Source organism: Pygocentrus nattereri, chromosome 25, assembly GCF_015220715.1.
Source record: "Pygocentrus nattereri isolate fPygNat1 chromosome 25, fPygNat1.pri, whole genome shotgun sequence".
Taxonomy (NCBI): Eukaryota; Metazoa; Chordata; class Actinopteri; order Characiformes; family Serrasalmidae; genus Pygocentrus; species Pygocentrus nattereri.
This window is the reverse complement of record NC_051235.1, coordinates 19206179-19278267: the sequence shown is the minus strand read 5'-3', so window position 1 is coordinate 19278267 and position 72089 is coordinate 19206179. Positions and strand designations below refer to the sequence as shown.

Genomic DNA, 72089 nt, shown 5'->3' with positions numbered 1-72089 from the left:
CTTTGAAGAACTAATGAATGAGGAAAACGAGAGAGAGAGGACAACGGGGGGAGTAAAGTGCAGAGAAAGTGCAGAGAATTGGTAAAGTGGAAGTGAGGGCAGCTTTAGAAAGGATGAAGAATGGAAAGGCAGTTGGTCCAGATGACATACCTGTGGAGGTATGGAGATGTTTAGGAGAGAAGGCAGTGGACTTTTTAACCAGGTTATTTAACAAAATCCTGGAGAGTGAGAGAATGCCTGATGAGTGGAGAAGCAGTGTAGTGGTCCCCATTTTAAGAACAAGGGTGATGTGCAGAGCTGCAGTAACTACAGAGGTATAAAGTTGATGAGCCACACCATGAAAGTATGGGAAAGAGTTGAAGCAAGGCTAAGGCGAGAAGTTCAGATCAGTGAGCAGCAGTTTGGTTTCATGCCCAGAAACCACAGATGCAATTTGTACGTTGAGAGTGTTGGTAGAGAAGTACAGAGAAGGTCAGAAGGAGCTACATTGTGTCTTTGTGGATCTAGAGAAGGCATATGATATGGTGCCAAGAGAGGAACTGTGGTAGTGTATGAGGAAGTCAGGTGTAGCTGAAAAGTATGTTAGGGTGGTGCAGGACATGTATGAGGATAGTGAGACAGTGGTGAGGTGAGCAGTAGGAGTGACAAATGGTTTCAAGGTGAAGGTAGGGTTACATCAGGGATCAGCTTTGAGCCCCTTCTTGTTTGCAATGGTGATAGAAAGGTTGACAGATGAGGTCAGGCAGGAGGCTCCATGGAACATGATGTTTGCAGATGACATTGTAATCTGTGGTGAGAGTAGAGATCAGGTGGAAGAGAATCTGGAGAGGTGGAGATTTGCACTGGAGAGGAGAGGAATGAAGGTCAGTAGAGACAAGACGGAATACATGTGTGTGAATGAGAGGGAGGCAGGTGGAAAGGTGAAGATGCAAGGACTTGAGGTCGTAAAGGTGGATGAAGATTTTCATTGGGAGACTGAGATTTTCGTTGGGAGTGACAAGGATGGACAAGATTAGAAATGAGCAGATCAGAGGGTCAGTGAAGGTGGAGCAGTTTGGAGATAAAGCCAGAGAGGCCAGGTTGAGATGGTTTGGACATGTGTTGAGGAGGAATAGTGGATATATTGGTCAAAGAATGTTGGAGATGGAGCTGCCGGGCAGAAGGGGAAGAGGTAGACCTCAGAGAAGGTTTATGGATGTAGTGAAGGTGGACATGGAGATGGTTGGTGTAAAAGTAGAGGAGGCAGTGGATAGGGCAAGATGGAGGCAGATGATCCGCTGTGGCGACCCCTAAAGGGAGCAGCCGAAAGAAGAAGATATAAAGTATAAAATTCATTATATTTTAATATTCACTTTACTGTTGGATGTACATCCAGGGAATGTCGGAGTGCTCAGCTGAACAGACAGGCAAACAGACTGCAGGTTCTACAGGTTGTTCTTCGCTTGTTGGTCAGCTTTCACTTTCACCAAACAGAGAGACACTGTAGCTGAGCATGGTTTGTCAAAACTGTGTGGATGGGACAATCCCCATCAGCCTTTTGATTGATAAGAATACTGTTTATGTACATGTAACCCAAGATTAGGACTTCTCAGTTTATATAAAAAGAGTATCTGAGCAAAATCCAGTGGCCATTTAGTCGACATTGACAGGACATCCTTTGTACATGGACATTGTGTGCCCAAAAGAGCAAGCTTAACTGACTTAAAAATAAAACACGGATTCAGGCTCCTTGGGGCTTTAAGAGGAAATGAAGAAGCCATAAACACTGCCTTAGTCGATTACCTGAATACTAGTAACCATATTAATTGACTATAAAATTACTGTAACAGCTCTACCACTGTCATTTATACACAATAACAAAGTGGTAAGAATTAGGAGCTCTCAGTCAGGTGTATGAGGCCGACAACAGAACTTTAATTAAACCAGAGGCTGTATCCAATGAGTTAGTCTGGGCCACGGCTGGTCAAGAAAGCTCTGAGTCAGGAAGCTGAGTCATACGGCAAAAAAACTTTTCGGTTTCTCTCTTACTCTCGCTGCCTTCCCTCCCTGCTGTTTGCTGAAAGAAATCTGTCCATGAATGAGAGGAACAAAACAAACAAAAAATACAAACAAACAAAAATACATGTGAGGTCCACTTGACCTTCTGTGAAGCGGTGATGCATCAGCTCCTGGACACGACCCATGGTGACTATTGACACCTGGCTTTCCTGTGTCAGATCAATAATGGTCAAAGCTCACAGAAACTAGAGAAAGCACAGGAAACGTCTTCATTAGACACTCAAATGCAGCCTTGTCATTTACGACATTTCTCCTTTCTCCATATATGTTTTGGAAAGCCTTTGTAAACCTGTTTGAAAGCGTGCTTATGCTTCGTGAGATCTGTAATCATCAGAAGTTCAAACTCAGCCAGACGGGTCAAACTGGCTGCTGTAATTACGCCTTTAAAATCTCAACAACCTTGAGTGAATTAGTGCAAGAATTTAAAGAGGCATTTACCTGGCCTCATTTCTGACATGCAGTCTCTGTATTGCGAGCCAGTATCCACCACTGCCCTTCACTGCCCCCCACCCAAAACAACAACATCAAATGTTCTACACCCCAACATCTCCTGATGAGCCTTCACCACGGAAATCTGCTGCAATAAATTATAGAGCACGATAATTCAAATAACGCCGTGCCTGCTGTTTTTGAGCTTTCGTACAAACCCCAGTCAAGGCCATGTTGCAGCGATGAGTCATCGCTCTATCCAGCTGTCCACGGGGCATACATCTGATTAGCAAGCCCACGCTCACACGGTAGGCGCAAATGTAAATATTGTAATAAAACCCTCCGTAATAACTTAGCTCTCGTGTCTTGGAGAGGCTTCACTTTATTTATTCTAACCTCTCGCTTTTAGCAATATCGCATGATGGAGAGCGCGTGCTCAAATAACAGTTAATAAAGCCGCACATCAGGTGGAGTTTCCCAGAGATCGTTCTTCAGCTCCTTCTTCTGCATTGATGAGTTGCTCACATCATTAGTGTAATTATCCTTCTCATCATTGCAGAGTGAGCTTCCATCAAAGTCGTGGGCGTTTTTGCTTCACATTCAGACTAAGGATGCTCCAAGAACATGCCTGCATTGTGCAGACACTAAAGGAAGCAGGATCGAAGGCCCCAACCCTAGCAGTAACATGCCTCACCTTTTGTACATATTCTTGGGAAGACAAAAGTCAAGGGGTTTTACTGCCATTTGCTCAAAAAGAGGTGTTGCAGTGACTGTGGAAGCTGAAAATCTAACAAGTGTATTACTTCCAAATAGGAAGTGTCAAAACGGGCAGCAAAGTCTATGGCCCAGTAAGCTGGCGGGGGGGTTTATCTGGGGGTTCAACGGGTGTGTTGCCATGGTGACACAGAATGCTCTAGGGCTCCTGCCGAGCCTCACGCTAGGAGGCAGTCCCCTCTGTGCCAGCCCAGCCACCTGGTACGGCCGCGATACATTTGGCTAATGAACTCGTGGACTCTCTTTCATGCCGCGCCCCCAACCGTCATTGCCGATTGTCTATTCATGAGGGTAATGAGAAGTCGGGATCAGAGAGAGAGAGAGAGAGAGAGAGAGAGAGAGAGAGAGAGAGAGAGAGAGAGAGAGAGAGAGAGAGAGAGAGAGAGACGCTACTCATGGCCACTGATAACCCCAGACTAAACCCGCAACCTTACGAGGCTCGAGCTTAATATCTGGCCGTCAATCAGCTCCGCCATCCCTCGCCGGAGTGTTTAATTACAGGGATCAATTATTCACTAGCCTCTTCTTTCAGTAGGACGCGCTCCTCCGAAATAACACAGCCACAGGCTCAGGCAACCAGGATGGAGCAGACACAGATGCCTCTGGCCCACAGAGGGGGCCTGTGTCACAGGGAGAGAGCCCTTGGCACTACACATAGATCTACGCAAACCACCATGCACAATGAGCAAAAGAAGATGAGGGAGCGTAATGCCCCAGTGCCGCAAAAGTCATCACCAGAAAATATACCGCAGACAGTTTCGTGTCAGGTTGGCTGCAGGGCTGCGTTGACGTCACGACCTGTTGAAAAATGTCACTCGTCGTCACTGGGGCTTTCATGCGTGGCCTCAGCATTCATAAATACTTAATGCACAGTGTTTAAGATGCAACAGAGAATGTTTGGCATCACCTGTTGCAGAGAGGGGCATCAGTAGAAAAAGCCTCACAAATATGGTTATTTTGGCATATAAATTCCTTTCCATTTATCTCTGGATCTCTGGATAATTCTTTAAAGTAAATAACAATATAGGATAAAATAATATTAAATGTACACTTTCTACCAAAAGAACCCCAACTAGACCATAGAAGTGAATATAATTGCTAGTTGAGTTAAAGTAGTACTGTGTAAGTTGGGGGATTTGGGGACGTATCTCTGGCAGAAATATATAACTAGGAGCAATTTATAAAAGAACATCTTTGTAATGTCAGTTGGGCTATGCACAGAGTGGATTCATTCATGCACCTGGAGCAGGTGTTTCAAAGCATCGCCCATGTTTGACAAGCAACTTACAATGGTAGTCACATGTAGTGTTAGGAGTCTAGTCCAATGATCCTTATGGGAATTCCTGTGGTATTCATTTCTTTGGATGGGAATTACACCTTCATACTCGGGATGATGATGTTATTCACTATGTACTCACCATACTGTCACCCAAGCAGGCTCTGTGAGCTACACCCTTGCTAGTTGGGTATCCACCCCATCCAGCCAGACCTTCTTTTGAGCAGATGGGCCTCGGTATACTTCTTATAGAGACAACGTTTGCCTGGTTTTAGTGGATGACATGATGTAACTGAGGAGAAAAAGAATAACCACAGATGTTGTGCTGAAGTGTCGCTCACCATGTCGTGCTCACTGCAACAAGGTGAACTTTGCAGACACTACACAACATGTGCAAAAAAGTGTGGCATCATTCAGACATGGATGACCGGAGAGCAACTCTCAGCCACACTAAACCACAGAGAGCCCAATGACTTCAGCTTTGTTTCACTGAAAGTATACTGAGATTACGACATCAATCCATGAAGACTTATGATGGGTATAAAAAACTCCAGGTAAATCTGACACAATAGCTCTGAATTTTAAATTAATATTTCAGGCTTTGTGAGGTGAGTTTCATCATTGCAAGGACAAAAAATATTTGGAATGCTGTGCAAAATTTAAATAAATAATGCAATGAAGTGCAAATCATTTACATGTTTTTCTAAATAACCACTTTAATGTTAGCAATAGATGCACCTTAAAGTCGAAGCTGGATTGGAAGGGGTGTCTGGATAGTTTTGGACATATGGGTACGTAGACTGGTTTGTCAGTGTGTGCATGTTCTTGCCTCTTCACGTTCATGTGAAATTTATCCACTGAATTTACAGAGTTTGGATAAATGCTACTTGAGATTTTGCACAGCACACTTTTCAAAGTTTGTTCACATTTGTATTATTTCTTTAATAAATAAAAGCACAAACTTTTCATAACTTTGCGACCATTCATGCAACAGCAGAGGCATGAGAACAAATTACTGCCTGTCAATGAAAACCGAGCTTATACAACTTTCAGTCAAGTGCCATAATCAGTAAAAACTGAAAGTGTCAGGCCCCAGCTCAGCAATTTGTTTTTTGGCTTGAACAGACAATATGAATTACACATAAAATCAATACAGAGGTTTTTTTTATCTTTATGCTCCAACACAGGCACTAAGGCATGCCAAGGGCATACATGTAGGCAGAGGGGAGCCTTTCTAAGACCTTAAGAGGTGGTCAAATTTTTGAGGAGGAATTTCAAAGACACATATCTGTTGTGACAGATTCTTTCTTATCCAGAAAGTCATCATGCTTGTATTTAAACTTAATTAAACTGGCAGTGTTGTAGTAATACTTTTATTTATAAGCTTGGTTAGAAACAAAATGTTTACAATCTAAAATTGACATTTTCCTCATTTACATTTGTGCATTTGGTTGACACTCTTATCCAGAGGGACATTGAATAATGTTACAGAGACAGGCGAATGTAACCCGAGCAGGGTGGAGGGAGGACAGCAATATTAAGCTAGGTTTATGCTTGATGCATTATACAAGGGTACGCAAGCCAGAACTGACATGGTGCCTCCGGCCCCACAGGCTGGCCTCATGCACAGCGCACCAATTTTGTAACTTGGCAACTTGGCACACACTGCTTCATTACGAAGGGAGGTTTGCTGAGCAGGCTCGCCTCTACAGGCGCGTGTATGGTACTTCTGTCATACCATATCACAGAGAACATTGCAGCAATGGAATCTGTACTATAGACGCTAACATTTTTGTTTCAGAGTCTCTGCTGCAAAGGTATAATTCAGCCTTTACACAACAGTAGTATCTAGGCAGATACAGCCCTTTGAGTGGTTAGACCTTCAGGACCTGGACAGAACGCATTATGCATCAGATTAACTATAAAGATAATTAGAAGGTGACAGTGGAACCAATCATGTTTTGATTTCCAGTGCATGAGACCAATTTCATTGCCAAAAAAGAAGGCATAAATATGCCACTGCAAATACAGGTGGCAGCCTAACCTAAGTTTAAGTCTGTAGTTAAATGGAAAACTACACAGCTCTATGGAACGGCTCTTTAATGAAGGATTCCTAGTGAAACTGTAAAATATACAAGGTAAAACATATCAAGTCTTTTACAACCTTAAAATGTCCATGTTTTATGCAAAATAAATGCTGTCCCACTAATATAGATAATGCTAACACACTATTAGAAATCCCACAAAGGCACTAGCATAATTTAGTATTGTCATAAAAGTGAGTTTCTCCCATTTTCTGACTATGTTTTGACATTTATGGCCCAAACTGAAGACCTGGATCACTGAATTTAGGACAGTGATTTTGAGCAATAATGCCCAAGCAGATCTGCTTATACTAGAACACCAACAAACCACCATACCAAACATAATTCATTTCCATTTCATGTTTATAATGAAGGTGGGAGTGATTTGCTGAAAGCATGCATACAAGAAAAACTGGGGCCATTTTAACTCCATGAGACCGACAGGTTAATAACTGTGACCTTCTTCTAGGCCGGATGTCACACTGCAAAGGTGCAATGTTGCCCTTTCAGCTTTATCAGGGAGATTCTCTTGTTCCGCATCTATCCTTTTGCCATTATGAGAGAAACTGGCCTCAGATTGGTCATGTGTGCTCCAGACTGACAGCTCATTAATCTCCGCTGGCCGTGCTCCCTCCTCACAGGCGCAGGAGGCCAGAGCCAGAGCCGAGGATTCCCCCGCGCCTGCCCGCGTGTGTCCCCGCCGCTCCGCCTGCCTGGATCAAATGCTCGCCGCAGGGAGGGGGTGCCCAGGACTCCGAAAGGCAATAAAACAAAGCAAATCACTTCCCGCCAGGGGTGTGTCTTTTGGCGTGTAGGAGTGTATGTGCGTGTTTGTGCGCAAGAAGGTGTTAAAAGTGGGGCCACTAAATGAGACACAACAAGAAGAAAAAAATAAAAGCAGTGGCTTGTTTCGATCGTCCGTGGGCAGACTGCAGGGGGAAGCCAGCAGAGAGGAATCCATCACAGCAGAGAAGCCCGTCCGTGGGTGGACCTGCCTCTGTGAAAAACAGCTCTGGGGCGAGATCTGAGACTAGAGCCATAGGCGCTTGGTCCATAAGTCTTGGGGAGAGAAATCTTCTGTCCAATAATCAAGGGCAACATCAATATTCCCGTCCATTCACAGACATAATTAGAGGGATATCAACGAAGGGGTGGGCGATATGGCCAAAATGTACTACTGCGATACCTGAACACATCCTCACAATACATAGACCACTGAAGTTGTGTTGCCATTATCTTATCTGCATCATGCACATATTAGGAACTTAGTTCCTTGTTACTATGCAGGAGGAGTGTAGTGGGTCCTAAGTCTAGAACGTCAGGTTTGGCTGAAATTAGGATTCTTTAAAGACTTTACAGAATCTTAACCCAAAAGGTAAAAAAATGAGGTGGCCATGATTCAGACGTCTTTATGGAAGCTGTCCGTCATTATAGCTGCAGTTCAGCAGCAATAATGTTGCCACAAGCCACAGGGCCAGACTGCATGCGTCACACTGCAGGCCCACAACTGCCATCCTAATAAATGCCATTAAGTCATGACTGGCTCCAATGTGGAGACCATATCCTGGCATTAGTTAAAATGGACATGCCTGAGCTGCAGCAAGAATTCTCAGGCTGTGCGCTCAAATGATGCACACTGTGAAGCTCAGTGTTATCTAACAATGTGGCAGACAAGGGAAAACAGTGCAAGGTGCAAAGACCATTGTTTGTGCAATGTTTATGTGATGCCATTGCCAAGAAAAATCTTTTAGAAGTCCAATGTGTTCCAATGGCCTTTGTCGCACTGGCTGTACTGGGATGCCAGGCACAGAGAAAATTACTGGCACTGTGTCACATCTGGTTTTGAGATTGGCCCGAAACAGCAAGGAATGAAAAACCCTGAACCTGTGAACTTTCTCATATCAATCTGTTATGCTCAGTTAGGCTCCATCTGCACTTCTGGATTGGAACAGAAAAGAAACAGGACAGAACAGAATGACATCGAAAATGAAATTGGCCTCACTACATCTTCTTTTAGCGCGGGATCCCTTCTAAACCACAATCTCATTGAATAAGATATTTGTACCAATCTCTAGCTAATTCACAAACACAAGGGCGGCAGGACGCACAATGCTTCATGCTTCAGATGCGTTAGACCAAGTGCAACGTTATTCAATCAGTAGATGAGGTTGTCGTTCTGATATGGGACAGAGAGCTTTTTTTCTTCTCTGTGATGTGGAACCCCCCGCCCCCCACGGTCTTCATCGCCTCCTGCTCCTCAGCTCCAGTAGTGCTCCTCGTCTTCCTCCCACGCTACGTGTCTTTAATTGAACCGTTGACGCACTGCCTTGTACTGCTCATTATTCAATTAGCCAAATGCTACAAACGCATCCTGACGGCTAAGATAATTAGAGTAAAATGGTTATCTGGCCTGGCCAAGTGGATCTGCAATTCAAGGTGAATAGAATAATATCCAATTGTAGCAAATGTAATATTTCCAAGGCTAATTTGGCAGCTAATGAGGCCACTGTAGTTTGGGTAATTTATGGGCAAGGGGAAGGTGAGAGAGGCCGGTCAGAGGGAGTGCGGTATAAACCGCAGTGGCAGCTCTCTCTCTCTTGCCTTCTCACTCTCTCTGCTCTGAAAGTCACTGCCGAAAAAAAACAAGAGCCCAATAAATCTGCAATAGAACGAATGAAAGGAGAGGAAATCAGGGCTCACTCAAAGCGAACCAGTCTTTTTACTCCACACCTTCATAACGGCTAGTCCTGTTTCCCTCTTCTCCTTTCTGTGAGGTCTGTTTTAAAGTGAGAGATGGAAAAAAATCAAAGATACACAATTTTCCCCTAACATGTCTGGTACAGATAAGTCAAAAGTAGGCATGAGTCAGAATTCTCGTACACCCACACAGTCATTAATATTTTAAAAAATCAAATAACAAACTAAGATTTTTTTCCATGTTAAAATTAGCTTCTCTTTACTATTATTTGTTCTCATATTGACCCATAAGACATCTGAACTCCACCAGAGGGCAGAGAAGAGTCTGTGTCCTGCGTTGAGGTCCAATTTTCTGTTCAATCTGAAGAAAAATTTCTGCTACTGCAGCCAGCTAAAGGGCCTTGGTATATTTCATGCAGAGACAGCGTTAGCCTGCATTCAGCATATAATTAGCTTAATTCTAAAGAAAACAAACAACCCCAGACGTTCACATGGCAGCTGTGCAAACTCCACCGACAAATATATTACATATAAGGCATAGGCTCTGACTGGTTGGAGCAAAGAAGACATGCCATCACTTAATGATGCCATGACATGCCATACAGGTAGGATATGGTACAAACACAGCCATAGAACATAAGAATCATCACAATAAAACACACATACTCATCAATTACTCATACAGTGGGTTGCAAAAGTATTCAGCCCCCTTGAACTTTTCAACCTTTTGCCACATTTCAGGCTTCAAACATAAAGATATGAAATTGTAATTTTTTGTGAAGAATCAACAACAAGTGGGACACAATTGTGAAGTGGAACGAAATTTATTGGATATTTTAAACTTTTTTTAGAAATAAAAAACTGAAAAGTGGGGCGTGCAATATTATTCGGCCCCTTTACTTTCAGTGCAGCAAACTCACTCCAGAAGTTCAGTGAGGATCTCTGAATGATCCAATGTTGACCTAAATGACTGATGATGATAAATAGAATCCACCTGTGTGTAATCAAGTCTCCGTATAAATGCACCTGCTCTGTGATAGTCTCAGAGTTCTGTTTAAAGCGCAGAGAGCATCATGAAGACCAAGGAACACACCAGGCAGGTCCGAGATACTGTTGTGGAGAGGTTTAAAGCCGGATTTGGATAGAAAAAGATTTCCCAAGCTTTAAACATCTCAAGGAGCACTGTGCAAGCGATCATATTGAAATGGAAGGAGCATCAGACCACTGCAAATCTACCAAGACCCGGCCGTCCCTCTAAACTTTCAGCTCAAACAAGGAGAAGACTGATCATAGATGCAGCCAAGAGGCCCATGATCACTCTGGATGAACTGCAGAGATCTACAGCTGAGGTGGGAGACTTTGTCCATAGGACAACGATCAGTGGTACACTGCACAAATCTGGGCTTTATGGAAGAGTGGCAAGAAAAAGCCATTTCTCAAAGATATCCATAAAAAGTCTCATTTAATGTTTGCCACAAGCCACCTGGGAGACACACCAAACATGTGGAAGAAGGTGCTCTGGTCAGATGAAACCAAAATCGAACTTATGTTTGGCGTAAAAGCAATACAGCTCATCACCCTGAACACACCATCCCCACTGTCAAACATGGTGGTGGCAGCATCATGGTTTGGGCCTGCTTTTCTTCAGCAGGGACAGGGAAGATGGTTAATATTGATGGGAAGATGGATGGAGCCAAATACAGGACCATTCTGGAAGAAAACCTGTTGGAGTCTGCAAAAGACCTGAGACTGGGACGGAGATTTATCTTCCAACAAGACAATGATCCAAAACATAAAGCAACATCTACAATGGAATGGTTCACAAATAAACGTATCCAGGTGTTAGAATGGCCAAGTCAAAGTCCAGACCTGAATCCAATCGAGAATCTGTGGAAAGAGCTGAAAACTGCTGTTCACAAACGCTCTCCATCCAACTTCACTGAGCTCGAGCTGTTTTGCAAGGAAGAATGGGCAAAAATTTCAGTCTCTCGATGTGCAAGACTGACAGAGACGTACCCCAAGCCACTTGCAGCTGTAATCACAGCAAAAGGTGGCGCTACAAAGTATTAAAGCAAGGGGGCTGAATAATATTGCACGCCCCACTTTTCAGTTTTTTATTTCTAAAAAAAGTTTAAAATATCCAACAAATTTCGTTCCACTTCACGATTGTGTCCCACTTGTTGTTGACTCTTCACAAAAAATTACAATTTCATATCTTTATGTTTGAAGCCTGAAATGTGGCAAAAGGTTGAAAAGTTCAAGGGGGCTGAATACTTTTGCAACCCACTGTATAATGGAATGGAATTAAGGAAGTAAAGGAAGTAAAACCTTCACCATAATTTAGTGAATTTATCCGGTTTAGCATCAGCTAACTACCTCTTCATTACTTGCTATTTTCCAACTAAACAGTACAGCTACTTTTTGACTGAAAACAGATGATTAGCATTTGTTTGTTTATCTTAAAGATGTTAAATTGACATCATTCTTGCTGTAAATTCTAAGCCACATGTCTCCTACTATAGACTTGTTATCTGGGTCTGGGTTTAATGTAGTACAGTGATAGCAAGATATTCGTGGCATCACCATCTCTGTATTGTGTGTGCCTGGACTGTGACTGTATTTTGAACATTTTTCTGTCTATTCTTATTTATTCCTACATGGTCATGTCTTTCTCACCTGTCACTTGTCACATATACACTGAGCCTAATTTTGGCATCAGTCCTGCTATAAAACTGCATCAGCCCAGTGTCTTACAGGCGGGCTAGGTGTCTGGTACCTGTACACAAACAAATAAACTTCACTGCTCCAGACATACAGCTAGTCCCCTGGTTAAGATGCGGCTTGGATTATTCAGTGGCGTCCACCCGACACCTCTGGTCTGCAGTAACCTTTAGTCTTAATAGTGCATACAAACTCGAATATCAAATTTTCCAGAAATACCTATCCCTAGTCCAGGGGTCTTTAATTTTGTATTGGACTGGAGCTATGAGGATAACGCAGCTAACAAGTAAAACTACCAAAATGGAGACTGTGTAGCTAAAAACTAGTAGTAACCACCTGGAAGTCTGAACTTTGTCTGGAATTGTATCCATTTACATGACACTACGTTAAACCGTGTCAGAAACCACAGAAGTAACTCTATTTGAGACTTGTAAAACTAGCAAAGTTAGCAAGATCGGGGTGGGTAACATGACAATGTTTATCATTATCTGTTGCATGACGTTGCCTCAGTGCAACAAACTAATTTTCCTCACTTTACAATAACATTATACATATTTAAAGACAATGACAGGGTTAACAACAAAGAGAACAATTGAGTAAGTCAACAAAAACCATGTACTTGATCATACGATTTCTTAATGTGTACACTTAAACCTTTTTTAACATTCAGTATAAATTTTTTGAGAATTTGCAGAAATATGCTTGTTGCCTAGAAGCAACACTGTATGACAATAGAATGTATTTAGCCAGTCACAAGCCAGCTATCACCACTTCAGAGAACATGACTCTATATCATTTCTTCCCATTGTCACACAATGTTGCTTCAAGGCAACAGACTCCAAAAAGACCCCTGTACACATTATTACTACTTATGTTTCTGAATTTAATAAACCGGTAGGAAATTCTAAATCAATGATCATTTTATGCAAAAAAAAGTGAATTGAATATTTTTTAATTGCTGTGATAATGTGTGCTGTAGACGGTTAATAAATTACATCATGTCATAATATGCTTTTCTGAGCGAGTTGTGGATACTGTCAGTATTTAAAGAGCACTGACCAACTGCATGTTTCATAAAAAGAGCATAATTCATCTCGTTCCACTGGTTTATGCAGCATATGAACTGTTGAATAACATCACAGTACTCATAGTTTATGGTGGTATGTTTCAAATATGGCTCTACTTCTTCTTTTTCGTCAGTTTTAACATAGCAAACTAATTGCTGTGATGCTTATTGTGTATCAAACAATGTCTTGAATTATCATGATATTATGTTTTGCTATTTTGCCCATCTCTACTCAGACAACAAACAAGTCCTGAAGTCTTCCAAAAATCAATCACATTCAGAGTCGAGGAAAAACAAACATTTTTTGCCAAACTATTCCTTGGAGAACAAATACAATCAAAGACAACAAGACAATTGAATATAAACATTAGCAGGTATATGATGTGATGCCCAGAGTGTTAAGTGTCACAGTTCTCCCCAGCTTGAGAAAAACAAACTGACTGACAATGGAGCTCAAGTCCAATTCAGATGTATCACCTGGCCACATGCAGCTGTAGCAATGAAAGTGAGTAAAGTGCATAAAACAGTGAAACGCTATATACTTTACCTTTTCAACATGCATGGCCCTGACAGCTCTTAAAGAGGTGTAAAATGAGAGGTGTGCAACCATTAATGCCCCTTTTACTCTACCCATTCATGCCTAAAATCTGAGGAAGAACCAGATTAGAGCAATGTAATCTGTTTAAACATGTTTTCCATCGGCTTCTCTGTGGAATCCCCTTTTCTGCCACTGCAGCATAGTGAGCTATTGGGTGAGAAGGAGCGAGCCCTCCACCTGCACTGCCATACATGCCTGGATGCCTGCGTGGGTGGTAGTGGGCCGCTGAAAGCCTACATTTACCCACTTTGGCATAATTGCAGCGTTTACTCTCTGACTGCCTAAGTGCTCCATTCATACCGTTTCGCCTCGCCTGACAAGAGCCTCTGCACAGGGGTTGATTGCTTTACAATGGCAGATCAAAATATTAGAGTGATTCCTCTCAGGAATCATAGAGAGTGTTTGACTAACACTATCATTAAGTTGTCTGTCAAGCACCACAGATAGAAGGCCGAATGAATGGAGGAGAGAAAAAAAGGAAATGTAGTGGAAGCAACGATGATCTGATCATCATTCTGGATCATTAACTGCAGTGAGCTGTTATGGAGTAGATTCTCTTCAAACCCAGCAATTTCAGAAATTGTTAAACTGCTTGAAATGAAAAAACACAGCACAGTTAAGCGTAAGCCTTGCGGTATGTCCTTTTTCTCAGATAATAGCATTGCGGTGTCTGATGATCTAACAAGGCAAGCCAGCTAAACACATCGCAGAGGGGTTTTGATAAAAGATGAAAAGATCTATGAGGCTACACATTTAAGCCTATTATATCTATATTCCATACTTGATTAAAGCTTCTTTTTCAAGCCTTCAACCGTCCTATTTTTATAGTGCAATTCCACATGGACATTCTGTCATGGACAGTGAACTGGAACAGAACAAAATCTTGTTCTAGCTGGGGTCATGAGGACATCTGTAGTAGAAGTTCTGAATCATCCAAGGGGTTAGTTCTCAGTTCAATTCAAACAGTGGAGGTCCTCCACAATGCAGAATTCCTGAATTAACCAGGCTACCAGATAAAAAAAACTGTGGTTATTTCACAAACTGTAATTCTCAGTTGGCTAGATAACTTACAGCAAAAGGCAGGGACAAGCCTTATTTTTGGTTTAAAGGGACCCTGCCCTACATTTTCTTGCATTTTATTTTCCATTTTATCTATTTTTAAGGTCTACTTGTAATATTTGTGTGGGTTTATGTACCAAAAGAGTCATAACTCATTCTACATGATCATTTTCCAACCTCTCTTTACCCCTTAGAATATAACAGGCTGTTTTTGTTACTGTGCCTTTAAGACTGATATATCATTGTTGTCAGAACAAAACTTCATGTTAACCTCCCATTAGGTCTGTTCTGGCTGTTGCATTGCGGTGTATTCAAAAAGCACACCAGGCTCTTCTTTCGATCTTTTCATCATGAAATTTACGTAGAATGTAAAGGGCAACAGACATTTTCAAATGAAGAAGAAAAAAGAACTAAAAGGGAGATATGAGGATTTGTTTCTGACAGCAGCTATGTGTACTGTGTGTACTGGAGTGACGTTTATATTTTGAAACAGTGATGGTTCACATACATCAAACACTTATCCTAAAAGTGAGGAAAAAATAGATTTTCCATCACATGAAATAAAATTAAAAAACACAAAAGTTTTAGCAAAGCTTACATTTTATGCTTTTTCTTTCCAAAAATGCTTCACTCAGTAACCATGTTTACCCTGTTAAGGATGTGTAACTTGTTTTCACTTGGAAAATCAGCAAAACATGTATCGTGGTATTCTGCATATGGCGTTTCCATATGACTGCACAGCATAATTCCAGTTTTAAAATGATGTTAAATAATGTTGAGGTTATTGAAGTTAGACATTGGTTCCCAGTTAATTTAAAGGAAATAATCACAACCTAAATCACAAAATTGGTCAGAGGTATTCCAGTTAAACTTTTACCCCTTATCGTTCTGCCCTGTTGCTTCGCAAAATACCCATTCTGAATCAATCTCATGAAACACAGCAAAACATGAATGGCACATCTGTGACATGTGCGTTCTCAGCTGACGCGGGAGCTGCCTCGTTATTGTTTATTTAATTATTCTATTACATCCAGGCCTTTGGCAGGCTCTCCCTGTACCAGTTGGCCCATGGGCGGATGATGGAGAAGTTAAGAGGTGCAAACTTTAGTCAGGAGCGCGGTGGCACTGTGGCACTCCGGGTGCTGCCAGCAACCCAACAGTGGCGCCGTGCTCCTGAGTCACGCGCTGACCCAAGGCCCCCACCTGCACCAGCAACGCTTCTAGCCATAGGACCCAGCGTCGTCCGAGCCGAGCCGCTCGCCAGAGCAGAAGGCCCTTTGACTCATGCCCATCTGGCCTGCTAGCACGTTAAGAGTACGCCAAGGTCCCTGCTAGCACGACGCAACTTCTCTACCCTGCCCAAGTGGGGACAGGCAGCGAATCGGAGAGCCCTAAAAGTTTCAGTGACGAGTAACTTCTTTTGCAGCAAGATCGCGCATGGTTACTAGAGATGAGAAGTCAACAGGCCGCCTCTGACTTCTCCCACATAGCATACACAAATGCACAAACACAGAAGTTCAAAGTCACACCCTGCATAAGACCTCTAAAAGGTATTACACTGTACGAATCATTACAGATGGTATGCATGACGTATGCATATGCTTCCTAGATTATTTGCTTTTATGCTTTTCTTTTACTAGGCGCTTCTGAAAGACCACGCTGAATATGTAAAGGCTGGTTTCTCAGATATGGACACAGTCTTGGCTGTAACCAACATAATCCTTTTATTTTATGTATCATCTGACATCTTTGCAACAGTATTTTTCATTTAAAAGTCCTTTTGAGTCCAGACTTGCATCAGCACTAACAGTCTATTACAAATAAATACCTTCGTTTGAGAAGTCAGAGGAAGGGTTATGAAAGGTCTATGAAAAATGTAAAAAATCTCAAGGTTCTTCCTCCACCTTTCCAAATCATATCTGATATTTGCTTTGAAGTCTAAAGAGAGGAATTTGACTTTTTCACTTCAACTTTGATTCACCGATACAAGTTTAGTATCTATGTTATTTTGCAGGAGCCTTTTCAGAAATCTTTCAGGTATTTACTTACTGCCATATTACTGACACATTTTAAGAAGTTCTCCCTCAGTACAAAACAATTTAGAGCTACAAGTAACTATTGCTATGGCCATGTCTTTGACATCACTGTCAAAACAAGATGACAACTACACAAGAAATCTAAAAATCCAAGCCATGCTTGCTTCGCTACAGACCTACCCAAATGGATATTCAACACACTGCATGACTTATCAGAAATCAAGAAACAGAAGTTTCTGACCTGGCCTGGTTTGATGTCCAAGTACTGCAGAACCTCTTTCAGCAGAACTGGTGTGTGTGCCTCTCGCTTGGTTTGTGTAATGGACTGTTCTGTCTTTCCGCTGTGGCAGTCAAATCTGGAAGAAGTAGAAATGGAACAGACATGCTGAGGCTGCTGCAGCTTTCTCCAGCAGCAGCCGGGTGTGCATTTTGGCGAAACTTTTCTCTGCATATGAAGACGTGCCTGGCAAAGGGACATCAACAAGCCACGACTGGAGAGAGCCATGTTGAAACTGAAAGTAGCAGAAAGAATCAGAGGTCAGAACTTTTCAACTTTTCAGAACTTTACCTACAGTATGTACTCTACACAAGTCAGAGACCATTCATTTACTTTACATTCACAACAGACATTAAGTTTTTCATTTTTCAGGAGACATTTAAGACAAAGAAAAATTAGTAAAAAAAAAAAACAGAAGTTCAAAAAAATCTTAAACATTCCAGAGAAGATGGGACTCCCAACAACCATGCGAGACCTGACAGACCACCAAAAACTGTTAAATTCACAGGAACCAAACTTAAAGGTTTTATCATTTAGAGATTTGAGATAATCGATTACCACTCTTGCTTCTGACCTGAAAAACAGTTTGTCCATCCTTCTACGTGAGAAGATAAATCAAGTGAAAGGATGTGCAGCTCTCAACAAACTGCTACTGAGAAAAGGAAATAGAAAAAAAGTCTGTAAATCAAAAAAAGAAGCTGATATTCTCAGAATAACGGACTATCCACCCCAGAGTCCAGACCTGAACACCATCAAATGAGTTTGGGATTGCTTGACTTGTGAGAAGCGTAAAATGCAATCTTTTTCTACATCTGAAATTCTCCTAAAAGAATACAAAGCTGTAATTTTAAGCATGGAAAATTTGGATACTATTTTGTTAAATAGTTAGACTTATTTATAAGGTATCTTTTGGACAGTTCTGTACACCATTTAAAAAATTTTAAAAATGGAAACAGAACCACAGTTTCTCTCACCATAGAAATCACACAATTAATGTTGGTATCCTAAATGAATGCATTTTTATTTTCATAAAACTTGCTCATTCTGTACAATGAATACTAGGAATCTAGAGAGTGTTTGACACTTTCAGCACAAATTACAGATTACATCCAGACTTATGATTTTGAATAAAGACTCATAATTAAGCAGATAGCAAATAGTTGTATAAAAAGAAAATGAACAGGCATTTTTACTTGTTTGAGTAGTTTATCATATACATTCTTTAATTCAGCACAATGCCGAATTAAACACTGCGAGACGCCTCCTCAGTTATTTGCTTGGAGAATAGAGAAGAAATCGTGGTGGACAATGAATCGAAGAAACTGGTGTGTTATAATAATGAACAGAACTTTAACATATTACTTATTCCTACTACTAGCCACAGCTAAAATATGCTATTCCATACTAGCCTGAAGATCCATGCACTAAAAACCATAAAGTAACCAAAGGACAAGCAAATATATTGAAATGAGTTCACTGCAAAATGCACTAATGTTCCTGTCTGAGTAACAGGACTGCTCTGAGAGCATCTTCACTTTATTTTGCCGTGAATAAAAGTATTAACCCGCTGATTCAATAGATTTCAGCTGTGACATGAATGTCTAGGCCAAAATAGCTTGAATTCACTATTTCGTTTGAGACAGAGTGAAACAGAGTGAACAGCGCAACGCATGCTGTGTTATCACAACAGAAAGAGAACTTTTCTAGCACACTTTGAGGTGCTTTCTGGTGTGGTAAGATAACATCCATTAACATCCATTCACTGTTCCAATTCTGAATTGATTGCTTGCTTGCAGTCATCATTTTACATTTTACATTTACGGCATTTGGCTGACGCTGTTATCCAGAGCGACATACTATTTGATCATTTTACGCAAGTAGGCGAAGGTAGTGTTAGGAATCTTGCCCAAGGACTCTTATTGGTATAGTGTAGGGTGCTTACGCAGGTGGGGGATTGAACCCTAGTCTACAGCGTAGAAGGCAGAGGTGTTAACCATCACCTACATGTTAATGCATCTAAACCTAACCTTGAGCATGAGGATGACAGGCCTATCCCTGTAATGATCATGAAATTTTACTGCCTAAATTAATGTGATGAACAATTTGAACTGCTCAAATGAACAAACATTGCTCACTACCTACTGCCCTCTAAATGAGTTATTGCACCAAGACAAAAGTTTTGACCTTTTGTTGTTTGTGTAAGACCCCATGACACATCTTACTAAATGTTTTCATTCAGAAAAACATTTCTGGATTTACTAGAATTTTTCAATTATTAACATTACATTTAAAAACTCATAAGAAACATGTAGGTTAACTGCTCATCTAGCACAATAAATAAATGATCCATAAAGAGTCACACACAACTTCTCTGAGTGGAACTACCAGCTATGATGGCATCCCCACAGCCCTCTCTTCAGACCTTTTACAGATGTAGGTAAGCTGTTCTGATGTGTGTAGTCAACCTCAGTGGTTATAATGGACTGGTGGCATGATGTTTAAAGTTTTTATGCAAAAGAACCTGCTGTCACACAGTAACGAGCAAACCCACATGACAGTGTCAGAAATCATTTACAACCCCAATTCCAATGAAGTTGGGACATTGTGTGAAACATAAATAAAAGCAGAATACAATGATTTGCAAATCCTTTTCAACCTATATTCAATTGAATACACTACAAAGACAAGATATTTAATGTTCAAATGGATAAACTTTATTGTTTTTTTGCAAATATTCAGTCATTTTGAATTTGATGCCTGCAACACGTTCCAAAGAAGTTGGGACAGGGGCATGTTTATCACTGTGTTACATCACCTTTCCTTTTAACAACACTCAATAAGTGTTTGGGAACTGAGGACACTAATTGTTGAAGCTTTGTAGGTGGAATTCTTTCCCATTCTTGCTTGATGTACAACTTCATTGGAATTGGGGTTGTACTAACATGAATTCTTTTCACTGTAATAGTGTTTTTTATAAAAATACATAAAAATGTAGGGTATAGTAATCATGGGACCATTTTGGACACGCCATCTGTCTATGATGAGAATGAATGAAACATAAGAGATTAATATAAACAAAAGAACCATAACCCTAAGCCACAATGTCTTCTGGAAAGCTCCACCCCAGCGCTTTTACACTATTTAAGGTGGTCGATATTATTGGTTATTATAATTTGTAGCTGTTTAAAACTGACAACAACCATAACATTTTCATATCGGTAGTGGTATATTTAACATAGTTGTGCAAAAAATGCAAATATACTAAATAATCACACCAAGGAAAGTATATCCACCAAATAAGAATCTTACAAAATAGGCCTGGGCAATATGACAGAATGATGAAATGTCTGAACATATCATGGAAGTTGTCAGTACTCACAGAATAATAACTAACTGCCTGCGAAATTAGTCCCATTTAAATGGATTTGCTGCAACAGAGCTTGTGAAATGATGAATAAAAATGGTTGTATTCATAGTTTTTAATAATGTATTTTAATGTGGCACTACTGGTTCTTTTTCCTCTGTTCCAACTGATCAGAAGTCTGAAAAAATAAGTAACATAACAGGTCATATATAGTGAAATTTTCTTCAAGTATTATAATATTAGGTTTTTTACCATATTGCCCATCTATACTCAGAATATACTATTAATATCAGCTTTCTGAGCTGAGAGAGAGGCTGGAAACCACTTCAATTAGCATTAATTTTCCACCGCATAGCATTCTTTACATGGACTATTAGATAGCTGACTTACTTTCATTCATTTCTTAATATGAATGAATGAATCCATCAATAAATGACAGAGACAGACAGAGAGAGAGACAGACAGAAAGAGAGAGGGACAGAGAGACAGACAGATAGGGAAAGAGAGACAGAGAGAAAGAGACAGAGAGACAGAAAGAGAGACCGAGACAGACAGAAAGAGAGACAGAGACAGGCAGAGAGAGACAGAAAGAGAAACAGACAGAGAGAAAGAGACACAGAGAGAGACAGAGAAAAAGAGAGAGAGAGAGAGAGAGAGAGAGAGAGAGAGAGAGAGAGAGAGAGAGAGAGAGAGAGAGAGAGATTATTGTGACAAAACGCGCTACACTGGGTTTTCAGTGAATATTCCACAAATACGGCTTGGGGCTGACTGGAGTGGACCTTACACGAGGCGAACTGTACAGCGAACTCGTTTCCAGGTTATAGTTACAGAGTATGCAGTGATAAAACAGCAGGACAGAGTTCAAGAGACAAAGTGAACGTACCACTAGCTTCGGCATGAGTGCCCGAGTGGTGCATCATTGAATAATGCAAGGTGGGAAACGTTGCATGCATTTGCGTTCCGCCTGTACTCCTACAACTCAACCTTTCATACTTATTGGTTTATTTGAAGTGACTACGCGAAGTACAGTTAAATAAGCTGAGATTTGCTTCCATAAAGCATGAAATCTCAGTTAAACTGAGTAACCTGACGCTTTTTACCATCGTCAACGATATATATATGCAAAAAACGATTAAAAAAAAAAAAAAATATATATATATATATATATATATATATATATATATATATATATATATATATATATATATATATATATATATATATAAAATCTCAAAACATTTGTTCACCAGTGGTGTTGGATACTAAAAACAGTGGCTATATTTGTGTTGTATACATTGACCCAAGGTTCTTATCACAACCACCCTCAAAATCTGTGTTTCTCTAAAATGATCCATTTCCACTCTGAATGGCTCTGTTTACACCGCAGGGACTGAATTTGTCAGATTTATATATATATTGGTGGAATTCCCCTTTAAACCTGTATAAATGGCGTTCTCGTGTGATTTTATTGTCACGTCTGTCAACGTCTGTTCTGACGTAGTTTTTGACGTCGCGTGACGTGACTTCCATTCCTCCAATCAGCTGTTGAGACGGCGGGGTGGCTTGTTTTTGAAAATCTTGGCGCTGAGAGTCGTGACTAAAGAACCGATGCAACAAGCGGCATGTTTTGGATTAATTAGTTATTTGTGCCACATACTCTGGATATATTGCACCCAAGAGGTAAATTAATCATTCTAGTCTTTGGAAATGTGATGAAAACTGCAGTGGGTGACACGTCGATAGCTTTTAGCTAGCGGAGGTTTGAATGTATGTTAGCCAGCTTGCTAAGCTACTCGTGCTGGTAAAGCGAATGTAAGCTAACAGATATAGCAACACACCGAACTTTAACTATTCATCTAACGTTAATATACATCACAGACAGTGTTGCAGTAGTGTTTACAACATGTCGGTTGCATTCGCAAGACCGGACAAACTGATTTAATCTCAGTAGTTTACGACCCAAGAGCGCTTACTGTGTTACAAACACTGTAACGTTAGTCCCGTTCATTGCTCTGCTATCTAGTTAGCTAACTTTGCTAATCAACAGCAGTGACAACAAAGGACCCAACGTTAACTAGCTAGCTGAGTAACTGAGTACTACACTCTTAAGAGATTGCTCTTTAGTGGTTATTTGGTAAAGACAGCGATTGTGTATATATATGTGTATGTATAAATGGTTCTGTGCATGGTGAAGTAACGTTAAGTTCTTCAGATTGATGGAGAATGTTCTGTATGTGGTTCTAAATAGAACTTTATGGAAATGGTTCTTATATTGTTAAAAGCTGGACATTATGGCTAGCTTAACAATGGCAGAACTCTTTTTGGTGCTATGTAGAGCTATTTTCAGAAAGGTTTAACATAGAACCATGTGCACAGTGCCATGAAGTCTGTGGTAAGTGTTTTGTTAGATGGTCACTAATGTACCGTTGGTCACAAATCTTGGCAAAAGTTCCGTTCATTAAAACTGACAAGTCAAGCTAAGTAGGACTGACTAAGCATCCTGCACATTGCACAGCTGCTGTTCAGTTTAGCTGTTACTGTTGTTGAGCATCACGCTGTTACTTTTAAGCTCTGGCTTGCAAGTACCTGGTACAGATTTTCACTGAGCCCCTTTTCACATTCTGCAGGTAAATCCAAAGGTGGTGAAGAAAGCAGGCCTAGGTGTCTTCAACGGAAACGATGTCAGAAGAGGTGTGCAGCCACGTGAAGGTGGTGGTCCGTGTCCGTCCATTAAATGCCAAAGAAACGGATGGAAACTATAAGAAGGTGGTCCATGTTGTGGATAATCACATGCTCATATTTGACCCTAAAGAGGAGGAGGTGACATTTTTTCGTGGCCAGAGAGTTGGCAACAGGGACGTGAGGAAAAGAGCTAATAAGGACCTCAAGTTTGTCTTTGACAATGTGTTTGGGGAGAACTCGTCACAGGGGGACGTGTTTGAAAATACCACAAAAGGCGTGGTTGATGGAGTTCTAAATGGCTACAATTGTACAGGTAAGGATGCTTTGTCTGTGTCTTGATCAAGGTTGACTAATGGTGTGAAAACATAGGACTGCACAGGTGCTGTGACAGCATTCATCAGCCTGTACAGCTTAACTGAGGTCCCAGCTTCCACTCCAAACCCGCCATGTTTTACTCAACCCATTATTGAATATTGGCACATGTCTAGGTCTATACTATGATATTCAACACCTTGAAATGAAATGTTGTCACTGAATTTTAGTCAAGCATGTTAAATTTTCTCAGAGGATGTTTAGATATTCTCAGAAGTTCTGGTTTCACAAGGTGCCCCTGTGGTGCCTCGTGTGATTTCTGTTCCATTTTTTGATGTTTTTACCGCTGTTCTAATCAGTTATTGGTCTGAACACTTTCAAAGTTTATAGTAACTGTCGCAGAGCTGTTCTTTCATAATCAGTCTTATCTAGCATACCGAGGATCTACCACCCAATCTGAAAATAAAAACCTAGGGAAAAAGACACAATAGCTATTAAAACTGTCAAAATGATAGGGTTTTGGAAATTAATGAAGGCTGCTGTACCATTATACAAAGGGTTATCAGGGGAGTTTACTTGTATTAGATTATATATATATATATATATATATATATATATATATATAAAAAAAAACACACTGCTCAAAAAAAGAAAGGGAACACTCACATAACACATCCTAGATCTGAATGAATGAAATATTCTCAACTTTGTTCTGTACAAAGTATTCAATGAATGTGCTGACAACAAAATCACACAAAAATCAAAGGAAATCAAATTTATTAACCAATGGAGGCCTGGATTTGGATTCACACACAAAATTAAAGTGGAAAAACACACTAGAGGCTGATCCGACTTTGATGTGATGTCCTTAAAACAAGTCAAAATGAGGCTCAGTACTGTGTGTGCCTGTATGACCTCCCTACAATGCCTGGGCATGCTCCTGATGAGGTGGCAGATGGTCTCCTGACGGATCTCCTCCAAGACCTGGGCTAAAGCATCCGCCAACTCCTGGACAGTCTGTGGTGCAACGTGGCATTGGTGGATGGAGCGAGACATGATGTCTCAGATGTGCTCAATCGAATTCGGGTCTGGGGACCGTTGGGCCAGTCCATAGCTTCAATGCCTTCATCTTGCACTCCCAAGAAATGCCACCCCACACCATTTCTGGCCCACTGCCAAACCGGTCATGCTGAAGGATGTTGCAGGCAGCAGATCGCTCTCCACGGCGTCTCTAGACTCTGTCACGTCTGTCGTGTGCTCAGTGTGAACCTGCTTTCATCTGTGAAGAGCACAGGGCGCCAGTGGCAAATTTGCCAATCCTGGTGTTCTCTGGCAAATGGCAAGCATCCTGCATGGTGTTGGGCTGTGAGTACAACCCCCATCTGTGGACGTCGGGCCCTTATACCATCCTCATGGAGTCAGTTTCTAACCGTTTGTGCAGACACATGCACGTTTGTGGCCTGCTGGAGGTCATTTTGGAGGGCTCTGGCAGTGCTCCTACTGTTCCTCCTTGCACAAAGGCAGAGGTAGCGGTCCTGCTGCTGGGTTGTTGCCCTCCTATGGCCTCTTCCACGTCTCCTGGTATACTTGCCTGTCTCCTTGTAGTGCCTCCAGCCTCTGGACACTACGCTGACAGACACAGCAAACCTTCTTGCCACAGCTCGCATTGATGTGCCATCCTGGATGAGCTGCACTACCTGAGCCACTTGTGTGGGTTGTAGAGTCCGTCTCATGTTACCACGAGTGTGAAAGCACCACCAACATTCAAAAGTGACCAAAACATCAGCCAGAAAGCATCGGTACTGAGAAGTGGTCTGTGGTCCCCACCTGCAGAACCACTCCTTTATTGAGTGTGTCTTGCTAATTGCCAATGATTTCCACCTGTTGTCTATTCCATTTGCACAACAGCATGTGAAATTGATTGTCAGTGTTGCTTCTAAGTGGACAGTTTGATTTCACAGAGGTTTGATTTACTTGGAGTTATATTGTGTTGTTCAAGGTTGAGTCATTTTCATTACATACATTATGTGAGCGCGAGTTTACTCAGACCACATACCCAAGCTCTGCTGTTTTTATTTGCGTATTTTGTTTATTTGATATGACCACCTTTTTTGTTTTTTGCGTACAAGAGAAAATGCTGTATATTATAGATTTACACAATAGACAAACAATTCTAAAATCTACCCTTCTAAACAATAATTCAAGTAGATCATTACTTATGTGCTTAGACTTTGTGTAATGATGAATAGTTTGCTTGCTTTTGTTTTAGTTTTGTTTAACCATAATTGCCAACTGTGAAAAGGCCACCAGGGCCTGTCTTGACAAAGCTTCTCAGAGTGCTGATCTAGGATCTGTTCATATCCAGGGAAGTCATTATAAATGAAAGAAATCTGATTCTGGATTAGCACGTCTGCTCTTAGAAGCCTTATGATTGGGCCCAGGTCTTAGGTGCTTTTCAAATGATTGGTTTCAGTTAAGTGCTAAAGTGTCCTGGGAGAGCCTCTTCAGCCACTTTAGACAATGGTGTCTGGAGAGATAACTTTAGGACAACAGTGACGGGGAATAATTTCTGTTTCTGAGTTTTGTGCGATACTGTCGGGCATGCAGTTTCGTGCTAGTTGATTGCTTGTACAACTGGTGGCACGATGCATCGGTATCCATACTGGAAGTAGATTATTGTTTACTCATTGATTCTCTTTTGCTTTCATGTACACATTATAGACCAGCATTAGGCCCAGATCAAGATCAGCATTAGAACTGTACCCTGTTATCCACCTGAATCATATTGTAGATTAATTATTAATTAATCTGCACCTTGCAGATTATGCATGTGCATTTAGGAGTGAACAAGATGGTAAGCAGGAGGTCTCTCGTATGTTACTTATTGAAGATATTATTTCCTGTGTTCTGATATTTAGATAGCACTGGTCCAGTCAGGGTACTGGTATCAGCCTGAAATATTAGTAAACAATTGGAGTATTGAATTCAGTCTAATGCCTGAAATAGTTTGTCAGATTTTTCAGAGGAACCATGTTCAATGCAGGATTTTAGGTGCAGGATGTTATTCTGATTTAAAGCCATGACCAGTGTTAGGACTGGCCGGTGTGGGGCAAACTTTTGGCAAAAGTATTGTCACAATACTTTAAGACATTTTACAATGCACACATCATAGTGTTTTTTTCCTGATATTTAAATACAAAATATAATCAAGTACTTTAATTATAATAAATCTACAAACAGGCTTAATTCTGCTCACTTTGTAATGAAAGATGCATTTAGTCTATGTTCAGAAAAGCATATTGTGACATTATTTTTTTTGTCATCATGATAGTTTAATTAATTGAACTGTATATGTATATATACATATACATAAATGTATATGTGTCTGTGTGTGTGTGTGTGTGTGTGTGTGTATGTGTGTATATATATATATATATATATATATATATATATATACACACACACACACACACACACACACACACACACACACACACACACACACACACAGCTCAAAAAAATAAAGGGAACACTTAAACACAATCTAACTCAGGTGGAAATTATTGCCGATTAGCAAGACACACTCAATAAAGGAGTGGTTCTGCAGGTGGGGACCACAGACCACTTCTCAGTAACTTTCTGCTTTCTGGCTGATGTTTTGGTCCCTTTTGAATGTTGGTGGTGCTTTCACACTCGTGGTAGCATGAGACAGACTCTACAACCCACACAAGTGGCTCAGGTAGTGCAGCTCGTCCAGGATGGCACATCAATGCGAGCTGTGGCAAGAAGGTTTGCTGTGTCTGTCAGCGTAGTGGCCAGGGGCTGGAGGTGCTACCAGGAGACAGGCCAGTACACCAGGAGACGTGGAGGAGGCCGTAGGAGGGCAACAACCCAGCAGCAGGACCGCTACCTCTGCCTTTGTGCAAGGAGGAACAGGAGGAGCACTGCCAGAGCCCTGCAAAATGTCCTCCAGAAGGCCACAAATGTGCCTGTGTCTGCATAAACGGTTAGAAACCGACTCCATGAGGATGGTATGAGGGCCCAACGTCCACAGATGGGAGTTGTGCTCACAGCCCAACACCGTGCAGGACGCTTGGCATTTGCCAGAGAACACCAGGATTGGCAAATTCGCCGCTGGCACCCTGTGCTCTTCACAGATGAAAGCAGGTTCACACTGAGCACATGTGACAGACGTGACAGAGTCTGGAGACGCCATGGAGCATGCCCAGGCATTGTAGAGAGGTCATACAGGCACGTGGGGCCACACACAGTACTGAGCCTCATTTTGACTTGTTTTAAGGACATTACATCAAAGTTGGATCAGCCTGTAGTGTGTTTTTCCACTTTAATTTTGTGTGTGACTCCAAATCCAGGCCTCCATTGGTTAATAAATTTGATTTCCATTGATGATTTTTGTGTGATTTTGTTGTCAGCACATTCAACTTTGTACAGAACAAAGTATTCAATGAGAATATTTCATTCATTCAGATCTAGGATGTTATTTGAGTGTTCCCTTTAGTTTTTTTGAGGTGTGTGTGTGTGTGTGTGTGTGTGTAATTTATGTTATGTATTATATTATATTATATTATATTATATTATATTATATTCCCCACCCCTACACTGTACTATTAAGAGTTGTAGTGTAAATGTCATGGCAGAACTGTCTCTAATTACTTTTGGGGAGATTGTTATGATGGTGATCCATGTTTTTAAAGGCTTGTATATGTGTGTTTGGACAGTGTTTGCCTATGGAGCTACCGGTGCAGGGAAGACTCACACAATGTTGGGCAGCAGTGATAACCCAGGTGTTATGTACCTCACCATGAAGGAGCTCTTCGGCCGTATAGACCTGATTAAAGAGGAGAAAGTCTTTGACATGGCTTTCTCTTATCTAGAGGTAAGCAGGTTCTAAAAGTTGCTCAGCCATCTTTTTTTTTTTTTTTTTTTTTTTTTTTTTTTTTTTTTTTACTTTGTTATTACCAGTATGTTTACACTTAACTATAATACCCAAAACATCAGTCTTGGGCTCCCAAGTGTCACAATCGCAGATGTATTTAACTAGCGGATGGAAATGGCAATGATTTAAAGGTCCTGCACAGCTGTTGTGTTTTTTTTTTTTTTTTTTTTTTTTTTTTTTTAAATCTACAAACAATAAATATTTCAGCAAATAATTTTAAATATTTCAGTTACACTCTTAAGCTGCTTATGCTCCTGGGTCATGGGTTGCTGTGGGAAGGAAACACTCTGGGCAGGTCTTGAGTCCATCACAGGGCAGGCACACAGAACATGCACATTCACACTCGCCCCTACAGACAAATTAGCATCTCCAATTCACCTGACTGCATAACTATGGAAGGAAAACGGAGCACCTGGAGGATGCTCTGCGTCGGCCTTCGCATAAAATGTAACTGCCAGGATGGACGGGCACAGGCAGAGTGAAATTGCTGCACTATTTAAGATGGAGCGGGAAAATTTTAATAAGAAGCCGGTGAATTAGATGCTGACTTCATCTTCGTGTTAACGTTATAGTTGAAATGCAAAACCTTTAATTAACTAGCTAAGAAAAAGGTATCTGGATGTAAACAGCATCACTGAGAAGCTACAAGGCTGTGATTTTTCTTTCCAGGTTCAAGGCCAGTTGCTTGTTCAGAATCTCCTTTTTCATGTTCATACTGCTAAAGTCGCTTTGATGTGATCAAATTTCCAAACTGCACTGTCCTGAGGTGCCTACACCTAAGATTTCTATTTGTTTTCCATGTCATTCATAAGATGTCCTATCATCCACATCACCTCCAATAAGTCATGGGAAATCTGTTCTTTTCAGCTTGAGTTGGCTGGCAAATCCAGAGCAACACTGAGCACAATTTTCAGATGAGTCAGCAATAAAATGCTGGCTATAAATTGTGGTAGTAGGTGTCACTTCAAATTTCAAACAGATCTTAAGAAATTGGTTTTGATTTGGTCTCATTATTTGAAAATGCACGGAGAGAGTGACCATTCTCCTTCTTGCATGAAAAAACTGAGCATTTATAAAAGAGGGCTTCTAGTAGCTTCAACGTTTATCTAGTAGAGCAATGCGCAGCATGTGGAGTGTGGTAGGGTCAGTTGATTTTGCAGGTATTGCACTCGCCCACGCTCTGTTAGACCAAGCCGCTAAAAGTCTCAGAAGAATATTACCCAGCAGCCTTTCCATGGGCAGGAACCTCATGAGCTGATTCACAAATATGTAAGATGAGGTAGTTTATGATTGATTTATTATGCTATAGGTAATTAGTGTGATTTAATCTGTGATGCCTAAAATCAAGCAAAATAAAGTATAATTCCTAAATGGTATGTAAGGGGCAGTATACAATAAAATAAAAATGTAGAGGTCATTTTATGCACTCTGCAATGCCACGTAAATGTTTAAAATATACTGTGATGGGTCTTTAAAATTGGGGATTTAAAAGAAGGAGAGAGAGAGCAACTCTGTACGATCAAATATGTAAATCTGATTTATTGACACTGGCCTTATTTTGTAAAATTTATTCATTCATTCATTGTGAATTGATATGCTTCATTAATTGCTATGCTTTCTTAACTCCTATTTGCAGATTTCATGATAAGTCCTTTTATTGACATGGTAAATAATAAAGGTCACAGTGTAAAAACATTGTGAATAGTAAACAAATCCCTCCTCTGCAGGGCATCTCTGAAGTGCCTGTTTTCTTCATTTCTGGCTGTGTGCCTTGCACAAAGGAGCTTTCTGTAGACACGGGTCCTTGAGGGAGTATCCCATGTTCTCCGTGACATTGTTTCTTTGCCTGTTTTTACCGAACAGGTTTATAATGAGCAGATTCGGGACCTCTTGGCCAACTCTGGTCCACTAGCAGTGCGAGAAGATGGTGCAAAAGGAGTGGTGGTCCAAGGCCTTACACTTCACCAGGTATGTGAAAAAGAGAAATACCAAATTCACACTTTGTCTGACTTTCTTGTTACTCACTGTCTGTTGAATAAAACAAATGTCTAAATGTTTGATTTAATTTTTTTTTCTCCCCAAAATCGGTTAGTGAGAGTAATTCCAAATGTTGGCCAAAATAGCTGCTACAAAAATTTGCTCATTCTAGAAGTGGGATAATTAAAAGCTAAAATACGTCTTGCTTTTTTGGTGTTTAAATGTTGCTTCTTGAGAACCAAAGTTGTGAGGCTAACATTGTTGAATGTTAAATAATTTCCATAACTACAATCTTAATTCAGGTTGCACATACAATATAGTTTAGAGTACAGTATGACTTTTATTAAAAAGAAGAAGGAAAAAAAGGCAAGGAGCAGCTGTGTACTCAGAAAATTAATGTCCAAATTTTAGGGTCACATTTTCTGCAGAAACCTAAATATACAAATCAAGAAATTGTGTTTATTCTTTTGGTTAATCAGTTTACTTAGCATATCAACATAATTTGAAACAAATATATATGAAGGTTTTGGTATATATTTGTGGAAACTAAGTGACTTTTTAAAAAATGCTATCAAAATCTGTGTATTGTACTGTGTGTAAACTGTGTATTCAGTATTTCACAATGTGCTGCCCCGAATCCAGTTAAACAGGGCTCATTATGCTTTCTTTGTGTAGAAACATGCAGTCAGTGTTCTGTAAGTACCAATGATATCCACAGTGTATTCAGAAAAGCACATTTCTTTGTGCAAAAATTTAGAACGGTAATGATCAATATCATCAACTCTTTCATATGAGTGGGAAATATTGATCATTACCATAGTGGGCGATATTGAAATGTCTTATGAACTTTGGTCATTGTTTTTTGTTATTTCGATAAAATTTAATATAAATTTAAAATAACATTTAGTTAGATTGTTATAAAATAACATTATTTAGATGCCTGCAACATGTTCCAAAAAAGTTGTGACATGAGCATTTTTACCGCTATGTTATTATCATTTTAACAACATTTAATAATCGTTTGGGGACTGAAGGCACAAGCTGATTCAGATTCTTCTGTTATAAAAGTCTTCAGCTGATCAACCTTAGAGCCTTGGTCTTATTTTGTGCTTAATAATGGGAGATGGCACCACAGTCTACCACTGGCACCAGTCTACCACTGACACTCTCCGGATTACAAAGCCATCATATTATAATACATGTAGATTATGGCTGGTTTAGTGTTATGGCAACTTAAGCCTTGACATCCTTGAAAAAGATGTCATCTAAAAGGCAGCAAAATGTGTTCATCATTAATGGTGCCTTTGTATATGTGCAAGTTACCCATTAATACTCCCATACCGTCATAGATGTAGGCATTTGAACTTTGTTAGTAACAGTCTGAATGGTCCTTTTCTTCTTTGGCCTGGAGAACACTGCATCCATTATTTCAATAAAAAAAAAACTGAAATGTCAGCTGGTCAGACAAAATACTGTCCCAACAGTTGGGAACTGGATTTTTAAGGATCCATGTAGAAACCATATGCAGATATAGGAAAACCTACAACTAAAGCTGCAGTGTTGCTATTTGCATCAAAAACTTACATGTGACAGCAGAAATGTGAGGTGTGCAGCTCTATCAGCATTGCTTTGGACGTGTCTAATTTAGTAGGAAATTCTCATTTTTCAGTTTTACTGTCTGTCTCACAAGTACAAACAATGGATACAAGATGTGGAAAATGACTGGGTTCTCTATGACTTTGTGCTATTTGGCTCATATGGTATCTGCCTGTTTTATATGTTTATAGCTTTGTTGCATTTATGTTTTAGTTTGCTTTGACAATTATCTTCCTGTACATTGCTGAAATGTTTGGAGGCTCTAGTGCGTGTGCGCTTGTGTGCATTCTCTGTCTCTGATTGACTTGACCACAGACCGCCATGGACTGTCATTGATGAGGTGTGTGTGTGGGTGTGATCTCTGTGCTTTATAGGCCAAATCCGCTGAGCACATCCTTGAAGCTCTGGATTTTGGCAACAGGAATAGAACGCAGCACCCAACTGACGTGAATGCCTCGTCCTCCCGCTCACATGCCGTATTCCAGGTAAACATCCACCTAAACAAAGTGCTACCCACCCGGAACACATCAGCTTCTTCTACATATGCTCTCTCATTGTTTTAATGAGAGTAAGTATGTCATTTATGGCTTAAGCGTGGCAACAGGTTTTTACGTTACAGCTGTCCTGCCTGTTTTCTTTAATGATTTAATAACTCTGGATTTGGTCATGTTGTAGACAGTCAGGGGTCCCTGTGTCAGTACAATATCTGCGAGATGGGACGTGAGCAACACGGCGCGAAAGCCCCGTTTCTCAGCGAGACTGCAGGTCACTTAGCAACATAGTCTCTCCTGGCTAGTAGCTACGAAAAGGCAGAGAGAGATTTAGCTAAGACGAACTTCTGGAGACTTATTTGCATTTATAAGCACCATAGTTGGTTTCCTGGAAGTGTGTGTGTGTGTGTGTGTGTGTGTGTGTGTGTGTGTGTGTGTGTGTGTGTGTGTGTGTGGGCAGGTCAGTTTAGCACCCAAACTCTCTTAATACGGAGCAGTGCTGATGAAATACATGCAGAATGTGGTTTAACATCATCTTGCTGAAATAATGAAGGCCTTCCCTGAAAAAAGACATCATCTGGATGGCAGCATATGTTGTCAAAACATGTATATATAGTTCAGCATTAATGGAGCCTTCACAGATGTCTATGTCAAACATGCCATGTCCTCTAATGCCCCCCTAAACCATCATGAATACTGCCTTTAGAACTGTGTACTGATAACAAGCTGAGTGGTCTCTAGCCCGGAGGACACGGTGTCCATGATTTCCACTAAGAAGTTCAAATGTTGATTCGTTGACCACAGGACACTTTTCCACCTCCCCTCAGTTCATTTTAAATGAGCCCAGGCCCAGAGAAGGTGGTAGCATTTCTGGATCCTGTTTATATCTGGTTTCTTCTTTACATTTTAGAGTTTTAACTTGCATTTGTGGATGCAGTGATTAACTGTTCACAAACAGTGGTTTTCAGAAGTGTTTCTGAGCCCATGCAGTGATTTCCTTTACAGAATCGTGTCTGTTTTTGATGAAGTGCTGCCTGAGGATCCGATGGTCACGGCCAGCAAATACTGGTTTTCAGCTTTGTCCATTACATTCCGAGATTTCTCCAGATTCTCTGAGTCTTTTAATGATATTATGTACCGTAGACGATGAAAAGCAAAGGTTCTTTGCTATTTTATGTTGAGAAATGTTCTTCTTGAATTGTTGCACTATTTGATGGTGCAGTCTTCATCATCAGAGTGATGCACCCCTCCTCATCTTTACATCTGAAAAATTCCACCTCTCTGAGATGCTTTTACACCAAATCATGTCACTGACCGTGCGTGTGTGCGTGTGTGCGTGTGTGTGTGTGTAAAAATATGAATTTTCAGTAAATAAAATTCTTGGGCTTTTTTCAAATGTATTATTCATTTATTTGTTTTTAATGTCTTGCCTAATCTACTGTGTAAGCAGTTTGTTCTGTGGCATTGTTTTCCATTTCAGTCGTACATTTAATCCCTGTGTGTATTGTTTTATTTTGAGATGGTTGTAAGAACATTATAAAATTATTCAAGCTTTTCTACATGATTTCTTGTTTCAAGTAAGTTTATCTGGAGAAATTGTCTTCTTCTGTGAGAAGATAAATTTGTTTTTCAAGACATAACAAACCAAATTATTAGCCAATAGAATAAGACAGTTTCACTAGATAAAATTCAGTAGCTTGAATCAAAAAAGTAAAAATAAATAAAAAGTCAGAAATAAGTTATATTCCTACAACATTTAATAAGAAATATTAGATATATTGACTAGGTTTGCCAAGAAATTGTTTCTGCAATGTATCAAATGAATCAACTAATCAAATTGTGAAATGTGATGATCCATTGAAATATATTTCCTAAAAGTATCAAGTAAATTGTTGTAAGTAAAAATTTGTTTAGTCTCTCGTTGTGGTACCGAGTAAAACGGTGATATTTCAGCATGATCTGCTTGGTTTAGATATTTCTTCCACCTCTCGTTTCCCATACACACATTAATCCTAGAACCCTTTATTGCTAAAACAAAATCCCTGCATGCTATTTCATTGTTTTTTTGTTTGTTTGTTTTTTGTTTTTTTGCCTCCCACTTTTTCTTTTCTTTTGCTTTCTACCTGTCATCCTATGCAGATCTACTTGAGGCAGCAAGATAAGACTGCAAGCCTAAACCCTAACGTGCGGGTGGCTAAGATGAGTCTGATTGACCTGGCTGGTTCAGAGAGGGCCAGCGCCACCAATGCGAAGGGAGCACGACTCCGAGAAGGGGCCAACATCAACCGCTCTCTCCTCGCGCTGGGCAATGTCATCAATGCCCTTGCTGATCCTAAGGTAGATGTTTAGCAGACACCTAGAAATACATGATTGCCCCAAATAGTAATGTCAACAGTTGTTTTTATCTTTTAATCCATTCGGACCAGGTATCATTAGTTTCTTGTTCTTGCAGTGCTGAAATTGTAAAAGGCTGTATTGTGCAAATAAGCCCTCTAACATATTACTATTTATTGATTTATTTTTTGTGTGTGTGTGTCCTGTCAGCATCCTAACCGATCACAGACATTTCACGTGGATGTTTCTGTAAATGTTTTGATGCATTAAGGCATTAAATATGTATAGTTTTTGTTCAAAGTAATATATCACAATCTTTAATCATGCCAGGGGTTCACCTTTATGTTTTAATAGACTGCAGTATGAATTGATCGTTTGTTTCTCATTACAACAAATTGCCACTTATTATAGTGTATTTTGTATTTGTGAAATTGCAATTAAGTGCAGTTACTAAAGTGAGATTGATGACTTTTTTCCCTCCATACTGGTATGTTAGAATGAATGAATCACACGACATACACACATACTCCAATCCATACACGCTCGTACACAACTACAGCTTCAGTTGTTGTGCACAAGCTGTGCTGTGACTGACCTGATACTCAAATATGACTGCTCTGAACTGCTGCCCAACACAAAGCAAGTGACTGTTGCTTGCAGTTTTCTCACAGTCTAGAACCATAAATAAATCTTTACGTTATAGATAATGATGATAAAGAAGCATAATGACAGTAGTAACAACAGGTGTTACAATAGCAATCCTTTAAAGAGAGTTTTTCAAAATTTCAGAATAATTTGGTCTTTAATATGTAAACCGTGGTTTAGTGTGAAATAGGTTTGTAGAGAAATTTACCAGCTTAGATTTCTTGACAGTGATGATAGGATCCAGGTGTTGCAGTGTTTATATCACAAATATAACCCATTTTATTTCCTGTCCAAAACAGCCAGAAAACATACGTGGGTCCATAAGTATTTGGACAGTGACCATTTTGTAACTTATAAAATATGACTCCTAGACAGTTAATGCAATATTTTTGTTAAACCCTTTAAATTAAAGCTAAAGGTCTACACTTCAATCACACCTTGACTGCTTTATTTTAAATCCATTGTGGTGTTGTACAGAGACAAAATTACAAATGGTCACTGTCCTAATAGCTATGGAACTGACTATATGTAATGTCTGATGGTAAAATAGTGGTACATGTTCAAAAAAATAATAATAATAATTCAGGATTATTTGCCTTAAATCAAAACCTTCTCAAATCCTCTGAGAGTATTTTTTTAATGATTTCATGTAATAAGTTTCTGTGGGGTAGCTTTTAAAGGCATTAAACCCTTCAATGGTTTGAATTCTATCATCACCCTTGTGAACAGTTCTCACTTCTTTCTCTAGAAGATAGCATTTTAAGAATAACTACTCAAATTTCTTTGATTTAATATACAGAAATTAAAAAAGCAAAAGTTGTAGTAAACACAGCTCCTCAATTGAGTCTGAGACATGAGAAACTAGCCTCCGCATCTTGTCAATCTGTAGCCTAGTGTTGCGCTAAGTGATGTGGAGAGGGAAGGTCCATCCCACCCATCGAGGCGGAGTGAGGTCAGTTATGCTCTCTTGGTCTCCTGACCATGGATGGCGGTGGTATCAGTGGGTATCAAGCTCTTACTCTCCACTCTGGCTGAAGGTTAATATTTTATGTGCAAGCCACTTAAACTTAGTAAAGCAGGTATCACACTAATAAGTTATGGAATGGATTTTTAGACCATCCTGGTAGTAAACCCATTTTTGCATTTTTCATTCTCCTTTCTGTCAATCTGATGTACCCTGGCACACAGCCAGGCATGATCAGCTGGGTTTGTATCCCACCGTGACACGCTCTCCCTGGCAACCTCTCCCAGGGTATCAAACCCCCCACTTCTCCACTCCTCTGGCTCCATGACTGAGGGCCTGATCCTATCTGTGCTAGGATAGCTACACCTCTCTCAGCCAGGCTCTATTGTGTACACTAATCCTTGTCCTCAGGGGCCTCTGTTTGTGTGTCTGTGTCTGTGTGTGGGATGCCTGCCTATGCGCTGCATTCAGCTCCGGCACGCCGCCACCACAGACTCAGTGTGGAATTGTATCCAGATTTCCACCCCCCTGCTCCGAGAGGGATGGAGAATAATTTATACCCAATCCCATTAGCGCGTGACTGCTATAGATTGTAGTCTCACAAAATGCTGTTAAATCTGCCTCTGAGTGTTTGTTTCGTGCCATGAACTGTGATAAACTGCTTTTGTATTTGTTTTCGAGGATTTTGAACGCCGTGTCTCAGCTAGCACGCAGATTGTTTTTTCTTTTGTCCTCTTCTAAACAGCATTATATGGGAAAATGTTTCATTCTTGTTCCATGACAATCATTTTTGCCATGTTTGCATTCACAGTATGGATGCACCAAAATTACATAACGGTCTAAATGGCTTGTTTCACCAATCTTACTACTTTCAACCGCAAATTCGGATGCCACTGATTGTCATTCATAAAGAAAATAAATCCATAGCCATTATTCCGTCTGCTGGAAGCATACGCTAGTGAAATTAGTAAAGTAGTGTAACTAAAAGTTCATTGAATTTTAATATAAAAATATCAAACTTATGCTGATTTTATTGCACATAGGTATATAATTGTCTGTTAGCTTACTCAACCTGAAATCAAAGATGAAAAGTATTTGCTTTGTTATTTCATGTTTCTGTCCATATTAAGAATGTCTTTTGCATGGTATGACGAACCAAAGTTCTTGTTTTCCTGTAAACTGTGTAGTTAGTTTTGTCCAGCACTTCAAAATAATCCAAGTTTAAATTACTTCACTGTACCAGCAGGCAGTGATCCAAAGAATTGGCCATATTTATGTCATGTTTCATCTACCTCTCCTGCCACTTCGACCAGTCAAGAAATTAAATCCTAAAATAGATTACATAAAATATAAAATGTGATAACTTTTGCACAGGCCACATTTTATGTTTTGCATTTTCGAACAACGCAAGTTATGATTTCCCATTCACATCGTCTTGCTGTTAGTAGTTATGCCCAACTGACTGGAAGTTTTTGTGCCAAATTTTGGTATTTTTTATCTGTAACTTGGTAAGGAATTTAACAGATTTTAATAGGTTGTCAAATGTGCTTCACTGACTGTGGTTGTCATTTGTCAATGATGAATTCTCATATATGATTGACAGTTCTCAGTTGACACGTTTCTTAACTCAGACATTCTTGTAGATACCAGTAAATCAAGAACAGTGAGTAATGCCAGCCAACCTATGCAGAAGTTTAGACACTGCATGTTTTGTAAACTTTTTCTCTCAGAAAAATCCCCACTTCCTCTATTGAGAACACACTCCTCCACATTTTAATGCACATTTACTGTCCTGTTTACTGGCCTGTGCCTTAACTTCTTTTTGCTGAGAACAACAACATATGTCACTTAAAGTGGGGTATTCAAAATTTTGCATTTGACTGTAAATTGCTTTGGCCCTGTTTTGTTTGTTTATTTATTCATTTAACCTTTTGTGGTTCTTTTTCTTTGTGACCAGTAAGTTCACACATTACCATCACTGATAAAGGCTCTCTCCTTTTTGAACTGAAGCCTTTTGAACACTGCAAAAATGTCCAAGAGGAATCTATGCAATTCATATGTCTCTTCATTTTCAATAGGTAGTTTTCAGAGCTTCACCAAATAGTAGATATCACGTAATCAGTTATTCCAACCCTTGATCTTTGGCCTTTAGCCATTGTGGTAGATGATAATTAAAAACAGCCCAGGTTTGTTTGTTTATTTATTTATTTATCCATGGTTCTATTGCTCTTTTCACTTTGTTTTTAACAGGATTGGAATGAGTGTGTTAAGGGCTGTAGGCGTGTGGAGCAGGTGATGCTGGCCATTATATAGTGATAATTAGAACCACACTTCAGCCTGAGCCGCTCTGACGGGCCTAATTTATACCGTTAAGTAGTTGCGGTGCAACTTCAGATTGGGTGGAGTAACTGTTTTAACAGCGGCTAAACTCATCTAGAGGTTAGTGTGCTTGTCTGAGGAAAGCTATTTTTCTTGCACTAAGCATATTTGAAGCACTGGACTGAAAGACTTTTTAAAGTTTTAAGTTTGCTTTCTCTCGCAGACGTCCAAGTAATTTTCTTTTGTTTGTTTTGTTTGTTTATTTGTCTGAACAGCACAGACAGCCTTTTAAGGATGCCATATATTCTTAACTGCTCTATTTTCTGCATCCACGGTGTTTGTTTTTGTCCAGCACTGCGGTAGGTTTATGAAAAGGCTTTTTCCCAAGACTGTTTGCACTTTGAGTGGGGTTGACATAAAAGTTAGTATATGTGAAAGCCTTTGTAGTAAATATGAATCGGCAGCAAGCTAAGACCCTACAGCTTTAATGATTCACATGGACACTTGCTTTTAGGCTGTGTTCACACTTGGTGTGTTTGCTCTACAGGTGTAGAGCAAAGGTTTGCAACCTCACAACAAATGTAGGTCTGTTATCATCATGAAACTTTAGCTGCCAATTATTTGCAAAACATTCTTTTTGTTAAGAAGGGAAAAAATTGAATGAAAGCCAAATTGGCTGATAACTTTTACATCTGGACTGTTGATACTGAGTAGCTTTCAGCTGACGACAGCCTGAGTTCACATCAGTAAATGTTACTCACTGCTGTCCTCTAAAGGTGTTATAGCACGTTAAAAATATAATTGTTTTCTGAAGACTGGTGATGAAACCCTGCTAATACCCTCCATTCACATTCAGCTTGTTGCGACACAAAGCTAACAACTGTGGGAAATAATTATTATCTTAAATAATTGCAGTCGGCTTAAAATTCTGGTTAGACCGTTATGTAATAATTGTAACAGGACCTGCCCAAACAGCGTTTTACAGGCTTCAAGTAATCATTGGTGTTTAGATAGTGCTTGAATGCCGGTTCTCAATGCAACCCTTAAAGATATTTACTTATATTTTATAATTAGTTAATGAACTCTCATGTTTTAGATATTTTTAATTAAAAAAAAACCCGTTTTCAACTATTCATATTTGTTCATTATTGAATAGTGTGCACTTACTCATCACTTTGTACCCTGATAGTTCCAAAGAGGGCAAGAGACGAGTATGCTGTAATGTTATGTTCAATAAGGAGACATAAGTCTAACAGGTTTTCTGCTTAGCTATATAGGGATACAGAAGCTCTAATTGTTTTTAAATGTTTGTTTAGCAATGTATTTTCAAAGACAGGGTCACTGATTTAATGAAGGGCTGGCCAAGCTCACTGTTAACTTGGTGGTCCAATTGAGTTCCATTGCAGTGACTGGGTGGGTTATTTTAATCCATTTTGCTTAATTCAAATTAATTTCCTGCTGTTCATTACTTATCAGCTAAGCTGTTTAGCTAACCTGTTGTCTTTTGTTTGTCTTTGTGTCAATAAATGATTGAGTGAGGAAATGCTCAGCTTCTTCACATATGTGAACAGTAAAACTATAGCCAAACAAATGAGCATGTACTGGGCTATTTCTCTTTCTGTACCCTGTGCAAAAGGTATAGCACAATTTATATTTAATTTATTTTTTTATTCCTTCGATATACCTTCAATCAACTCAGCAAATAAATATGGGTTGTACATAAAAATAGCTGAAAAATGCCATCTTTTAAATGTATTTTCTGCAGAGAATGTGTTTAAATTACAACCCCAATTCCAATGAAGTTGGGACGTTGTGTAAAATGTAAATAAAAACAGAATACGATTATTTGTAAATCCTTTTCAACCTATGTTCAATCGAATACACTACAAAGACAAGATATTTAATGTTTAAACTTTATTTGCAAATATTCACTCATTTTGAATTTGATGCCTGCAACATGTTCCAAAGAAGTTGGGACAGGGGCATGTTTACCACTGTGTTACATCACCTTCCGTTTTAACAACAGTCAATAAGCGTTTGGGAACTGAGGACACATTGTTGAAGCTTTGTAGGTTGAATTCTTTCCCATTCTTGCTTGATGTGCAACTTCAATTGCTCAACAGTCCGAGGTCTGCATGGCAGACGAACTGTGTTCACTGACAGTGGTTTTCTGAAGTGTTCCTGAGCCCATGTGGTAATATCTGTTACAGAATGATGTCGGATTTTAATGCAGTGCCACCTGAGGGATCGAAGGTCACTGGCATTCAATGTTGGTTTTCTGCCTTGCCGCTTACTTGCAGATATTTCTCGAGATTCTCTGAATCTTTTGGTCATATAATGGACTGTAGATGATGAAATCCCTAAATTCCTTGCAATTGCACGTTGAGAAACGTTGCTCTTAAACTGTTGGACTGTTTGCTCACACAGTTGTTCACAAAGTGGTGAACCTCACCCTGACACCTGTTTCCAATTAACTGTTGCCCCTGTCCCAACTTCTTTGGAACGTGTTGCAGGCATCAAATTCAAAATGAGTGAATATTTGCAAAAAACAATAAAGTTTATCCGTTTGAACATTAAATATCTCGTCTTTGTAGTGTATTCAATTGGATATAGGTTGAAAAGGATTTGCAAATCATCGTATTCTGTTTTTATTTATACACATCGTCCCAGCTTCATTGGAATTGGGGTTGTATATACATTTAGAAAATCAGCAAACCATGTAATGTGATGGCGACATTGACTGTGGTGTGTGGTGTTGTTTTTTTTTGTTTGTTTATAGCATGAACAAAGCAAGCCTTTGTATAGAACATCTTTGTCGAGGTGCATCATGCAACTTTTGTACACTGGTGACCCAAACTGTGTGTGTGTGTGTGTGTGTTTTGAAGAAGAGGCAGTAAGGTGAGCGGGTTTGTCCCTGTCTGTGGGCCTCACTGCAGCGTGAGTGTGTGGGTATTGTTTTCATGTCATCTGCATACATTAACCAGTCACACAGACGTCTCTCCTTACCACGCCTGAACCACTCCACAACGTGAAGCATTCCTGCTCACACTGGACTACAGCTGAACAATTAATCGTATTTATGTTGAAATTTTTATTTTAAAGACTGCAAATTTTGGATCACAAGAGCTGCAATTTTAATGATTTCCTATGTCATTCAATATTGTCTTAAGATTTAACTGGGAGAATTTAACATAGAACTGGAGAAAAGGCCTGAAACCTCACTTATAGACAGTAATTTAAACTGCAGTTGCAATATTGGTCAGAAAAATCACAATTGGATATTTTCTTCCAATTATTTAGCATTATTCTGGATATTAAATATATCTGTTGTGAGATCAGAAAAAATAAGTGCATCGTTATTTATAAGTATATATCGTACGTGTTGAAAGAAAAAAGCGACCTTTATGTAAACATAGCGTTAAGTTACATTAGCTTCACACAGCTGTTTCTGTGGACCGATGAGGTTTGTTGCATGGCTTAATTTAAATTACCTATTTTAGAGTTGAAAAAAACTGTTGTTGTAAAACCTAATTGGTTTACTGCTTTTTATTTTTCCTCTCCGCTATAATTTCTACCAATGAAAATGAAGTGGTCTGTAAAGTGGGACAAGGTCTATGTTTCACTGCTTTGCAAAATGGAAGCTCCCTGTGGACCACCACTTGCTTTGCAACTATTATGAAAACATTTTCTCACATGCTTGCTCTCTCTCTAGCTCGTGCTCTTTCCCCCTCACTCCATTTACCTCCCAGGCGCCCACCTCAGGCCACACACACTTTCACTCTGAATCACTCATTCTATCACTCCCCAAACATCAAATGCACAGACAAGCATGCGCTCCAGATGTAGTGTTTAGCACTAAGTCAACAGAACAAAACAAGATTACAGCAGTTTGAACTGGACCCACCCTATTCCTCCACCTGGGTCTGTTGCCGTGTGTGTTTTGCCTCTGTAGCCCGCTTAACACACCCAGCTGAGCAGTAATTTGGTCATCAAACTTCACGCTTGTTGAGTTTTTAACCGAGCGGTGGAATTACACTTGGAGTGTTAGATGCTGAGGTTGCCTGGGGTCAGCTATCGATTCTGTGGTCTGTCATTCTGAATTGTGGCTCAGTTCTGATCTCTGATATAGAAAATTCCAAATTTCAGTACAAACCTTGTCAAAAACAAGTTATTTTTTCTTAAATTGTTTATGCTTTTGAGTAAACATACTGAACATAACATACTAAACATACTAAAATAACTCTTGTATGTAGGCTACAGACTGTACCATGATATCCAATATCCCTGACAACAGAGTGGCTGTTCATTTGTCCGTTCCATTTTTTTTTAATAGCTATTTGCACTTTAAGGCTTTAAAAGAAAGAGGTCTTTCCTTTCAACTTCTCGTGTTTTGCTGTATTCTGCATATTGAGCTGAGATGTCATGTTTTCAAGTGGTATCAAACCTGTAATGAGGTTCATGATACCCTTTCTTGATAGTGTATAGGAACAGAGATTATGAATCACTTGTCTGTCTCTCATAGAAACAGAACACCCCAACCCCCGCCAATATGTTCAGTTTTATTTGTTTATTTATTTATTTATTTTTAATAGCCTCTTTCAGGGAAAAAATTATACGTTCCACTGCACGTGAATGCTTTGTAACTGGCTGAGTCACTTGTCCTTGTGGGAATTTGAGGTTTGAGCCTGCCTCAGTGAAGTGCAGACTCCAAGTGCTATATTCCCACCATACTAATTACTTCTTTCTGGTGCTGCAAGCAAGTAATGTAATTTGATCTGTTCCGTCATTTCAGCTCCTAATTATGTGTTTATTACGGAAACTGTGTGTACTGCAAAGATGGTAAAAATGAATGATTTTAGCTGAGTCTTCCTAAAGACTTCCTAGTTTATCCTTACATGGTAAAGAACTGATGAAATACATCTTGAAAGTTTGTGAATGGTCTATTATAATAGGTTTGTCATTCCATTTTTATTGTTTAGCCTTTCTTTAAAAATAGATTGCTTGATTGATCATTACAACAATTACTTGATTTAATATGTAACAGATTTATGTTGTAATCAGACTTGGCAGGTATGGGTCAATTAAAACGAACCTTGGTGTGACTGCTCTATTTGTCCGGTTCACCAACAAGCTCCGATAGAAATCGGAACAGTGTGATTCAGAAAGATGGGTGGACATGATCACAGTTCTTTTATGTCATAAAAACTGCCCAATGAGAATTTTTACCCATGTGACTTCTGTTTACATCTTTTGGTTTGGTGTGAATTATGTCACTAAGTTAACCAGAACTAAAAGGTAGCAAGTGGATTACTTTCTTCTTTGGTCTGGACCAAGTGAACCAAAGTACAAGTATAAAAACACTCTTAATCTGATGTCTCCAACTGCTTCATTGGTCAGTTGGTTGAATTGTTTATTTTTTTTATTGTTTATTCTTTGTTTAGAGTAAGAAGCCGCACATTCCTTACAGAGACAGCAAGCTTACGCGGCTGCTGAAAGACTCTCTTGGTGGGAACTGCAGGACCGTGATGATCGCTAATGTTAGCCCATCCTCCCTCTCCTACGAGGATACACACAATACACTTAAGTATGCCAACCGGGCCAAGGAGATCAAATCCTCGGTAAGGTCTCACACACACAAACACACTCAAACAACTAAACCACTGCCCCAGTTGATATGCTATTAACCTAGAAGCTAGATACTAGAAGCTTATTACAACTCGTAACTGCTATGAAACTAAGTTCTGTAGTAATATGAGTAAGAAACAGACGTGTGGACACATACATGGAAATTTTAGTTAAACATGCCATTGTGTTTATTACATATACATATGCATCATATCTTCCATATCATTACATGAAAAAGGACTTTGTCTTATTAATCACAATTCATCATATCATATACCAAATTGTGTATGTAAAAATACATTACCAAACTTCAGTGTTCTGAAATTCACAACTGGTCTGCTTGACCTTAAGATCTGAATGTGATTAAGCGAGTTGAAAGAAGCATTGGTGGAAATGATTTTGACTGTTTGGGCTACTATTGAGTTTTAGTTTTTTTTTAGCAACATTAGCCTCTTCACTCCAGTTCTAAACTAAGGAAGCAAAATTTGTAGTCCAGATGTGTCTTAGTTAATTAACTACTGAAGGAAATGTGCTCTGATTTGTGATTTACGTTGACTTTAAACAGAAAACAAGATACAGAAATCACTTTATGTAAGAGGTATACTTTAATATTAAGTGACCGACAATGTAAATACAAAAAAAATCATATGCAACCCTGTGTGTGTGTGTGTGTGTGTGTGTGTGTGTGTGTGTGTGTGTGTGTGTGTGTGTGTGTGTACACAACCCCAATTCCAATGAAGTTGTGTAAAACAGAATATGATGATTTGCAAATCCTTTTCAACCAATATTCAATTGAATGCACTACAAAGACAAGATATTTAATGTTCAACCGGATAAACTTTGTTTTTTGCAAATATTGACTCATTTTGAATTTGATGCCTGCAACACATTCCAAAGAAGTTGGGACAGGGGCATGTTTACCACTGTGTTACATCACCTTTCCTTTTAACAACACTCAATTTGGGAACTGAGGACACTAATTGTTGAATTCTTTCCCATTCTTGCTTGATGTACAAACTTCAGTGGCTCAACAGTCCGGGGTCTCCATTGTCGTATACTGTGCTTCATAATGTGCCACACATTTTCAATGGGAGACGGGTCTGGATTGCAGGCAGGCCAGTCTAGTACACGCACTCTTTCACTATGAAGCCACGCTGTTGTAACACGTGCAGAATGTGGCTTGGCATTGTCTTGCTGAAATAAGCAGGACATCCCTGAAAAAGACGCTGCTTGGATGGCAGCATATGTTGCTCCAAAACCTGTATGTACCTTTCAGCATTAATGGCGCCTTCACAGATGTGTAAGTTATCCATGCCATGGGCACTAACACACCCCCAGACCATCAGAGATGCTGGCTTTTGAACTTTTTGCGCTGATAACAATCCGGACAGTCCTTTTCCTCTTTGGCCCGGAGGACACGATGTCCATGATTTCTAAAAACAATTTGAAATGTGGACTCGTCAGACCACAGGACACTTTTCGACTTTGCGTCAGTCCATCTCAGATGAGCTCAGGCCCAGAGAATCCGACGGTCTTTCTGGGTGTTGTTGATATATGACTTTCCCTCTGAATGGCAGAGTTTTAACTTGCACTTGTAGATGGAGCGACGAACTGTGTTAGCTGAAAATGGTTTTCTGAAGTGTTCCTGAGCCCAGGTGGTAATATCTGCTACAAAATGATGTCAGTTTTTAATTCAGTGCTGTCTGACGGATCGAAGGTCACGGGCATTCAATGTTGGTTTTCTGCCTTGCCACTTACTTGCAGAGATTTCTCCAGATTCTCTGAATCTTTTAGTGATATTATGGACTGTAGATGATGAAATCCCTAAATTCCTTACAATTGCACGTTGAGAAACGTTGTTCTTAAACTGTTGAACTATTTGCTCACGCAGTTGTTCACAAAGTGGTGAACCTCACCCCATCTTTGTTTGTGAACGACTGAGGCTTTCAGGGCTGCTCCCTTTTATATGCAATCATGACAGTCACCTGTTTGCAATTAACCTGTTCATCTGTGGAATGTCCAAAGAGGTGTTTTTTGAGCATTCCTCAACTTTCCCAGTCTTTTGTTGCCCCTGTCCCAACTTCTTTGGAATGTGTTACAGACATCTAATTCAAAATGAGTGAATATTTACAAATACAAGATATTTAATGTTCAAACGGATAAACTGTTTTTTGCAGTGTATTCAACTGAATATAGGTTGAAAAGGATTTGCAAATCATTGTATTCTGTTTTTATTTGTTTTACACAACGTCCCAACTTCATTGGAATTCTAGACTAAGACTAAGACTAATTCTAGACTAAGAGTGTGTGTGTGTGTGTGTGTGTGTGTGTGTGTGTGTGTGTGTGTGTGTGTGTGTGTGTGTGTGTGTGTGTGTATATAAATATATAAATATTATAATGTTATAATTTGCTTAATTTCTCTTTTTATCTTTCACCCAGCTGAAGAGTAACGTGGTTAGTCTGGACAGTCATATAGGCCAGTATGTAGTCATATGTGAGAAACAGAAGGCTGAGGTAAGGATTTATGTGCTGCTTTTATCTACCCTTTATTATTGCGTACTATTACATGTCCTGTGACATCAGCCTTGAGCAGAAACACAGACTCATTGTTGCTCTCATTACCTATGCTACCTATGTATCTGTGTAAATCTGGTCTGTTTCCCTTGACAGGTGAGATGCTCTAATTACAATGAGGTGTGTGTTAGCTGAGACTAGACTAAGAGTGTGTGTGTGTGTGTGTGTGTGTGTGTGTGTGTGTGTGTGTGTGTGTGTGTGTGTGTGTGTGTGTGTGTGTGTGTGTGTGTGTGTGTGTGTTTGCAGATTATCCTGCTGAAACAGAAACTGAAAGAGTACGAGGAGCGGAAGGTGGAGCCTCCTACCCTTAATCCAATCTCCAGCCAACGGAGAGCTGAATTTGAGAAGTAAGCTGTGTGTGTGTGTGTGTGTGTGTGTGTGTGTGTGTGTGTGTGTGTGTGTGTGGACACTCGTGTACTTGCATTTAGCACGTACAGCTGTGCAGTCATGCACAGAAAAGCAAACACTATGTGCAGGCAGCAGCTTGTGGCTTGAGACCAGTGTTTTTGTTTGTTTAGTCGTTGTTTATTTTATGCCATGTGTAATGTGTAACTGCTCTTTAACTCTGCCTTTTAAAACTTTTAATACCCATCAATAATTAATAAGTAAGAGTACACAGAACAATGCCTAGGACCCGTCACAGGTGGAGGTCTCCATTCCTCTGCATTTTTCATCAGACACACTGAGACTGGAGGATGGCACTCTGTCTTTTCCTCTATGTTTCTTTAATTATTTTCCTCTTTTTTATTCATTTATTTATTTTCCCTATCCCCAATCTTCCGTAAAGGAAATGTACCATAACACTGAGACGCGTCCTGCTCGCCCCACCCTGATTCCATCTCCCTATCCGGCTTCATCATGTACCGCCGCTCGTCAGCAAGTGCTGCAGCAGCATCACTGAGAGAGAAATAGAAAAAGAGGAGGGGAAAAGCGAGCAGGCGAGGGAGGGAGTAGGAGGCAAGGGAGGAATGAATGAGTCTTACTCCTACGCGTTTTCATTCACCGGCATCAGAATTCACAACTGGGATGGAGGGAGGGGGTTTAGCAGGGAGGAAAGGCGGCACACTCCCAGCCACATGAAAAATGTTCCAAATGCAAGAGGCTGGCAGCGGCACCACTGCAGCCACGTCACACTGCTGATGGCCAGTGTGTCTCTCTCGCTCTCTCTCTCTCTCTCGCTCGCTCTCTCTCTCTCTTCCATGTAAAGGTTATTTGTTTATTTATTTTTTTTAATATGCACTAAATTCCCACCTACAATACCTGCCTTCATTGGCTAGTTGTTTTTTGGAATTGGAGATGGAAATCTAAATAACTTGATGAATTTAAAATAATAAAATGATTGGATGAATTGAAAGATTATATATTTGGTCGAAAATTTTAAGTGTTTGAACTACAGCTGCATAGTCAACAATGTTGATTATTAAAATTTGTCATTGTTTCTATTTATAGTTATTAAATGATACCACAGTCATTTTGACAGTACAGTACTGGTAGGCTTTCAGTAACAGGCTGAAATACCGAATACCTTTGTCTTGGCATGTTGTTAGCTACAGTGATCCAAAAAGTAAGCCATACTGTAAAAAAATTCCTGTGCTGGGATACAGAATGTCAAGTGGCATTTATGTTAAATTTATGATTTATTTATTTTAAATAATAGTAGTATCCAAAATACTTTGTATGGAATTAGTGCTGAGCTGCAATGCTAAGATGTTAGTTTTTTGTTTTGTTTTGTTTTAAATAAACCTAAAGTTTGTGTGTCCATGCAGGATGTCAGACTCATTGCGCAGTGCGTTTGAGGCACAGCGGCTCGTGCGCCAGGAACAGCTGGACATCGAGAAACAGCTGAAAGAGAACCGGATGAGACTAAGTCACAGACAAGAGTGGCACCAGCAGAGCCTGCTCTTCTTCCCTGACAAAGTCGAGAAGGTAGCAGCTTCTCCCTCTCCACAGAGAGTATATTGGCTCATAACGCTTGGTTGTATTACACATTATAGCAGTAGGCCTGTAACATTTTGTTATTGGGTTTCAAAAGATGGATCAATCAAGCCACTGTACATTTGCATTTTGCAGTGCACAGCTCCTTGTAAAACTTTTGCATATTGCTGGGTCACGTTTTCTTTGCCGCATGTCTTAAAGGTCTGTAAGATTAGTTCAACACTAAAAGTTTGAAATGGTGAGAAGTCACAGCATTATGTGTAATTTGTACCCCTAAAAACGTACAAATAAGTATTTACCAATAGGGAAGTACCAGTATGGGCATTGTGGGCTGATGCTGACATCCAGTATTTTTACAGAAATATTTGCCAATACATAGACCTTTTACAAAATCTAGAAAGCAGGACAAGATCCTTAGAATCCTTAGAATCCCTAGATTAGCAAAGAAAGTGTATTTTTAGAGGGCTGCAAATACAGTGAAAGGAATAAAATGTATGTTTTAGCAGAGTAGGCAAGTGTCACCTACACATTCTGCTCTTTAGGATACAGTAAATATTGCATCAAATATCAGTGTAAATATTGATCAAATCTAGACGTCTGTCCGATGACTATTTATTTTTTAAGCAAATATTTACATAAACAAATATCATTCTGCATCACTGTTTACCAGTCAAATACTAAATGTTAAAACGAACACTGAGTCGAGGAGATTAAATTACATCGCATCATGTAGAGCCAGTTTTCTCAGTATCAAATTAAGTGGTTGTAAACATGTTGAACGAATTACAGCCAAAATTGGATTTTCTGCAGTTATTTGATTATGATAGTTCTTAAAGTTGCATCGCAACTCATAATGCACAGATCCAAAATGTTGGATCAGTATCCACACTGATACTGACCTTATTAGATGGATCACGTGTCAGCCATGCATGACCAATCGGATGTTGTGCTGTTCGATACTCTTAGACACAATCGCTCTGAAATGGAAGTGTGTCATTTCAAAACATGATACACATTAAATTTCATTTTGTGTTTTTATTGATGAAATAAAACTTGTTATAGACAATCTTGTTTGTTTAAAACAAGTGTTTCTTTAGATATGTGGAATGTACCGTGTTTCTCTACAGTAAGCCGTGATGTTCAAAATAAAAGTCCCTCTTAACTAAGTGTGGCATGGCAGACTTATAGGAAAGCTTTTCTGATTCTGTTGTGGTTTACACCAGTTTCAACAGCAAATATCTACATTACAAGTACAAATCTAAATATCTATTACAAGTACAAATTAGCAGGCAGATTCCTGTCTAGAACATTAAAGATTAAAAGAAAATAAAGTTTCTGCTTTTCATGTTTGTGGTAGGCCACCTGTAAGTATGAGCGTAAGCTGGCGTCTCTGCAGTCCCAGCAGCAGCACCTTCAGCAGCGTTTGGAGGAGAGCAAGAGGCGCTTCCAGGAGAACAAGGGTTGGCTGCACCGCATTGAAAATGAAATGAAGCTGCTCGGTCACAATGGTCAAACTCCAGAGGTCAGCACAGCAGTCAAAGGGTTGTGGGTTATCAGAGTGCAAAGCATGTAGCTTTCTGACACTAATCGGGGGTAAACTTCATAGCCATGTCTAATGGATTTGATGTCTGGTATTGGAACAGCAAAGAGGTTGTTATATTTGCAGTTGAAATGCCACTACACTTGAAAAGTGATGATGGAAGAAGTTGACTCTATGTGTAGGCATAGATGGAGAGATGGAGATGTTTGGAGCTTGGTTTTAGTTTCGTCCCTGAGATTAAAATGTTTGTTCTTTTTTTGTTTAGGTTTTTTTTTATTTATTTGTTTTTTTTTATTATTTATTTCTACTACCATTGTGGCTCTTTGTCCCTTTTAGCTCTATCACTCCACCAGAAGATGACTCATTTCAAAACAAAAAAAAGCCCAGAGATCAATGCTCTTTACTCCTTCTCACAGATCGTTTCTGAATCTATACACCTTACTCCACTACTTTCTCTTCTTCCTGCTCCTCCTCCTCATCCTCCAGCACCTTTTCTTCTTTTCCTGGAAGTAGAGCAGTCTAGCGATGCACCCGCCCGTCAAATGTTCCGTGATACACTCGCGTTTGCGTCTCTCTGCGTCAGAGGTGGGGGCTAACAGACTCCTCAGAAAGCACATTCTCAGAGAGGTGGAGGAAAACAAAGGCCACTCCAAAACACATCACAGCTGGTCTGTGCTTGGTCGTATTGTTTTTGAGGCGGTGCTCCTCTCTACTGGTTTCTCAGTAAAGAGAAGGGTCTGGTGCAGTTTGATCCTTTCTGGGCCCAAACCCCCTCCCACCAACTCCTCATTCTCACCTCAACAAGCCAGCCACCTCAGTGCAGTGCCCTCCCTTCACTTGTTTTTCATCCCCCTACCATAAAGACTTTTTACCTGTTGTCATCTGGGATTATTTTTGTTTGTGTTGTTGATGGTTCTGATTGTTCCCGAATAAATTAATTGATTTTTCCTCCAGTATTTGTTAAAAGGAACTGCAGGGCAGGGGACAATTGGGGATTTGGAGAATTTCCATTGAGAAATTGGGTTTGAGCTAGGTCAAAATTTCAGCCTGACCTCCCTACTTACCCCCCCTTCGCTGTTTTAATTCTACTTGTGCAATGAAAAAGGGACCTTACTTGGGATATGGAGACATGGCATGGTTTCTGACAGGCTATAATGTTAAAAGGTTTATAGTGGATTTTTCCGTAGCAGTTTATTCAAATAGAAAGAGAAGACTATAATGTTGAAATGCTATCTGTAAGTACATGGGCTGTAGTCACCAAAGTGTCTCCATCAAAAACCTTTTTTTTTTTTTACTACTAATGTATTAGTAGATCCTGTACTAACCCTTTCAAAATTCCTGTCCTGTTTGTTTTTATTATATACATACGTGTGTGTGCGTGCCCACGCCCATGGATGGACAGGAGCTTAAGAAGGACTTGCAGTGCTATAGGCTTCAGCTGCAGGTTTCCGATTTGCAGCGACACATCGAGCACATGAGCTACCTCATCAACGTGCAGGACCAGGAGAACAAGTACACACACAAGTATGTATGCGACTTCATTTCTATCTATCTGTCTGTCTGTCCATGTATGGGTCATTGACATGACATGCATTTGTGTCCATTATGTTCCCTGAGAATAATCTAATAAGTATGTGACGTACTTACAAATTATTCAACAAAACCCCCTTTTTGTGAAACACGTTTTTATTGCATTCATATGAAATTCATTTGTTTCTTTTTGCCTCCAAAAATCTAAAAATGTCAGGTACTGCAGTTGTCCAAACATATATCGATATATTGAAGTAAATTATCAAAAAAGATCATTTACTTATCACTTTTTAAAGTTTGCATGATTTTATGATTTAAAACTTGGAAAGCCATGTTGCAAAGTAAAAATACTCAACTTGAAAAACTATCTTTCTATCTCAAATGTCAGGTGACACAACCAAAAACAAAGGCCTTTTATTTTGACATGCTTTCACAATAGAGGGGCCAAGGTATGGCATCGTAATGAAGTCCTTCATGGTGCAATGCCAAGGTCAAGTAGTCCTGACACGAATTTAGGAAAAAATGTCATGCATTTCACAGATGGTTAGAATTGCTCAATTTAAAATTTGGAATGGTGTGACCATAAAAATATGTAGTTGTTGTAATATTGTTTGTTTATTTCAAAATGTATGTCTAAGACAGGTTTTCTAAGGGTGTCTAAATAGATGACTAATTTGAAATTAGTGTGAAAAGTCAGGTGGCACAAGTAAATGTCAAATAATAAAATCAGACCAGTACAATTTTAATAACTGAAATAGGCAGTTGAAAGCTTTGATAACACTATGATTAAGACATAAAATGCAATGAGCTATAAATATATATGCAGATATAAAAATTTGCATCATTTTAGTGCATCAAAATAGGTGATTTCCCCTCTGCTGCGCAGATTTTTAGCTTTTTAATTCTGCTTCATGCACTTCACTCATGGTGTCCATGATCTTGGAAATAACTAGAAACTATTATCAACTATTATTTGCAGGGTGCGTTCAATTTCAAATCCATGGAATATCACAATGTTGAATTTGATTGATTTAAAATAGATTTTTTGATAAAGCATTAATAAGGTATGGCTAAAGAGGTTATTTTAATGTTAATATTTCCTTCCTAACGTATTAGCCCCAATTTAACACACCAGTCAAAAGCTGCTTAAAATACGATACAGTGCAATACAATGGTATACAATTCAATGCAGTGCCATAAGTTGTGTCGTTCCATCCCTAAAGTGAATCGTTTTTTCTAGAAAGCTTTGCAATGCTTCAGTTGTGGGGAACTAATTAATTGAAATTAATAAATGAATGTCCCTCTTTTTCTCTCATGTTCTTGCTCTCTTTGTAGACTGGTTCATGCCCTGCTTCCTGCCTACCACCGGCAGTACCTGGCGCTGAAGGCTGCAGGCATTGCTACGGCAACGGATGAGAGTATACAGGAGGAGCTTGAGCACCTGGTGCTGAGAGAGCGAGGTGTAGTTTGGGCCGACCAGGAAACCACAGAAGTGAAGAATGAACCAGATGGGTGCCCTGAACACACCTGTCTCCAACCCATCCTGTCTTTCTCTCACCTAATCACTCACCAAAGCACACCATGCAGTGAGTGACTCAAACATTTCCCCTTTGACCGTACTGGCAATACAGATGGGTAGATGGATGGATAGAGAAGCATACAGATGGATAAATAATTAACAGTAATAAAAGCTGCTCAGTGTGTCTTCCAATAATGCCGTGGTACCATACGTTGCAAAAAAGAGAAATGAAAGAGACTTTCATTTATTTAATTTCCAGTGAAAACGGCACACACTTTGCCTTTTATCTAGATTTTGCATTCAATTTGTCCAAACCTTCAAAGATCAGTCTTAAAAGTTGACAGCTACACGTTGTCTCAGACTATTAGTGTTGTTGTCTTCTCACAGTGAAAGAATGGACAGAAGCACCTGTGGCACCTATAAAGCAAAAGTGGAGCTTAATTTTTCTTGTGTGTCTCAAAGATGAAAGGTTTAAGGACTATTTATCTGATGGAGACAGTTTTGATCATCTACCAGGTGTATGATTAAGCATCTCATTTTAATCTTTTAAGTGTTTTTGAACTCCAGGTTTGAAAACATCTTTTTCCCTTGTTTTCCTTTGAAAAATGAATAACGTGTAATTAATGGCCATTTTATGAATTAAAGATAGAACTGTGGTCTCTGATTTTCTCACAGTACAGTACATTTGTGCGCATTGCAGTTTGTTAGTGATGTATGTTTTGGGCTTTGTGACAGACTTAACTAATGCTGCATTTTCTCTTCTCAGGTTCTGAGAAACACACACGCAGAGTCTCCCAGCAACTCAAAACTTCTCAATCTCCAAAAGGTAAATGTGCCTGTTCGCTTGTGTGCATATCTTACTCTGATTCTTGCTGTCTAAGCAAATAAAGGCTGTATAGTCTAAAGAAAACACTGTTGATACATTCAAACATAAAAATAAGCAGTATTGACACATTCAAACATGATCTAATGACATGAAGTCAAATCATTTACACATTAAAACTCCGAAAATACTGTCCAGCCAGAAAAAAAAAAAGTTTAATATGCACACACGGCAGTATGCACAGTTCTTTTTAACAGCGTTAAAATAGCCTATTCAGCCATTAAATAAAAGTAGTCAGTCAGATCTTTAGAGTCTGGACTTTTTTTTTTTCTGTCTTTCTTTGTGTAGTTTTGTGTTCATAAGTCAATAACTCGTTTATTTTCCTTTTAAATAATTCAATCTATACATGCCATTACATTATTCTACAGTGCCTCCTTTGTGTAATTACATTTTCACAGTGCATTAAAATAAAATTAATTAATTAATGGTTCTTAAGGTGTAAGGTCAGGTGATGTGACTGTCCAACCATATATGCAGGTTAAGTCAACTGTTTTTAGAAATTCCGAGTTAGAAATAGTCTAGCACAACTTTTTTGGGGGGAAAAAAACATGTTAAGTTGTTGAAAACATTTCCTCTCGAAATTCAGAATTTTTTAAATGCTGTGCAGCACAAAAAAAAAGGACTTCAATGAAATTTTGATTTTTCTAAAATGAAAACATGAGCACCACCCAATAAAGAAGACTCCAAGTGACCTGCAAAGAATGGCTGGGAGCTTTTCTACAAATCCTGAAAATGTTGTCATTTTTGAGTCCTGGTTTGGCTGGTTCGGTTTACCAAGTCAGTTGGTGTGACCCCAGAAAAGCAATGAAAATGTGTTATAGTAGTAATGTTTAGTTATTTAAAACATTTATGTATATTATGTATCAAAGTACAAAGACTAGTCTGCACATGTTTCCAGTAGTGGAATATAACTTTTAAAATGTATGTATTTTTAGTCACACATTGTTCTGCTTGATGTTTTCTGGTTGATTCACTTGGTTAACCTGTTCAGCTGAATTTCTACCATTATAAAAAAACTAAAACACATTTCAATGTTTTGAATAGATGCTTGCAGATACAAAAATGAGCATCACATCATTTTTATTAAGATTTATTATTCATTTTAAAGCCTTATTTGTTGATTACAAATCATTTTCAAACAGAAGAATGTAAATTTAGTTTATTTTGATTGGATTGCTGTTCACCCTGTACTAAAAATATAGATAACTTTTTAAGATAAAGACATGTAACCCTAAGGATTACTATGTTATAAATACTATGACAATAATATGTAAAAGGAACAGAAAGGACTCCACAACAAAGAATTTATTCATACAATTATGGCTCATAATGCTCCCATACCCTACACTTGGCAAAGGACTGTTGCATCTCTTATTACAGAGGAGTTGAATTAAACGACCCTCTGATTTAACTTGGCATTTTATTTTTTTCACATGTTCAGCCTTTTTTCTTTATTTTGAAGGACGTTGGTTCACTTCTCTCCTTCTGGGTTTTTTTTGTCTTTCATTCACTTTGCATCTCATTGTTTTTCTGATTCTCTTTCTCGGTCCTTCTATTTCATCCTCCTATTCTATTTCATTCTGTCACTGCCTCTTTCGTTCCCCATGGTCTGCTTCAACATACTCAGCTTCACTCATCAATCCAGCCGCCAGCGTCTGCAGCATCACTCATGTTGACTGTCTGAGTGAGGGAGAAAGTGAAAGAGATAGAGATCTATCAAAGATCAAACACTTTGTTGTCGATTGTACTTCACACATCACCCTGAAAGCTGACAGCTCACTCGGTCTAAACAGTCAGGGATGCTTGTTTTAGTGGATTTGTTTGAGGCCCACAATGTAAATTAGCTTGGCTGCATGAACCGCTAGAAGTTTGGGAGCTAGATAGGATACGAAGTCAACACGAAAAAGAAATGGAAATGCAATTAATTCATGTTGAGGTCAAATCTGGGGCTCATGAAATAAAACTTGCATGCAAAGTGAGGTTATCACCTCAATAAAATTGGAAAATATCTCTGAACAAAAAGGGAAGAAATAAAAATAATCCCACACAGGAAAGGAATCGGATTTAATGCTTGATTCTTTTGCACTGTTGATTTCCATTGTCCTGTGTGACTCAAGGAAACGCTCACAGAGCTTTTACTGCATATAAGGGGTAAAGAACAGAATGAGAAGGCAGCGAGAGGGGGAGGGACCCTTTTGGGGAATGGAAGCGGAGTGAGTTATGGAACAGTAAATGGGCCATAATGACATTTGCTGCAGAACAGGTGTTCCTCATTTGATTGAGACACATTGTGGGAAGTACAGGGAAACAGGGTCCCAGTCAGAGCAGAGGGGACGGATCATGGGGTGAAAGGAAAAACACAAGACCGAGTGAATGAATAACAACAAGAAAATATAACAAGGAGAAAAGATCTACTTCCACATCAAGACCCATTTAAAAAGCCATAATATGACTGACATCTAAATCGTGCTTTGGAAATTAATCAAACCACTAAGGCTCAGCTAGTGGATTTATCCCGATTTGATCACTAGTCTCTGCTTCTGCACAGGCCTTAGACTTTTTTTTTTTTTTTTTTTTTTTTTTTTTTAAGTCTGGGCTTGTGAAAATTCTGTGGTTGATCTGTCACCGAGGGATAAATTTGAGGAGCTTGAGCCCTTCAGCCAGCGAAGCTGTTTTTCTTCCTGCCTCAACATTTGACCTCATAACTTCTAGCAGGAAAGAAGGGAAATAAACCCAATTCACTTTTCTTCCATTTAAAAACCTGCCACATCCCCAAACCCCACTACTTTGACACTGCTGTACCTGCACTCATGCTGAAGTGCGAGGGAGAGTGAGGGAGAGTGGAGGAAGAGCAGGAGAGACACAGGGAGAGAGAGAAGGGAAGGCGCACGTGTCTGTGCACGAGGTCGCTGGTGTCCTGGAGCCGCTGCTGTGGATGCAGAGCTCAAAACGTCACTCACGGCAGTCATTTATCTGTCATACCTTCACCACTATAAACAACACTCGTCTCATCTCACTGCAGCTTTATTGACTTATTGACCATATTGCATTACAGCATTACTAAAGCATTCAGAGCGTTTCATATCAGTCTATTAATCAGTCTATACATATGTTTCTTCATTTTCTGTTCTCTATACATCATTCTTCTTTCTAGTCTTTCTTCTTTTCTGTTTCTTTTTACTACCACCAGTCTGCTACTGCTCTCTTACTGTTTTGTCTCTCTACTACTTGCTTCTTGCTCTGTATTCTGTCTGCTTTTCATTTTATTCTCCTCCTATTTTGTCTACTGTTTTTAGTTTTTTTTTTTCTCCTTAATCTCTTTTATTCTGTCTGGATAGATCTTTGTTTAGTCTATGCTGCTTTTCGTTTTCTGTCTCTCGCTTTTATTTTGTCTGCTGCCTCTTTCTTTTTCCCAGTATTCCGTGTTCACTCTGCTGCTTCCCTGTTTTTTTTCCTCCCCCCTTTCCCCCCTTTTGTCTGTGGCTTCTATCTCTATCCTGCTGTTTGGTTTTTTTCCTTCTCTCTCTCTCTCTCTCTCTCTCTCTCTCTCTCTCTCTCTCTCTCTCTCTCTCTCTCTCTCTCTCTCTCTCTCTCTCTCTCTGTCAGTTTGTCTGTCTGCGGCCTCTCTCTCTTTTTCTCTCTGCAGCCCCACCCCGCTCTCTCTGCCCTTCTCCTCAGTCTCATTCATAAAATTGCTGTTCAACGGAAGAGGGAGGGGCAGGGAGGGGAGAGAGGGGCTCAGTCACGTATGGTGTGAAACGCTCCCAGATCATCTGCGTGGACGCACAGTGGCACAATGAGGGGGAGAGAGAGTGAGGCGGCGACCCTAATCCGAGGCTCTCTCCTCCAGAAATAGCACTTCATGCATGTATTAATCCCGTCAGCCAGAAATATGCCATCCAGAGCACTCTGCCACCAATTACTGCACACACAACACCAAATAACACACTCTCAACCTCAGCCTTGACTTTATTATGCTGTGTTCCTCACACACACTCACAGATCTCCCTGCAACATGTGCGTGTGCATATGTGCGTGTAGTGCTTTATCAGGCCAGAGTGTGTTGTTGTCGGTCAGCCTCAGCAGTGACGTAGACAAGCTGTTTTCTGTTAGAGAGCATCAAGCAGCAACTGGCTCTGAAGAGCTCTGCTTTTCCTGAAACTCACCCACCACCATCCATAACTGCTTAGCGTTTCAACTAGGACTGTTTTGTGTGTTGTTTTTAATCATTGCGATATTGATCACTCATTCATAAACTTTACCTTTTTTTTAATGAATGTGTTCGATTTAATAGAACAGAAGAACATCAACTTAATGTTCTGTTGTAAGTTAGTTAAAGACAACGTGGTAGATATATGGAGCATATTGGATATTAATTTGATTATGACTTAATTTATTAACATAATACAAATGTATTAGTCATTTTACAATTATCTACAGTCTCCCTTTTGCATAGCTTCAGTAGATGATCTGTAGATGTACAAGCTATTAACCTATCTGTTAAGTCATTTGATTCTCAGCAAAGTTATGATTATTAGCAGGATTAGGTTTTAGGACCAGGGTGAGTATAAAGTTTAGGTTTTGGGATGAAGTTAAAGTTTGGGTTAGGTCAACTTTTAGGTTTAGGGAAAACTATGAAGAATTTAATAGATAGTGTGGTGCAAGCTAAATGCAGGATAAGGTTATCTGAATCACCGTCAGTACAAGGTTCTTGAGTGACTCTATTGGTCAGCAAAGGATGCAGCCACAGCCTCAGCCACATCAATCACACTTCCTCTTTCTGCATTTCCGCTTGATCATTCATTTGTTCTCTCTCTCTCTTTCCCCTCACCACTTGCTCTTTTCCGTGAGTCAATGTGCAGCCTGAATGCAACGTGCTCCGGCATACTTCACCACTCAATATCCAACGTCAAACCTCTCCAACAGCGCCCAGCTTCTTGGAGCCTCCCTATGCGTCCACGCGCACACACACACACGTACCACACACAGCATGTGTGAAAGCCTTCACCCACGTCAGCGTGCTCGTTAAACACCTGGCCTTCAACAGCATGGCTCTGGACAATAAGTCCCCTGATATGAGTTTTTGGGTTTTTGCACATTCTTTCTCGCTCGCTCTTTCTTTCTCGCTCCTTTCTTTCTTTCTTTCTTTCTTTCTTTCTTTCTCTCTTTCTTTCTTTCTCTCTTTCTTTCTTTCTCTCTTTCTTTCTCTCTTTCTTTCTTTTTCTTTCTCTCTCTTTCTTTCTTTTTCTTTCTCTCTCTTTCTTTCTTTCTCTCTTTCTTTGTCTCTCACACATTCCCTCTCACAGCTCCACCCCTTTTCTCCCCCTCTTCAGTCAAGTGTGCTGCTGCCACCACTACACACTGACTCATCTCGGCCAGGTGACGAACACGGATAAATTATTCAGTACTGGATGCCTATAGAATTATTGAGTGTTCACAGGATGGGGCCATGGCCTCTATGAATGAACACGAATATATGATATGTCGAATGATAATGCGCAAGTGTAAGGAGAACTATAGACTGTCTGAACGTGTGACTCATCAGGGATGGGTGCATGTCTGCGCTCTATATGTATTGTCTTAAAAAATCCAGGAACAAGACTTTAATAAGGATTAGATTTTGTTTGTGTAATTGCATCCACATTTTCTGTGCTGGCATTTGTCTGCAAGCTACAGGCTTACATATTCTTATAGTCATTTGTTGCAAATCTCCTTTATGTATGTTGTGCTGCATTTTGACGGTCTTATACAAACACTAAGCATCTTCAATAAATTACATGTTGAGTACTAGCTAATACTCAAAAAATGCTAAAATATAGGAATTGCAACTAAAACTACCTGTATTACAGATAAATATCACATTTCTGAAGTAAAATATAAAAATTTGCACATTTTGCTTTCCTGGAATACAGTAAATATATCAAATATCATTTTGAAATATCAGTCAGACCTGAACTTCTGTCCAATAACAGCATTTTTACACACTCTTCTTTTGATTCTGATATGAGGGATTCTGATATCTTGCATGTCTACTGAACATCAGTGTCATTCACAACTAAACTATATTAACATTTTGCTGTTAGATCTTAAACAGGCCAGTACACAAATCTTTCTTACCTCAAAGACAAATGTCCAATTGGTCATTTATTGCAGCTTAAAGGTTGAAAAAAATCTGCATCCCTTTTAATACAGGGGGGGGGGGGGGTGTTTTAGTTAAAATAATGTTTAGTATATTTGTTTTTATTTATTTATTTATTTATTGGTAAAATTATGTAGACGTATTCGTTTCATAGTTTATTTTATGTATATGCTTCTATCTCAGGCCCCAGCCCTGCAGAGAAGCATGCAGCTAAAGCTGAGCCTCCTGCCAAAAAGCCGATCAGGAGGAAGCTTGCTGTGTCTCCTCCGAAGCCTGGCTCAGATGGGACAGGCCCTGCGCTGCCCCGCTGCCCCCCAGCCCTACAGGAGGTGCTGCGACAGGAGGGGATGTTCCCCCTGCAGTACACACCCGAAACACACTCCTCCAAAGCTCCTAATTCCATCGACCCCAATTGTACCTTCGAGGTGGGCCAGGGCGAGCAGGAGTCGACCCCAGCCAACGCCACCGTAATCCTGTCCCCTGGATCCCCTGAACCTGCTGGAGCTTCAGGTCTGAGCCAGCTCCAAGTGCTGCGAGCCAACAACAGCAACGAGGCACCCAAAAGGTAAGAGAAGAGCTTAGTAACCTTATCTAAGAGCAACGTCTGTTTCTGTTGAACGGGTATCCCACCTTAGAAATACATTGTAATTTTTCTGAGTAGTTTGTTTTTACATAACCTTAATGTTGCGGATTCAAATATTACAAAGATTCTAAAAATATATTTAAATGTTTTGTAATACTTTTTAGTCCTTTTTTGGAACAAGAGGACCCACTTTTGAAATACAAAGCTTGCTGGATATCAATATTACTATGACTTCATTATTAGTGGAGTACAGCTTTCTTTCTCAGTCATTTAGGATACTTAACAATGTTGTTCATTTATAAAGCATATAATGTAGCCTGAGCAGAGGTTATTTTATATTTCATGCTGTTTGTTTTCCCACCAAAAAATTGCTGAAAATAATGTCAAATATGTGTTTCCTGTGGAATACATGTAAACTAATTTCCATTTAGAAAACTAAATACACTTTTTATTTTATTTTATTTTTTTTTGTTTATTTATTTATTTGTTTGTTTGTTTGTTTGTTTATTTATTTATTTATTTATTTATTTATTTAAATTAGTAATTCACCTGGGAGTTTGAAAACTTTACATATGACTATGCATACATTTATAGTTATGTGTTTTATTTTTATAATACAGAAAAATCTTTGTTTCAAACTGTTGTGCAGGAGATTATAAGTTTAGTTTTTATTAGTTCCCCCCCCCCCCCCCCCCCCCCCCCCCCCCAAACAACAAAATGATAAATTTGTACAAATTTGGGTTTCTCAAAGTTATCGTTTGTGGTTCATGTTGTATGTTAAATTAAATACACCTAAAACACAGATGAATGACTAACTCAATTAAAAGTTCAGATATGGGTGTTTATAAGCAAGTGTTAAACCTTTTGGTTCTCTTTTTTTTTTTTTTTTTTTTTTTTTTTCCATAATACAATATTTTCTTGTGGGGATGTTCTCTTTTATTTGAAAATATGAATGTCTGGTTGCAAATGTGTCTTTCTACAATGTACACTATTAATTATATGCTAACCTCTGTAGTAACTCTACAGGTTACATGTTACACCTGTGAAGATTAGCTTGTACAGTACAGTGACTTTGGGTCATCTTGTACTTTCCATTTTGTCATTAAACAAAATTTTCTAGATTGCATTTTTGTGACTGTAATGCTGTGTGATTTTGTAGATTGGAGATTCCATCTCTTCTCGACTTGCGTCGATCCAAGCCATCGTATATGGCCATGACGTCGGCAGCACACGGCAAACGCAAGCTCAACTGGTTAGTATTCATATGTGGGGAATCGTGTCATGGAACAGCATTGTGTATATCGTTGATATCTAGCTAAAATGGCTCACACTCTGTGTATCCTTCCAGCACTGGAAAGGAGACTGGGCTGGACGGTCTTCAGGGTGCCGCAGCACCCAAGCGAATAAAGCGTGATCTGTCCGATACCTCCAAACCACTACGTGTCCGACGCTTCGGAGGTGAGCATTCTTCTGCAGTACATCTGCACGACTCTCACTACTACTCCAGCTTAACTGTTCTGCTCTTAAGACCTCTTGGGACCTCTCTCCTTTTCCTACACTAATAAGTTCTTTGAATTGAGACCCATTGTCAGTTCAGCTGTTCAGAAAACTGGCCCTTACTTCAGATGTGATTGTCCCTCTTGACATTTTTTTTCTGATTGTGAGGCAACATAATTTGTTACATTTGTATAAGTGCAAATGAAGTGTTCGGGCTAGGCCACCTGACAGCTGTTAAACTAAGTGTAAAGTTCTGCCAAAAAAAAAAAAACAACAATCGCCTCCATTTCCCACTGACTCTTACATATGAGGGCTCTCTGACCAGTCCTTTTTTGCTTGATCTCCCTCACTCCTTCTCCCTCTCAATTTTAGCATTTGGAAACCACATTGGACCCCCACCCCCACATTGAACCTCACAGGGTTTTGTTTATTTGTATTAATTCATATTCTTGTGTTTGGTTGTTTTTAATAATATCATTGTTATCTATAGCTATGTAAAATTGAGCTGTGATGCTAACCTGTCTTTCACTCAATGCAATAATTATTTGGTTTGTAGTGTGAAGGTGTTTTTATGGTATCCTTGGACTCTGGTATAAGGATCAGCTGTATAAGTAGACAGCAAAACACTTCCATCAGTATGTTTGTATATGCGCATCTGCCAAATGACATAATTGAAATTCTGAATGTTCTCTTTGTTTTCTCCTGTGTACAGCGTCATCGGAGAATGATCCGAGCAGGAGAGTGGTACGCAGCATTTCTGAGGGAAACCTCCATTTGCTGGGCCCACGGAAGCCCAAAGCAGCCCTCCTCGGCCCTGCTGCCCTCTTCAAGAAAGTCACCAAGAGGATGTGAGATCTCTCCAGCGCAGCCACTTAAACCCACACACGCGTCTCCTAAAGTCTCATGCACTGATCTCTCTCCCACTCACATACACATACATCTGCCTTACAGGACTTTGTGAGGAGAATACAAAAGGCAAGATCTTGTAAGGGTGTAAATCGTAAGACTTTAAACTTGACTCTATTGTATGTAGTGAGTCATGACAAAAATGTAGGATCAAAACCATTAAAATAACTGTACATAGATGTCAATGTTTTGAACTAAAACCATGTGGGAATTAAAGTTGTAATGATTTTATGCTTAGTTACTTCTCAGTTTGTTCTTATTGTAAAGAAATTCATGAAAAACTTTTGTTGTTATTTTTTGTACATAAATGTCATTTTAGTCTTGTCGTCCCATCTCTATCATTCAGTTGTGTGTGTCTTTTAATAAAGAGCTCTGCACTCTTTCACTCAGCTGATTGTTTTGGAATGAAAATGTGTTTGAGGCATAAGTCATGAAGAACAGGTTTTCAGCCATGAAGTTTCTGTACATTTCAGCTGATAAAGTGAACTAATACAAAGAGTTTTTTTATTTGTTTCTTTTTATTTCCTTTGATAAAAAGCTTGTTTCTATTTACAGCACCTGTTTTGTATACAGGTCTTTATGTATGTTTTTATGTCTAGGGTCATCTACAGAGCTTTTCAGGTATGAGCTATGGAGACTTGGGTGTCTGCACAGATTTTGTGATATGTACTTTTTTTGTGGAGTAGAGAAATCAATTCCAGTTTATCTCTACCCCAACAATTTTTACTGTCTGAATTCTTGCCGTTTTATTCACAAGGCTTATTGTCCTGCAGCCGCTATAATAGAAAAAAAGTTTTAATATATTATAACACTTTAACCACATAAGTACAGTACAGTGCAAAAGTCAATACTCAATCCTTAATTTATTTAATGTCCAGTCGAAAAGGCCAATCACTATGAGCTAAGGGTGGGGACTCAATTACGATTCAGGGGGCTGCGATGCGATTATAAAACTATTATTGATGCATCTTGATGCATTGTTTTTTTTCTATACATGATTTTTTTTTCCTTACTGAGGACTTGGTACTTTTAAAGCCAAGTATTTGTAATGATCTATAATGAATTTACTTCCAATATCTTTTATTAATAAATCAAATGGAAGTGATGTCTCCACTGAATCCGCTGAATCTCCACCGTATGCAGCATAGTGCTAAAACCCTGTTTCTCAACGACTGAGAACTGCCGTGACTGCCGTGACTACAGGTCAGAGCAACAAAGTCTCACCAAGTGAGTAACTACAAAAAGGCAAAGATTAAGACAAGCATTTAGAGATGAATGGACTTATTCGCATATATAAGCAGCGCACTTGGTTTTCTGGTGTGTTAAATCCATGAGAGACTGTCTCTAAAAAGTTCCGGCGGTTACATTCGGCGTCTCATGCAGAATTTAAGGTGGAACGGGAAAATTCAAATAAGAAGTGACTTGAGCTTCGTAAAACAGCCGAACGTTGAGAGATATTTTCCAAGAAACTGTTCTAGTTTTGAGGAAACGTTTCCTGATGGAAAAGGGAGGAAAGCAGTTAAAACTTAAATCAGAACAAAGTGAGTCCAGGTTTTCATATATATTTCTGGCCCTAGGACATCAGCACACACTGAGATATACTGGGCATAAAATGTTGTGCCTGCCAAGGTGGTTTGACTTTGCTGAAAGGACAAAATGGCTCTTCTTAACATTTTGTTTGTGACTCCTGACCCAACCTGGCTTTAATGCAGAGGCAGCCGGATTTCTCACTCATCCAGATGTTTTTATGTGCCGCCACAGACTGTCGGCGCTGCACTTACCTACTTCCAAGTTCCGTCAACATTATATTAGAAATTAAATATTTAGAAAATCGTTTTTTTGACATTTGTGAATCAATTCGGAATCGTTCACGTCCGCATCGCGATGCATCTAAGAATCTTTTTTTTCCCCCGCACTCCTACTATGAGCTATTCATTTTTTTAGCATCAGAAAAAAGTGATAACATATTTAACAAATTACACAGAAGCCCCAACAACTGAATATACTTATCAGTATTTAGTGTTTCACCCTTTGTCTTTATTACAGCTTCCATTCATTTGTGGAGACTCACTTTCAGTTTTTTGAAGAAATCTGCAGGGATTTTTTTCACACCTCCAAAGTTCAGTCTTAGAAGTTGGTTGCATTTTCTGCTTCTTGTAATCAAAGTGATCTCAAACACTTTCATTGACTTTGGCGTCTGCAGTGTTCTGAGAACACCAGTGGCTTATTTGTTTGATTTGCATTTTTTTTTGTCCATTTCTTTTTCTCAGTAACAGGTATTTTGACACCTACACATCCTTTCAGACTCAGTGTTGAGCTGTCTTCTCACAGTGGGAGGATGGACAGAAACACCTGTGGGTTTTTTCGGATCTGAAGCAACAATGGAGCTTGATTTTCTCCTCTCGCTCAAGGATGATAGGTAATGTTTTAGTGACAGTTTTGATCTATGAACTCTTGTTTTGTTGTTTCTATGCTGTAGAAAATTTAGTAACTTGTACTTAATGGCTGTTTTGACAGGAAAATCAATAAAACAATGGTGGTCTCTTGCACAGTGACTTGCATAGTACTGTTCTCAGAAGTTGCAAAGCTACATAAGAGCTTATTCAGAGGATCTTCAGTGACTGTATTACAGAGTTAATTTATCAGATCCCATAGACTGTGTTTGATCTAAACGTACTGTTGACTCTGCCGTGGTGATTCACGTAACGAGCAAGAGACCGTGTCCAGTGGAACTTCTTAAACCCTCCTTCCTACACCGACAAGACAAACAAGTTCATAAGCTCATTAGACAATCAAAAAGGAGAAGACATTCAGCAGCAGAGCGTCGGTGCTCCGTTCTGACCTCCTGTGTTTCTATGGTTTCCTTGTGCATGGAACAGTTTGCCTTTAGAGGGATTCATTTGTAGGCTCTTGATTTTCTTTCTGTTTAGAATATCTAAGAGAGAACAACACAGCAAGAACGTAAAGTCATAATACAATTATATGATTCACAATATGTATATCAATATTTCATTATTTTCGCAGTATACCATACAAGTGCAGCAGCAAAGTGTCAGTGTAAGGAAGTCAAATTATATTTGTAATCCAGTCGGTTACTTAGTACTAGGCAGTTACTACAATACTGTGACAAAGTCAGAGATTTATGTAATTTCCGCTCAGTTTCAGTAAGTATTCATTTTTCAAGAGATTTTTCTGAAGAGATTAGATAAAAGATAATCCACTTGCATAAGGAAGAATAAAGTCAAAGGAAAATATATGCAAAAAACTGCTTTTCTAAACGTTTTTAAAGGTGTAGATACAGACCTGGCATACCACCAAAACTGTCACCATCACATAAACAGAACTTTCCTCTTTGAGAGAGAAAGGAGGAAAGCAAGCTCCCTTCTTGCCTCAGATTTGAAAACCACTGGTGTTTCTCTCCATCCTTCCACTGTGAGGAGACCTCAACACTATGAGTCTGAAAGGATGTGTAGCTGTCAAGAAGCCCTTACTGAGGAAAAGGAAATAGATGAAAAGAATGCTTGCAAATCAAACAAAAATTAGCTGTTGGTGTTCTCTGAACTGTGGACTGACCACTCGGGACTGTGAGAAACAGAAAATGTAAGCATCTATTATGGCTGAACTTTGGAGGTGTGGAAAAATATCCCTGCAGGTTTCTTTAGAAAAACTGAAAGCAAGTCTCCTGAAAAGAATGGAAGCTGTAATAAAGAAAAAGTGTGGCTATCTGAGATTTAGTTGTTGAGGCTTCTGTGTAATTTTCTGTTGAATGTTTTTTTTTTCTCCTAACACTTAGAAATGAATGACTTGGGCGTTATTAAATAAATGAGGGGTGGCCTTTGACCTTTGCAGTACTGTATGCACTGGCTGTTGTTTACGGCCCCTGTTTAATTTGTCTTTTTATGATGCATGCAGTTGTTAAGAGTTCTAGAAGAACCGATGGAGCTCAGAAAGAAAAACATTGGGCCTCATTCATCATTATCTTCCTAAGTGTTTTCTCAAATTTATTCTAGAAAAAGGTCCTAAGAAAAAGTCCACTTCAGCTTTGTGCCATGTTCTTAAACCACATAACTGTCTGCACCATTGTGCCCTTGCATGTGTAGATTTGGTTTTTACCTAAGAGCAATTACCTAATAAGAAGACACTGGTGAATATCTGTGAAAACAGTCTAAGTGGGTTTTAAGAAGAACTCTCTTAAGACCAGTTGATGAATGAGGTCCATTGTGATGTAATTTATCACAGTAAGAATATCATATTATTTTCCCCACCCCAACCTGCATCATCACTTACAGCTCAGCCCTGTTTATATCAGGGGCCGAGCAATATTTCAGCTGACTGATAATATTGGCCAATATTTTGTTCTAAGAAATTTAGAGATGTCAACAAAAATGAAACTGTTTATAAAACCGATATTTAGCAGCATCATCCTGAAAAAAGTGACTGGTGTCAAAAATTCTGTTTTACAGACTCATAAGCTAAAAGTCATCACCTCTTCACATTTTTCAGCAATACAGGCTGAACGGGAAAATTTAAACACAATAGCATCATGGGTAAAGCAACGAACACATGTAAAATACATTACATTGCCAAAAGAATTCGATTGTATACACATATGAATTTGAGTGACATCCCATTCTTAATCCGTAGGGTTTAATATGATGTCGGCCCACCCTTTGCTGCTATAACAGCTCCAACTCTTCTGGGAAGGCTTTCCGCAAGCTTTAGGAATGTGTTTATGAGAATTTTTGACCACTCTTCCAGAAGCACATTTGTGAGGTCAGATACTGATGTTGGACAAGAAGGCCTGGTTTCTGCTCTAATTCATCCCAAAGGTGTTCTATCAGGTTGAGGTCAGGACTCTGTGCAGGCCAGTCAAGTTCTATCACACCAAACTCGCTCATCCATGTCTTTATGGAACCTTGCTTTGTGCACTGGTGAAACAGGAAGGGGCCATCCCCAAACTGTTCCCACAAAGTTGGGAGCATGAAATTGTCCAAAATCTCTTGGTCTGCTGAAGCATTAAGAGTTTGTTTCACTGGAACTAAGGGGCCGAGCCCAACTCCTGAAAAACAACCCCACACCATAATCCCCCACCACCAAACTTTACACTTGGCACAATGCAGTCAGACAATTACCATTCTCCTGGCAAGCGCCAAACCCAGACTCGTCCATCAGATTGCCTGACGGAGGAGTGTGAATTGTCATTCAAGAGAACACGTCTCCACTGCTGTAGAGTCCAGTGGCGGCTCTTTACACCACTACATTCGACACTTTGGATTCTGCTTGGTGATGTAAGGCTTGGATGCAGCTGCTCGGCCTTGGAAACCCATTTCATGAAGCTCTCTATGCACTGTCCTTGAGCTAATCTGAAGGCCATGTTTGAAGGTCTGTAGCAATTGGCTCAGCGATCTCTATGCACTTTGCTCCTCAGCAACCGCTGACCCCACGCTGTCATTTTACGTGGCCTACCACTTTGTGGCTGAGTTGCTGTCGTTCCCAATCGCTTCCACTTTGCTATAATACCACTGACAATTGACTGTGTAATATTTAGTAGTGAGGAAATTTCACTACTGGACTTGTTGCACAGGTGGTATCCTATCGTGGTACCACGCAGGACTTCACTGAGCTGGACTTTCACAATTCTTTCACAAATGTTTGGAGAAGCAGTCTGCATGTCTAGGGGCATGGTTTTATACACCTGTGGCCATGGAAGTGATTGGAACACCTGAATTCATTGATTTGGATGGGTGACTGAATACTTTTGGCAATATAGTGTACATGCATACCTTACCTTGGCATGATAAAACATGTCTATAAAGAGAACTGATGAAAATGAAGAGCTAATGATCAGAAACCAACTAAAGCAATAACAACTGTGGGTAGCTCCACCCCTCACACTGCAATACTGCTATTATTTGAGACCTTGTACAGTTCAGATTTTATATCCTTATAAAGTTTTTATGAATGATTTAAAAGTAGTTTGATAATATTATTTGGTCATATACACTTAATCATTAATAAGCACTTATAACACATTAATGAAATGGTAAGAGTGAGCTGTTATATCTAATGAATGCGATCAAAATCAGACATTTAACAGTATAAATATAGTAAGCTTTTACTATTAGGCAAAGAACAGGTCACTGTGACCCTTTTTATTTATGTGGTGTAAATGCTTATTAATTATTTTAAGGTCTTAATGACCTAATTAATAACCATTAATACACTCCTTTGTGTACACTTATAAAGGTAGTATTATTTTAAAGTGGTACCTTAAGAACTGTGATGTTCATTCTTTATGTAGCATTTTCAAGTAAAACTTTAATTCTTGACTAATAGCAGCTGATATTACCATGAAATTGGCATCAGTGGTGAGATTGTCATATCGGTGGCCCCAGTTCATATTAAACTCCTAGTATTGATCAGCTGCTGAAGCACTGTTGAGAATTCTCTGACTTAAAGATTCTCAGACCAAACAGTAACGTGATCTAGTTGGTTAACCCTCCTGAGTCGCTGCTTTCATATTCCTGCTGCCAGACATCACAAAAGACTGATGTTGAACATGCAATCGGACACCCATCTCCCTGTTCAGTGTCTCTATTTAAGCACCGATCTCCAGGGCAAAGCGCTGTGCCTGCGGTGGCATTGAAAATATCTTCCTTTCTACTTTGATGATAGTTTCACAACTCCTAGTTTGCACCATGCCATCAATGTGATCTTTTTGTTTTCAGACAGTTGCCTTAAAGCTTTGCTTCAACAGCACTGAGATATCTTTCTCTCCGTCTTCATGCTCTCTATCGCTCCCTGTCACGCTCAGTCATTGACAAGAATCTCTTCACTGACGCTTTTTTCCCCTTTTTTCTAGAAAGAAGGAGGTCTCAACTAAAGTTTATTAACTTCCTCTTGGCCAATGAGGCAGCTGCCGTGTTACAAATGGCATCCAATGAAGCTGAGCGAGAGGCTGGAGGTGGATGTTGCTTAGCAACTGCAGGTAGAATCTGGGATCATGTTGAAGTCATTGTCTTATCTTGGTTCCATGTGAGACCTCACAGTGTTTTGTGATATAAATGGCAAAGGAAAAGAGAACCGTTGTGTAAACTGTTACGAAGGGACATGAAGTTGCGTGGCTCCAACTTTAAATGAGTGAGAAGGGCTGCGTTTCTTAGCCTTGCGCTGCATTGTGGAAGCAGCAGCCTTTGCACTTGGAGATGTCTGTCAATAAAAGGAGCACTGCCCCATGTTGGTGCTATGGCTTTAGCCAGATCAATGAAAACCACTCCTCACTGAGATTACTGGTAGGCCCGTCTATATCCTTCACAAATGCCGCCAGAAGGGCTGGTTGCACATTTACAAACAAGGGCTGTGTGTGGGCAAACATCTGTCTGTGGGGGAAACTAAAGCCATTGTAGGTAGACCATGCTTTTCACTTCTTGTGAATCATTAAAACATCCATATTTGTTATTTTCCTTCTGGTTTCGTCATTTTTGGACAGCCTTTAGGCCTGTTTTTATTCATTCTATTAACAGTAGAGCTCTACTACACTGAGAAGAGTTTACGTCACTTGGATCAGATGTGTACGTATTAGAGATGGGAAATATGATGGTATGATAAACTGCGTGACAATATGCCACATGCTTTTTGAGCATACTGTGGCACATTAAGGGACTCATCATAAAATTTTTAAAAACTTTTTCTAGTATGTAAACATTGTTTCAAAACATAGCACTCACTTCCCAGACCATAAAGTCCAGATGTGGAAATTAAATGTGGCCTGTTTTAAATGAACTGTTTTTTTATAACAGTTAAGAAAACAGACACATTTGCATGTTTCCAGCTATTGAGCCTATAGCAGTTTAGCTCCACCCATTCACACAGAAGTTATAAGGATTGCTTCAGCCTGGACTAGAGTGACACAGAGCCAATTAAAACAAAGGTGATTTACATATATCAGCCTTAAAGGCACAGCAGCTTGAATAAAGATTGTAGTTTTTGACAGTATTTTTTAAATGTGAAGCTCATCAAACTGTATACTTATACTGTATATATATATACTTATATATATATATACCCGTGACCCTGACGGAGAAGCAGCTGAGAGAATGGATGGATGGATGGATGGATGGATATATATATATTTATTTACTTATACTAATATGTATGTGTTGTTCTTATATATGATACTTCTAATACTCATATACCTTTATACGACTTGTAGTGTAGTAAAAGTGTTTGGTATGTTGCGCCATATTTACAAATGCATTTTTGTTGGGTTCTTAAACAAAATGTCACATTGGGTAACTTTTATTTTAAATAGACTGTCATTTTCTTTTTTGGCAAAGCATCCTTTGGCTGGGGTGGCTGTTGACTTATCGTTTGTGCAATTTCTCTGCAGACTTCTTCATGTTTGCATTCAGAATACCTACGTACACTTCTGGTTTTGTGATTTTATGATTGAAAATAAGCTCACAGAGTCTGCTGCAATAAAAAACAGCTCCAGACCTCTGAACCCTTACAGAACCCTTAGTGCAGTCTGGTTGAAATTCCAGGCTTCCATTGAAAGTCTATCATCAGTTTAATGTTTTTCTCTGAGAAAAAAAAGATGATTTGTCAAACTAAATGACTAAATGGTTAATGAGTCAAAATAC

At 39.4% G+C, this 72089-nt stretch overlaps 2 protein-coding genes across 3 annotated transcripts in view; one reads left to right on the top strand and one right to left on the bottom strand.

Moving 5' to 3' along the window:
- mettl15 (methyltransferase like 15) overlaps nucleotides 1-21386 on the bottom strand; it is a 113750-nt gene extending 92364 nt beyond the window's left edge. The window contains exons 1-2 of one of the 2 annotated variants that reach the window (XM_037534411.1): nucleotides 21323-21386; nucleotides 17040-17310 (exon numbers count right to left, since the gene is read on the bottom strand). In XM_037534411.1, coding sequence (XP_037390308.1) covers nucleotides 17040-17303 — 264 coding nt within the window. In that variant the 5' untranslated portion in view covers nucleotides 17304-17310; nucleotides 21323-21386. Of the gene's footprint in view, nucleotides 1-17039; nucleotides 17311-17649; nucleotides 17685-21322 lie in introns of those variants that run through there. The other variant, XM_037534410.1, reaches the window with a different exon arrangement.
- A 595-nt stretch (nucleotides 21387-21981) lies between these two features.
- Nucleotides 21982-63836, top strand: LOC108412789 (kinesin-like protein KIF18A). Its single transcript, XM_037534368.1, has 18 exons — nucleotides 21982-22119; nucleotides 23067-23434; nucleotides 28173-28330; nucleotides 30254-30358; nucleotides 32338-32448; nucleotides 34594-34791; nucleotides 44158-44334; nucleotides 46781-46855; nucleotides 47162-47262; nucleotides 48682-48841; nucleotides 50208-50372; nucleotides 51793-51914; nucleotides 53256-53506; nucleotides 54206-54265; nucleotides 60645-61026; nucleotides 62204-62296; nucleotides 62393-62502; nucleotides 63254-63836. The coding sequence occupies exons 2-18, from the start codon at nucleotides 23119-23121 to the stop codon at nucleotides 63391-63393; spliced, it is 2724 nt and encodes a 907-aa protein (XP_037390265.1). The 5' UTR covers nucleotides 21982-22119; nucleotides 23067-23118; the 3' UTR covers nucleotides 63394-63836.
- The last annotated feature ends 8253 nt before the right edge of the window (nucleotides 63837-72089 follow it).

Coding starts and splice junctions, on each gene's coding strand:
- LOC108412789 (XM_037534368.1), top strand. CDS start 23,119: ATGTCAGAAGAGGTGTGCAGCCACGTGAAGGTGGTGGTCCGTGTCCGT. Junction 34,792..44,157: donor ATGCCCTTGCTGATCCTAAG/GTAGATGTTTAG, acceptor TTCTTTGTTTAG/AGTAAGAAGCCGCACATTCC. Junction 62,297..62,392: donor GGCAAACGCAAGCTCAACTG/GTTAGTATTCAT, acceptor GTATCCTTCCAG/CACTGGAAAGGAGACTGGGC.